The sequence below is a fragment of the Oncorhynchus kisutch genome, linkage group LG12 (assembly GCF_002021735.2).
Source record: "Oncorhynchus kisutch isolate 150728-3 linkage group LG12, Okis_V2, whole genome shotgun sequence".
Taxonomy (NCBI): Eukaryota; Metazoa; Chordata; class Actinopteri; order Salmoniformes; family Salmonidae; genus Oncorhynchus; species Oncorhynchus kisutch.
In genome coordinates, this window is record NC_034185.2 from 42,590,343 (window position 1) to 42,662,431 (window position 72,089).

A 72,089-nucleotide genomic window follows, 5' to 3' on the forward strand; every position below is an offset into this window, starting at 1 on the left:
TGACATGCTTGGTTGACTGTAGGTGGGGGCGGGAGGTCCTGTATAAACACAAACTCACTTCCTCGACAACTTCCTTCACAACAGCTCTGCGCTGCTCCGTAATGCGCAAGAAGTATCAATGCCCTGACTTCTGCAGAGGCCATATCACCGTAAATGCTGCACAGCCAATGCAGACAAAGGATTGACTACGCAGCGCCTTTAAGCCTTATGGGCATTTGTTCATATTATTCAGCTATATGTTCTCAAATTTAAAAACAATACCTGTAGACAATGTATATGAAGCTAATCATTGTACTGACATTTGTGCGTGAAAATCCAACCCTTGTAATCTAGGTGGTGAAAATGAATGTCTGAAAGCAGGAGATGGGATCCTTAGCTTAAAACATACTGCAACGTGTATGCTAAGAATCGGGAAGCAAGTACAGGGAGTGAATTTAATAAATAATGGCACATGGACGAAAACAAGAAACACAAGTCATAAAACACAGGACAGATATAGAGGAGGTCATCAGGGAGGTGATTGAGCCCAGGTGAGTGTCATGAGGTGGTGCGCGTAACGATGGTGGCAGGTGTGCGTAATGATGAGACTGGCAACGTCAAGTGCCAGAGAGGGATAGCGGGAGTGAACGTGACACATACACAACTACTACTACCAAGTTCAATGCCAGATGATTTTATTGTAGAAGGTCTGAGTGGCACTTGGAGGTGCCACTGTGATAATGAAGATGGTTTGCCTAAGACTACTACAACAATTACATTGTCTATGCTAAATGTGCTAAAATTGTAAAGAAAGAAAATAATTGGGCTGTAAGAAATATGTTTTATTCAATGGGGCTAGGGAAAGCAGAGATGACAAAATACTTTTCATTACACCCATACAACAAAATAGCCTATTACAGTATGTTTACGATATCGTAAACAATAGTCTTTTACACGTTCCAAATGGCATTTTATATATTCATATGGTTTAAGGGGGCACTTTTGTCTTGACGACAAGTTGAAGGTGCTCTACTCAAATGGAACAACAGAATCGTTCAGAATTACCAAAGCACGGCTTGTAACAACCATCTCGTATAATCATATCTGGAAAAGTACAAAGTAGTAGAAGTAGAAACTGATTCTGCTGCAGCATTGCTCATCTTCACAGTGGGAATCCAGTCAGAAAGGGTGTCTCAATAGAGGTCAGCTGGTGAACCTACAGTAGTACATAAACAAATGAAAAGCACACCTGATGTTAGAATATCACTTCTTCAGGTCACCTATACTATTAGGGCTCTTAATTGTTTTGTTTAATTCAAAAAGTTGTTTTAGTGTCATAAAGATTCAATCTATTGTTGGGCTGGAACAACTAATAGTCAACCTAGCAGTTTGTCCTATCCCATTGAGGCCTTTTTGAATGTCCATTAATGTTCCCTCTAACAAAACAAGTTCTCAATCAATTATAATTTGGTTTTCATATGAATATATAATAACGACGGGAGTTTTTTTTTCAGACAAGAGTGTCCTCCAGGCTATATGGACGTCATTGTACAATTTGCGTCTCCCCTTTTTATTTAAAAAAGATTCTGCTAATTTCTCTAGTCAGTGGTGGAAAAAGTACCCAATTGTCATACTTGAGTAAAAGTTAAGATACCTTAATAGAAAATTACTCAAGGAAAAGTGAAAGTCACCCAGTAAAATACTAAAAAGTAAAAGTTAAAGTATTTGGTTTTAAATATACTTGTGTCAAAAGTTAAGTATATTTTTGCAATTAAATTAAGTGTAAAAGTACAAATAATTTCTAATTACTAATGTTAAGCAAACCAGATGGCATACATTTCTTGTTTTTTATTTATTTACGGATAACCAAGGGCACGCTCCAACACTCAAAAATAATTTACTAACAAAGCATGTTTAGTGAGTCCGCTAGATCAGAGGTATCAGGGATGACCAGAGATATTATCTTGACAAGTGTGTGAATTAGACAATTTATTGTCCCGCATCGCATTCAAAATGTAACGAGTGCTTTTGGGTGTCAGGGAAAATGTATGGAGTAAAAAGTACATCATTTTATATAGGAATGTAGTGAAGTAAAAGTTGTCAAAAATATAGTAAAGAAAAGTACAGATACCCTACTTAAGTAGTACTTGCAAGTATTTTTACTTAAGTACTTTACACCAGTCATATAACGTGTAGTAGAATTGCATGAAATGTTTATCAAAGGCCCATTCTAAGGAAATGTCTCTGATATAGCCTATAAACCACTACATGTTTATTAATAGCCTAAATTATGACTATCCAATCTACTCATAACATTTGGAATAAATAGTAGGCTTACATTTGTCTGCAAATGCGATGACAGAGGCATGCAATACTTTACTATAAAAGGTGCATTTTTAATGGTGAAAAATTGCTTCCTCAAAACTTTAAACTCACATGCTAATTGCTAGACTACAAGCTATCTACAAGTAGCTAGCAAATTTTGGCTAACTTAGTGTTGTTATTAACACCTGGTTAGCATAACAGCTACACTAAACTTGAAATCGATCAGACTCGTCTTACCAGTGATGAAATTATCATAGCAGACCTGGGTTCAGGTCTGGGTGGTCTGGGTGGTCTGGTCTGGGTTCAGGTCTTGACGGGCAAAACGTTCTCTTAGCTTTTCTGACAGTTCTTGAGTCTTATCTTGCTTTCACCAGTGGTGTTTCATGATTGCGGGGAATCTGTAAACATATTTTTTCCAGTTCTCTTTCCTGCTTTGTTAGAGCAGCCAAAAATTCTACAGAAAATGACCGTGGTGATGAATCAACTAGTTTTAGGTACTGTTATCATGCAGTTTGAGGTAGCCACTCGGCTGTTGTGGTCAGAAGAACGAATGCGGTGGTCTTCCAACATGGCCGCCAGGAGGCGTCGTACGTCAACTGCAAGCCCTCTATACAAGGTCCCATAATCCCAGTTGGTATTAGATAGAAGGTCGTGACCCTCCTCGCCTGTGGGGAAAACAACCTGTGGTTACCTACGTTACCCCATTGTCTCACAGCAAAAACATCATCTTTTTCAAACGCTATTTTCTTGTTGTCCACTTGTTTCATATTTAAGAAAAAGTACAACATTTCCAAAGATTATGTTTCAACATTGCCTGCTCCCAAGTGTTCTCACTACTTAGAAAAACATAATATTGTAGGGTTTCCCTTATGCCTCTTTTCATGGCAGTGCTAGCAGCCACGAGTGAGTGCTAGCTAGCTACCGTCCAGAACACTAAGCTAGCTAATGCAACACAAACAAAAACGGACAATACAGCTACAAGTAATGAGTGAAGTTACAAATAGACTATACTAAACAAGCTTACCTTTGATTAAATGTTTTCTACACACATAGCTGGGTGTAGTCTACTTAGACACCGGGTCCCCACATTTCCCACTCTACCATGCCGATTAGCCTGCTCTTCTTGCAGGCTGTATTTCTATATAATATTTGATCTGGTAACATGTACACAGCAGCTTTTCGGCATGTTGTTTTTTCTGTATAACATTTTTTTTGTTTTTAATAAATACTTATTTTTTTTAATTGACAAAGAACTTGGCTCTTTTACAATGGGGATCAATAGGAAAGAATGTTTTCCCAATTTGTGGGCGTGGTGTCTGTGACAGGCTAAATCTTGGTGTCTGTGACAGGCTAAATCAAATCAGTTATTATTTGTCACGGGTGCCGAATACAACAGTGCACCTTACAGTGAAATGCTTACTTACAGACTCTAACCAATAGTGCAAAAAATAAAAATAAAAACAATAAAAAAGGTGTGTGTGTGTAGGAAAGTAAAGAAATAAAACAGTAAAAATACATTTGAAAATAAACGTAGCAAGGCTATATACAGACACCGGTTAGTCAGACTGATTGAGGTAGTATGTATGGTTTTAAAGTGACTATGCATATACGATGAACAGAGAGTAGCAGTAGCGTAAAAAGAGGGGTTAGCGGGGGGTGGGACACAATGCAGATAACCCGGTTAGCCAATGTGCGGGAGCACTCGTTAGTATGTACATGAATGTGACTATGCATATACAGTGCCTTGCGAAAGTATTCGGCCCCCTTGAACTTTGCGACCTTTTGCCACATTTCAGGCTTCAAACATAAAGATATAAAACTATTTTTTTGTGAAGAATCAACAACAAGTGGGACACAATCATGAAGTGGAACGACATTTATTGGATATTTATATTACTTTCAGTGCAGCAAACTCTCTCCAGAAGTTCAGTGAGGATCTCTGAATGATCCAATGTTGACCTAAATGACTAATGATGATAAATACAATCCACCTGTGTGTAATCAAGTCTCCGTATAAATGCACCTGCACTGCCGGATTTGGATACAAAAAGATTTCCCAAGCTTTAAACATCCCAAGGAGCACTGTGCAAGCGATAATATTGAAATGGAAGGAGTATCAGACCACTGCAAATCTACCGAGACCTGGCCGTCCCTCTAAACTTTCAGCTCATACAAGGAGAAGACTGATCAGAGATGCAGCCAAGAGGCCCATGATCACTCTGGATGAACTGCAGAGATCTACAGCTGAGGTGGGAGTTGTCCATAGGACAACAATCAGTCGTATATTGCACAAATCTGGCCTTTATGGAAGAGTGGCAAGAAGAAAGCCATTTCTTAAAGATATCCATAAAAAGTGTTGTTTAAAGTTTGCCACAAGCCACCTGGGAAACACACCAAACATGTGGAAGAAGGTGCTCTGGTCAGATGAAACCAAAATTGAACTTTTTGGCAACAATGCAAAATGTTATGTTTGGCGTAAAAGCAACACAGCTCATCACCCTGAACACACCATCCCCACTGTCAAACATGGTGGTGGCAGCATCATGGTTTGGGCCTGCTTTTCTTCAGCAGGGACAGGGAAGATGGTTAAAATTGATGGGAAGATGGATGGAGCCAAATACAGGACCATTCTGGAAGAACCTGATGGAATCTGCAAAAGACCTGAGACTGGGACAGAGATTTGTCTTCCAACAAGACAATGATCCAGAACATAAAGCAAAATCTACAATGGAATGGTTCAAAAATAAACATATCCAGGTGTTAGAATGGCCAAGTCAAAGTCCAGACCTGAATCCAATCGAGAATCTGTGGAAAGAACTGAAAACTGCTGTTCACAAATGCTCTCCACCCAACCTCACTGAGCTTGAGCTGTTTTGCAAGGAGGAATGGGAAAAAATGTCAGTCTCTCGATGTGCAAAACTGAGAGACATACCCCAAGCGACCTACAGCTGTAATCGCAGCAAAAGGTGGCGCTACAAAATATTAACTTAAGGGGGCTGAATAATTTTGCACGCCCAATTTTTCAGTTTTTGATTTGTTAAAAAAAGTTTGAAATATCCAATAAATGTCGTTCCACTTCATGATTGTGTCCCACTTGTTGTTGATTCTTCACAAAAAAATACAGTTTTATATCTTTATGTTTAAAGCCTGAAATGTGGCAAAAGGTCGCAAAGTTCAAAGGGGCCGAATACTTTCGCAAGGCACTGTATGATAAACAGAAAGCAGCAGCAGCGTAAAAGAGGGGTTGGGAAGGGGGGGGGGTCACAATGAAAACTATGTTCAAGAGTCCTATGGCTTGGGGGTAAAACATTTTTAGGGTCTTCCTCTGACACCGCCTGGTGTAGAGGTCCTGGATGGCAGGCAGCTTTTCCCCAGTGATGTACTGGGCCGTACGCACTACCCTCTGAAGTGCCTTGCGGTCGGAAGCTGAGCAATTGCCATACCAGGCAGTGATGCAACCGGTCAGGATGCTCTCGATGTTGCAGCTGTAGAACCTTTTGAGGATCTCAGGACCCATGCCAAATCTTTTTCGTTTCCTGAGGGGGAATAGGCTTTGTCGTGCCCTCTTCACGTGTTTGGACCATTTTAGTTTGTTGGTGATGTGGACGTCAAGGAATTTTAAGCTCTCAACCTGCTCCACTACAGCCCAGTCGATGAGAATGGGGGCATGCTCGGTGCTCCTTTTCCTGTAGTCCACAATAATTTCCTTGGTCCTGGTTACGTTCAGGAATAGGTTGTTATTCCGGCACCACCTGGCCTATAGGCTGTCCCTATTGGCTGTCTCATCGTTGTTGGTGATCAGGCCTACCACTGTTGTGTCGTATGCAAACTTATTGATGGTGTTGGAGTTGTGCCTGGCCATGCAGTCGTGGGTGAACAGGGAGTACAGGAGGGGACTGAGCACGCACCCCTGGGGAGCTCCAGTGTTGAGGATCAGTGTGGTAGATGTGTTGCTACCTACCCTCACCACCTGGGGGCGGCCTGTCAGGAAGTCCAGGATCCAGTTTGAGGGAGGTGTTTAGTCCCAGGTTCCTTAGATTAGTGATAAGCTTAGAGGGTACTATGGTGTTGAACGCTAAGCTGTAGTCAATGAATAGCATTCTCACATAGGTGTTCCTTTTGTCCAGGTGGGAAAGGGAAGTGTGGAGTGCAATACAGTTTGCATCATCTGTGGATCTGTTTGGGCGGTATGCAAATTGTAGTAGGTCTAGGGTTTCTGGGATAATGGTGTTGATGTGAGCCATTACCAGCCTTTCAAGCACTTCATGGCTACGGACGTGAGTGCTACGGGTCTGTAGTCATTTAGGCAGGTCGCCTTTGTTCTTGGGCACAGGGACTATGGTGGTCTGCTTTGAAACATGTTGGTATTGCAGACTCAATCAGGGACATGTTGAAAATGTCAGTGAAGACACCTGCCAGTTGGTCAGCAAATGCCCGGAGCACACGTCCTGGTAATCCGTCTGGCCCCACAGGGGAGCATGATCACACAGTCATCCGGAACAGCTGATGCTCTCATGCATGTCTCAGTGTTGCTTGTCTTTAAGCGAGCATAGAAGTGATTTAGTTCGTCTGGTAGTCTCGTGTCACTGGGCAGCTCGCGGCTGTGCTTCCCTTTGTAATCTGTAATAGTTTGCAAGCCCTGCCACAGCTGGCGATCATCGGAGCCGGTGTAGTATGATTAAATTTAGCCCTGTATTGACGCTTTGCCTGTTTGATGGTTCGTTGCAGGGCATAGCGGGATTTGTTGTAAGCTTCGGGTTAGAGTCTTGGAGACTGGATTTGCATAAGCAACACGCACCGTCAAAATGACACAACCCTACTGTACAGATGTCGGATCTTAACTTGATCACTCTTTTGTTTGCAGAGAATTTCAAATGAGACTCGTGAGTGGCTGAAAATGGGATCAGGGCTTGCTATCAAAATTATGTTATTTCTTGCTTGCTCAAACGATAGGCCCTATTACTGCAACATTCAAATGTAAATTTTTGTCTTCTGAAATGCAGCCGTACACATCAACAGTCATCGTTTTAAATAGCTTAACACAAAATAGATATTGGTCTCCATTAGGCTATGATATACAAGTGTCTAGTGTATCCTAAGGTTATGAATGAACTCAGCCCAAACAAATAGAACAACCGTATGGGCTTGGGTTCAATTCTGGCGCAAGACCTTCTGGCACAAATAACTCAATCCCCCGATTGACTTGACATTTCAAATATGGAATTCTTGATGAGGAATTACCATACCAGACACTTTGGAAAACATACACTACCACTCAAAAGTTTTAGAACATCTATTAATTTAGTGCCAAGAGTTTGCAAAGCTGTCATCAAAGCAAAGCTTGGCTATTTAATATTTTGATTTGTTTAACACTTTTTTGGTTACTACATGATTCCATATGTGTAATTTCATAGATTTGATGTCATCACTATTTTTCTACAATGTAGAAAATAGTAAAAATAAAGAAAAACCCTTTAATGAGTACAGTGGTTCCTCCTTTAAAAGTTGTGAGCTTACACTGCGGCAGGGTAGCCTAGTGGTTAGAGCGTTGGACTAGTAACCGAAAGTTTGCAAGTTTGAATCCCCGAGCCGACAAGGTACAAATCTGTCGTTCTGCCCCTGAACAGGCAGTTAACCCACTGTTCCTAGGCCGTCATTGAAAATAAGAATTTGTTCTTAACTGACTTGCCTAGTAAAATAAAGGTAAAAATAAAAAAAATAAAAAACTGCTGGACTTAGGAGGTACCCAGCGACATGGCTTTATTGCTCCTGACCACCACAAGGGGGATATAGAGCACTCATTATGCATTTGGGTCCCAATGTTTTTACATGACCAATCATATTGAATGGTTCCAATTACGAATTTGACGTGAGCCACCTGTCCCTGGGTGAAGATGGCTGACAAAACATTACAGTGGAACCACATGTAAGTAGTTATGCTGTTATAACGAGTCAAAAAGCAAAAAATGTACAATTGAGAGGAATGTTAGTTAAACGTTTGTGCATATTTTTAACTTACAGAAATGGCTCTTTAGCATGTTATGACTAGCTAACATTAGCCAGCTAGTGTTATGACATGGGAATGAATTTGTAATTCGTGCTGTTCACTGTTTTTCACACAAGCTATCGTTTTGTGAAACTGTGGATGTAAAGAATCTAGCCAGCTAAAGCATTTACTGCAAATTAAATGTATTTTCAGGACCCTTGTCATCGAGGAGCTTGAAGATGAGGATAAGCCTGTAACCTCGCTCAGTTATAGCGGAGGGTGTCAGGCCTAGGAGAGAGAAAATACCTAGGGAATTCCTTTTGAGAGGGTGTGCCGGTGCTTCCACCCCTAGTGGTGCATAACACAAAATGGGGACAGGGTCTCTAAAACCCTAATAGGGTTGTTGCTACTACCAGTCTGTCTATAATATACCTGATCCTGGCTCCTGGGGGAAAGAGTGCACATCCCCCATTTTCCCATGTGAAAGAACACTGCTACTGTAACGTCTGAAGAGTGATGGGTGTGGAGTCAGGTGCAGAGAGCACACGATTCAAGGGAAAAATGCTTTAATGTCCAAAGTAACCAGGAACAGGTACAAAAATGGGCGAAGCCAAAACACAGGCGCAAACACAACCCAAGGACCACTGGTAAATAAACAGGACAGCGAAAACCCAAATAAACAAAGCACCTCTTACGTACAACGACAACAAGCCCGCACAAACACAAGCGGGCTAAACTAACTTAAATAATACCCACCCCAAAACCCCAACAAGGAACCAAGGTGAAAACAATTAGACAAAAAAAAACGGAAAGGAAAAAGGGATCGGTGGCAGCTAGTAGACCGGCGACGACGACCGCCGAGCGCCACCCGAACAGGAAGGGGAGCCACCTTCGGTGATATTCGTGACAGCTACAAAGGGAATAGGGTTCTTCTCCCAATGTAGACATGCCTCCACACGGTCACGTGAGGCGAAAAGGGGGAGGGACGGCTTATTTTAAACCTGAGAAAGAGAGCGAGAGAGAGCGCAGAGAGAGCGCAGAGAGAGAGGATCGGGCAAGGAAGCTGGAGGCTTTGCATACTATCCTCCTCTGCCGCATAGGGCTAAGCCTTAGGTTGGCCGACACTACCTGCCTCCTTTCGGGGGATTAGGAGGGCAGAACTTTGCTGCGGCTGCAGTGAAGGACTGTTTAACTCCAGGTCTGCCTTGGTTCAGGGGCTTGGCCTGGGTATTGGAAGTCTGCTGATTAGCCGGGGGTCTTGAGCCCCCAAAGCCAGCTTGTTGCTGGCGTTGGAGCCGGTGTAGTATGATTCAGTCTTAGCCCTGTATTGACGCTTTGCCTGTTTGACGGTTCGTCGCAGGGCATAGCAGGATTTCTTGTAAGCTTCCGGGTTAGAGTCCCGCACCTTGAAGGTGGCAGCTCTACCCTTTAGCTCAGTGCGAATGTTGCCTGTAATCCATGGCTTCTGGTTCGGGTATGTACGTACAGTCACTGTGGGGACGACGTCCTCAATGCACTTATTGATAAAGCCAGTGGTGTACTCCTCAATGCCATCGGAAGAATCCCGGAACATACTTCAGTCTGTGATAGCAAAACAGTCCTGCTTCATCTGACCACTTTTTTATAGACCAAGTCACTGGTGCTTCCTGCTTTAATTTTCGCTTGTAAGCAGGAATCAGGAGGATAGAGTTGTGGTCAGATTTACCAAATGAGGGCGAGGGAGAGCTTTGTACCCGTCTCTGTGTGTGGAGTACAGGTGATCTAGAATTTTTTCCCCTCTGGTTGCACATTTAACATGTTGATGGAAATTTGGTAGAACCCTGCATTAAAGTCTCCGGCCACAAGGAGCACCGCCTCTGGGTACGTGGTTACTTGTTTGCTAATTTCCTTATGCAGCTGAGTGCGGTCTTAGTGCCCGCATCTGTCTGTGGTGGTAAATAAACAGCCAGTATAGCTGAAAACTCTTGGCAAGTAGTGTGGCCTGCAATTTATCAAAATATACTCTACCTCAGGCGAGCAAAATCTAGAGACTTTCTTAGATTTCGTGCACCAGCTGTTGTTTACAAATATGCATAGACCCCCCCCCCCCCCCCCCCCCCCCCGCTGTTCTATCTTGCCGGTGCAGCGTATATCCCGCTAGCTGAATATCCATGTCGTCATTCCGCCACGATTCCGTGAAACATAGGATATTACAGTTTTTGATGTCCTGTTGGTATGATATTCATGGTGTACCTTCATGGTGTACCTCGTCTAGTTTATTGTCCAATTATTGCACGATGGCGGGTAGTATTGATGGTAAAGGCAGCTTTCCCACTCGCCTTTTCCGGGTCCTGACCAGGCATCTGGCTCTTTGTCCTCTGTACCTGCGTCACTTCCTCTTGCAAATAATCGCTGTCCTGGCATCTAGAAGCTCTTTTTTTCTTCGTAAGATAATTGCAAATCAAATCAAATTTAATTTGTCACATACACATGGTTAGCAGATGTTAATGCGAGTGTAGCGAAATGCTTGTGCTTCTAGTTCCGACAATGCAGTAATAACCAACAATCTAGCTAACAATTCCAAAACTACTACCTTATAGACACAAGTGTAAGGGGATAAAGAATATGTACATAAAGATATATGAATGAGTGATGGTACAGAGCGGCATAGGCAAGATACAGTAGATGGTATTGAGTACAGTATATACATATGAGATGAGTATGTAAACAAAGTGGCACAGTTAAAGTGGCTAGTGATACATGTATTACATAAAGATGCAGTAGATGATAGAGTACAGTATATACGTATACATATGAGATGAATAATGTAGGGTATGTAAACATATTAGGTAGCATTGTTTAAAGTGGCTAATGATATATTTTACATCATTTCCCATCAATTCCCATTATTAAAGTGGCTGGAGTTGAGTCAGTGTGTTGGTAGCAGCCACTCAATGTTAGTGGTGGCTGTTTAACAGTCTGATGGCCTTGAGATAGAAGCTGTTTTTCAGTCTCTCGGTCCCAGCTTTGATGCACCTGTACTGACCTCGCCTTCTGGATGATTACCGGGGTTAACAGGCAGTGGCTCGGGTGGTTGTTGTCCTTGATGATCTTTATGGCCTTCCTGTGACATCGGGTGGTGTAGGTGTCCTGGAGGGCAGGTAGTTTGCCCCCGGTGATGCGTTGTGCAGACCTCACTACCCTCTGGAGAGCCTTACGGTTGTGGGCGGAGCAGTTGCCGTACCAGGCGGTAATACAGCCCGACAGGATGCTCTTGATTGTGCATCTGTAGAAGTTTGTGAGTGCTTTTGGTGACAAGCCGAATTTCTTCAGCCTCCTGAGGTTGAAGAGGCACTGCTGCGCCTTCTTCACGATGCTGTCTGTGTGGGTGGACCAATTCAGTTTGTATGTGATGTGTACACCGAGGAACTTAAAACGTACTACCCTCTCCACTACTGTTCCATCGATGTGGATAGGGGGGTGTTCCCTCTGCTGTTTCCTGAAGTCCACAATCTCCTTAGTTTTGTTGACATTGAGTGTGAGGTTATTTTCCTGACACCACACTCCGAGGGCCCTCACCTCCTCCCTGTAGGCCGTCTTGTTGTTGTTGGTAATCAAGTCTACCACTGTTGTGTCGTCCGCAAACTTGATGATTGAGTTGGATGCGTGCATGGCCACGCAGTCGTGGGTGAACAGGGAGTACAGGAGAGGGCTCAGAACGCACCCTTGTGGGGCCCCAGTGTTGAGGATCAGCGGGGTGGAGATGTTGTTGCCTACCCTCACCACCTGGGGGCGGCCCGTCAGGAAGTCCAGTACCCAGTTGCACAGGGCGGGGTCGAGACCCAGGGTCTTGAGCTTGATGACGAGCTTGGAGGGCACTATGGTGTTAAATGCCGAGCTGTAGTCGATGAACAGCATTCTCACGTAGGTATTCCTCTTGTCCAGATGGGTTAGGGCAGTGTGCAGTGTGGTTGAGATTGCATCGTCTGTGGACCTATTTGGGCGGTAAGCAAATTGGAGTGGGTCTAGGGTGTTAGGTAGGGTGGAGGTGATATGGTCCTTGACTAGTCTCTCAAAGCACTTCATGATGACAGAAGTGAGTGCTACGGGGCGGTAGTCGTTTAGCTAAGTTACCTTAGCTTTCTTGGGGACTGGAACAATGGTGGCCCTCTTGAAGCATGTGGGAACAACAGACTGGGATAGGGATTGATTGAATATGTCCGTAAACACACCAGCCAGCTGGTGTTGCGCATGCTCTTAGGGCGCGGCTGGGTATTCCGTCTGGGCCTGCAGCCTTGCGAGGGTTAACACGTTTAAATGTTTTCCTCACGTCGGCTGCAGTGAAGGAGATCCGCATGTTTTGGTTGCGGGCCGTGTCAGTGGCACTGTATTGTCCTCAAAGCGGGCCAAAAAGTTATTTAGTCTGCCTGGGAGCAAGACATCCTGGTCCGTGACGGGGCTGGTTTTCTTTTTGTAATCCGTGATTGACTGTAGACCCTGCCACATACCTCGTGTCTGAGCCGTTGAATTGAGATTCTACTTTGTCTCTATACTGACGCTTAGCTTGTTTGATTGCCTTGGAGGGAATAGCTACACTGTTTGTATTCGGTCATGTTTCCGGTCACTTTGCCCTGATTAAAAGCAGTGGTTTGTGCTTTCAGTTTCACGCGAATGCTGCCATCAATCCACGGTTTCTGGTTTGGGAATGTTTTAATCGTTGCTATGGGAACGACATCTTCAACGCCCGTTCTAATGAACTCGCTCACTGAATCAGCGTATTCGTCAATGTTGTTGTTTGATGCAATACGAAACATATCCCAGTCCACGTGATGGAAGCAGTCTTGGAGTGTGGAATCAGATTGGTCGGACCAGCGTTGAACAGACCTCAGCGCGGGAGCTTCTTGTTTTAGTTTCTGTCTGTAGGCAGGGATCAACAAAATGGAGTCATGGTCAGCTTTTCCGAAAGGAGAGCGGGGCAGGGCCTTATATGCGTCGCGGAAGTTAGAATAGCAATGATCCAAGGTTTTTCCAGTCCTGGTTGCGCAATCGATATGCTGATACAATTTAGGGAGTCTTGTTTTCAGATTAGCCTTGTTAAAATCCCCAGCTACAATGAATTCAGCCTCAGGATGTATGGATTCCAGTTTGCAAAGAGTCAAATAACGTTCGTTCAGAGCCATCGATGTGTCTGCTTGGGGGGGAATATATACGGCTGTGATTGTAATAGAAGAGAATTCCCTTGGTAGATAATGCGGTCGACATTTGATTGTGAGGAATTCTAAATCAGGTGAACAGAAGGACTTGAGTTCCTGTATGTTGTTGTGACCACACCACGTCTCGTTAACCATGAAGCATATACGCCCCGCCCCTCTTCTTACGAGAAAGATGTTTGTTTCTGTCGGCGCGATGCGTGGAGAAACCAGCTGGCTGCACCGACTCCGATAGCGTCTCTCCAGTGAGCCATGTTTCCGTGAAGCAAAGAACGTTACAGTCTCTGATGTCCCCCTGGAATGCTACCCTTGCTCGGATTTGCAGAAACATTATGTACAAAATAAGTTACTAATAACGCAAAAAAAAGAAAAAACACATAATAGCACAATTGGTTGGGCGCCCGTAAAACTGCCGCCATTTCTTCTGGCTCCATTTTGTCAGCTTATGTTTAGCGTGTGGGGTGGAGGTGGTCCGCCAGTGATGGCTCCACCATGGGAGGGTGCCATATTGTGCATGCTCAGAATATTGCTCGTAAGGGGCTTATCCTATGAGCTCCTAGCCTCTCTGAGGCAGGCTGGGACTACAGTAAGCAGAGCAGTTGCTTAGCGGGCACTATGCAGGATGGGAGTCTTTTCCCAGGTCCCTTTCGGGGTCCAAAGTCTAGGAGACCCACGAGATGAATCCTGTCCTTGTCATCCCATAGCTACGTCAGACAATGAGGAGAGGGAATCGAGGCTATCCATAACCTCGCCCCAGCTGAGCTCGGTTGTGGGGGGTTGAGCCTGTCTCAACCGGTGGCTGAAAGGAAAGGGACAGGGTAGAAACAGTGGAGCGTTTTAGCCTCCATTTCAAACCGGCTCTAGAGAGCAATTTACGATGCTTAGGACTCAGGGTTATCGAGCATGATCTCTTCCCAGACAATTGATGCACAGAAGGTGAAAGCCTTCCCAGCAATCATGGAGCCACAAACACAATAACGTGATCGTTCGAGTGCTGTGCTAGACTCGTCTAGGGATGAGGCAGCAGTGGCCATTGCGTAGAACAGGGATATGCTGAAAACACTTGTTGTGAAAACAATGTGTAAGCTCTGGGCTTCAGTTAGGCATAGGATAACTAGTAGAAGCCTTGCAGTTCAAGCTAGCTGGGATGTTTGGGAAAGCTACAGCTGCGAGGCTAGTGATGCATTACCTAAATAGCAGCTACCCCTGCTAAGTCGTGTTGTAGCTAGCACCGTGTTGGCCGAAGAGGACCGTGTGTGGCAGTTTGACTTCGAGAAAATGTCTTCCCACGACCGTAGAGCCGTGAGGCTAACAATAGATCTACAATAGATCTAGTTTATAAGTAAATGAAGGTTTGAACTAGATGAGAGAAGAGATCTACCTTGTTGCAGGCAAAAATGCTTGTGTGGTTAGCTTGCTTGTAGCTAGCTAGCTATTTTAGATTAATCCTTGCAGCGAGAGCTAGCCCTTTGTTAGGGTGGTTAGCTTGCTTTGCAGATAGTTAGCCAAGTCAGCTAAAACCTTACGGCATGTGCTAACCTAGTCAGCCGAAACTTTGCGGCGAGGGCTAACTGATCAGTTAAATGGTCAAATTGTGTGGAAATGTTCCACATTCAGGTTGCTCTAAATAACAGAAAAGCTCAAATATTTTGATAGCATTCAATAGACAGGATAGTTAGCCATATGTCATTAGCTAGACAGAGGCTGACTGACAAGTAGAAAATTAAGGTTTCTCAAAGTAAAAACCTTTCAATTGGTACTCAACTATCGACAGGAGCTGAAGTTCGGCAGTGTTAACCTCACAGTTCACCTGAGAACAGAACAGTCAAGCTGAGGAGAACCTATTGTGAACGCAATCAATTCCGCAAGGAAGAGAGGTGAAAATTGGTGCTTGAGTAGCTCCCTTTATGGAGGAGAGGGGCTCACCTCATTCGCCCCTCGACCTGGCTGTCTACAAAAGATGCTGTGTGATTGGTTACTTTGAGCTTGTGGACACGCTCAGTCATATCCCATAGTGAGATATCTAAATCAGTATTTGAAATAGAACATGAATAGTTCTCTTGTGATACTATTTCACATCCCCTGCACCTGTTACAGTTATTGTGCAAGAGCACTATCCTGTCTATTGAATGCTATCAATTTATTTTTTTAGCTTTTCTGTTATTCAGAGCAACCTGAATGTGGAACATTTCCACACAATTTGACAATTTAACCTCTTTGGGATCGTCTAGGGATGCAGCATTTTCACTTTTGGATAAATAGCATGCCCAATTTCAACTTCCTGCTACTCATGCCAAGAATATAAGATATGCATATTAGTAGTAGATTTGGATGGAAAACACTGAAGTTTCTAAAACTGTTTGAATCTTGTCTGTGAATATAACAGAAGTTATGTAGCAGGCAAAACCACGAGGACTAACCACTCAGATTGTTTTTTTAGGTCTCTGTCTGTTCAGTGCATTCTCGTTGGCAAACAATATTTCTTAGGAACTGGTTTTCAGTTCCTACCGCTTCCACTGGATGTCACCAGTCTTTGGAATTTGGCTGAGGTTATGAAGAAGTACGGCCATCTAGGAACTAGGTAACACTGTTGAGAGTGCGCAAGACGTGAAAAGTAGCATGGTTTGTCGTCTTCCTGTATTGAACACAGATAGACCCGTCTTCAATTTGATCGATTATTAAAGTTTTAAAATACCTAAAGTTGTATTACAAAAGTAGTTTGAAATATTTTGGCAAAGTTTATAGGCAACTTCTGAAATATTTTGTGGTGACGTTGCGATTTTTGGAAGCGGTTTTTTTTCTGAATCAAACGTGCCAAATAAATTGACATTTGGATATATATGGACGGAATTAATAGAACAAAAGGACCAATTGTGATGTTTATGGGACATATTGGAGTGCCAACAAAAGAAGCTCGTCAAAGGTAATGCATGTTTTAGATTTTATTTCTGTGTTTTGTGTAGCTCCTGCAGGGTTGAAATATGCTACCCTCTTTGTTGACTGTTGTGCGATCATCAGATAATAGCTTTTTATGCTTTCGCCAAAAAGTATTTTTAAAATCTGACATGTTGGCTGGATTCACAACGAGTGTAGCTTTAATTGAGTATCTTTCATGTGCGATTTAATGAAAGTTAGATTTTTATATAATTGTTAAAAATTTGCCGCGCTGCATCTTCCCTGTTTTTTGCCCAAGTGGGACGCAACCGTCCCCTATACCATAAGTGACCAGATCAGATTGCAAAATTGCGTTTTCCATGAAATTTGAACCAGTTGGGTTACATTGCAGTTTTGCATCTTATCTGAAGCAACAAGTGAAATTTACATACAGACATTCAGGACAGACAGGATTAGTCTGACCCATGCAATGAGGATGATGATGAGTAGAAGGAAGAGGATGAGGAAGGAAGAGGATATTTATGATATGGTTTTATCAGCTCATGAACCTTAGCAACCTCAGCAATTGTTTTATATCACTAAAACCCACAAATCCCATCAAATCAAATCCATTTTATTGGTCACATACACGTGATTAGCAGATGTTTTTGCGGGTGTAGCGAAATGCTTGTGCTTCTAGCTCCGACAGTGCAGTAATCTCTATCAAGTAATATCCAACAAATTACACAACATATACCCAATACACAACATATACCCAATACACACACATCTAAGTAGGAATTAATTAAGACTATATTCATATGGACGAACTATGTCAGAGCGCAACGGACTAAGATACAGTAGAATAGTATAGAATACAGTATATACATATGAGATGAGACTACATATGAGATGAGTAAGTAAGATATGTAAACATTAAGTGACCAATATACCACAGAATACCGTATATACATATTGTGGCGAAATCTGCACGGAGCCTTCACCGTGCACTGCCACTTTAAGAGAGCATGCGCAGTAAGGAAGGAGGAAATAAAGAGGGCTCATTCAGCTCTTTGGGAGGGGCTCTTGAGTGGCGCGACAGTTTGATTGTGTGTGCTGCAGAAGTAGTTTGTTTTCAGCGTTTGTAGTTTATAAAGTATTTAACTCAATAATCGGTGTGATCGCTTTAGGTCGTGGTTGTTTTCGTTTGGGACCGCGCCCGTTATGAATCGCATGGATTAGTAGCAACATTGTTGCGAAGCTTTAACATACAAACCAACAAACCATCGGACCATCAGACAGTACACCTGCACGCCTGAAGACCACAGCTAAGATCTCTCTTGTTCTCTTTCTCTTCCCTCTATCGTTCCAGTGCTTTACCCTGCAACAGACTATTTTTCCAATGCACTTCCCATTGAAGTTCATTAGAGCTGGACTATTATTGCCCTGCCAGAAATATTTGGACATTTTAGTTAAAAGGGAGGTTGCTTGCAAGTTGTGTATTGTTATGTGAACTGTATTGAGGTGTACTAATGACATGTGGCCGAGAAGACTGTGGACATTTTTAAGGCATTTGTTGTGTCGATGAACACCCCCCACATTCATACCCTCTGCACTCATCCACTAGAAAATAATACAGATTATTGCAAATCCTCTGACTGGGTTCGTTCTTGTATGAAGTTGCTGTTGAATTGCTCTGCCATTAGTAGTATTAGTATTATTGTATGAGGTATTCTTGTTTGGGTTACCCCTGTGCTGTGATGTGGGTTGTATATGGTGTGTATTCTCTCTTCTCTCCACTGGCTATCTGGTAAACAGGCTACACTCTAGGCAGTCTCTTCTGCTGATGTTTGTGGGTCTGGTAGTGGTACTCTCTCTATTCTACTGTTTTCCTTTCAGCATGGTTAATACCTGCCTGGCGCCTGAACAAAATCTTTCTTTACCCCCCTCTAATAAATACTGCTACAATATGAGATGAGTAATGCCAGACACGTAAACATGATTAAAGTGACTAGTGTTAAATTCCTTAAAGTGGCCAGTGATTTCTAGTCTATGCTTACAGGCAGCAGCCTCTAATGTGCTAGTGATGGCTGTTTAACAGTCTAATGGCCTTGAGATTGAAAAACAGCTTCTGTCTCTAGATCCTAGCTTTGATGCACCTGTACTGACCTCACCTTCTGGATGATAGCGGGGTGAACAGGCAGTGGCTCCGGTGGTTGATGTCCTTGATGATCTTTTTTGGCCTTCCTGTGCCATCAAGTGCTGTAGGTGTCCTGGAGGGCAGGTAGTTTGCCCCCGGTAATGCGTTGGGCAGACTGCACCACCCTCTGGAGAGCCTTCCGTTGCTGGCGGTGGTACAGCCCGACAGGAAACTTTCAATTGTGCATCTGTAAAAGTTTGAGGGTTTTAGGTGACAAGCCAAATTTCTTCTGCCTCCTGAGGTTGAGGCTGTGTTGTGCCTTCACCACACTGTCTGTGTGGGTGGTCCATTTAAGTTTGTTAGTGACGTGTACGCCAAGGAACTTGAAGATTTCCACCTTCTCCACTGTGTTCCCATCGATGTAGATAGGAGGGTGCACCCTCTGCTCTGAGATTGAATACAGTGGCTTGTGAAAGTATTCATCCCCCTTGGCATTTTTCCTATTCTGTTGCCTTACAACCTGGAATTAAAATTGATTTTTGGGGGGGGGAACTGTTTCGGTCTCGTTCAATCTCTTTTGCTGTTTGTCATTCAGTGTTCAGTTCATTTCATTAAACTTACGATGAACACTTACCACGCTGCTTGTTGGTCTGACGATTCCTATTCCTCATCAGACGAAGAGGAGAGTTGTTACGCCCCTCCAAAGTCAATACTTTGTAGAACCATATTTTGCAGCAGTTGCAGATGCAAGTCTCTTGGGGTATGTCTCTATAAGCTTGGCACATCTAGCCACTGGGACTTTTGCCCATTCTTCCAGGCAAAACTGCTCCAGCTCCTTGAAGTTGGATGGGTTCCGCTGGTGTACAGCAATTTAAGTCATACCACAGATTTTCAATTGGATTGAGGCCTGGGCTTTGACTAGGCCATTCCAAGACATATAAATGTTTCCCCTTAAACCACTCGCTTGAGTGTTGCTTTCGCAGTATGCTTTGGGTCATTGTCCTGCTGGAAGGTGAACCTCCATCCCAGTCTCAAATCTCTAGAAAACTGAAACAGGCTTCCCTCAAGACTTTTCCTGTATTTAGCACCATCCATCATTCCTGACCAGTTTCCCAGTCCCTGCCTATGAAAAACATGATGGTGTTCTTGGGTGATGAGAGGTGTTGTGTTTGCGCCAGGCATAGAGTTTTCCTTGAAGGCCAAAAAGCTAACTTTTAGTCTCATCTGACCAGAGTACGTTCTTGCATATGTTTTAGGAGTCTCCCACATGTCTTTTGTAATATTAAACATTCATGAAAATACAAGTGTCTTACATGGTCCAAAAGCTTAGAAACTTGGTAATCGAACTGCATTGTCAGATTTCAAAAAGGCTTTACGGCAAAAGCATAGCATTCGATTGTCTGAGGACAGCGCCTCACATTAGTATATTTTCCAAACCAGCACAGGCGTCACAAAATAACAAATAGCGATAAAATAAATCACTTTAAGATCTTCCTCTGTTTGCAATACCAAGGGTCCCAGCTACACAATGCTAATTTTGTTTGATAAAGTTCTTTATATCCTAAAAACACCATTTAGTTGGCGCCATTGAATTCAATAATCCACTCCTTCAACATGAATACAAAGGATTCCAAAAAGTTACCAGCAAAGTTCGTCCAAACGAGTCAAACAGTGTTTTATATTAATCCTCAGGTTGTCTAATATCTAAATCAACGATAATATTAGACGGAGATTACAATGTTCATTAGGAAAGGAAACGAACGAAGAGCACGCCCGCAAAAAGACTACATTTGCCCTGGCGCTCACCTTGGAAAAACTACAAATTCTTAACATTTGAAAGAAACAATCCTAAAACCTTGTATAAAGACTTGACATCTAGTGGAAGCCATAGGAACTGCAATCTGGGAGGCGGAAATGAGATCTATCAATAGCATTGCATTTGAAGTCATTGGTCATCTGGTTTTCTGCTATATCAGTTCTCTAATACTCAGAATGTTTTAAAACAGTTTTAGAGACTTCAGAGTGTTTTCTATCTAATTCTACCAATTATATGCATATCCTAGCTTCTGGGCCTTAGTAACAGACAGGCTGAAATTCAGGAAACTAGACCGTGCGCTGAGGTTTTAAGCAAGTTTAAGTTTTTTTCTGGCCTCTCTTCCGTAAAGCCCAGCTCTGAGGAGTGTACGGCGGACAGATACTCTAATCTCTGCTGTGGAGCTTTGCAGCTCTTTCAGGGTTATATTTGGTCTCTTTATTGCCGTTCTGATTAATGCCCTCCTTGCCTGGTCTGTGAGTCTGTGAGTGCCCAAAGTAAACTAGCCCTCTCTAGGCAGGTTTGTTGTGGTGCCATATACTTTCCATTTTTTAATAATGGATTTAATGGTGCTCTGTTGGATGTTCAAAGTTTTGGATATTTTTTTATAACCCAACCCTGATCAGTACTTCTCCACAACTTTGTCTCTGACCTGTTTGGTGAGGTCCTTGGTCTTCATAGTGCCACTGGCTTGGTGGTGCCCCATACTTAGTGGTGTTGCAGACTCTGGGGCCTTTCAAAACAGGTGTATATATACTGAGATCATGTGACACTTTATTTAAGTCCAGCTGTGTGCAATCTAACTAATTATGTGACTTCTGAAGGTAATTGGTTGCACCAGATCTTATTTAGGGGCTTCATAGCAAAGGGGGTGAATACAAGTGGCACTTTTCCATTGTAATTTTTTTTTGCATTTAAAAAAAAAAAACTAACTTCACCAATTTGGACTATTTTGTGAACGTCCATTACATGAAATCAACATCAAAATCAATTTAAATTACAGGTTGTAATACAACAAAATAGGAAAACGCCAAGGGGGTGAATACTTTTGCAAGGCACTGTATGCCCATAAACACACCAGCCAGCTGCTCTGCGCATGCTCTGAGGACGTGGCCAGGGATGCCATTTAATCATGATGAGGATAGTTCCTCCTCACTCCCACACACCCCTGACTCCCACCCCACCCCCTGCCCTGGACTAATCGGAGGGGAGGATCTTTGTGTTGTTTTTGACAAGCAACAACAATCACTCCTCAAGCCATTACATTTACAGCACGTTGTGCTTTAATTGGTGTAACGCACTGGGCGCTGAGAGGCGGGGCAGGCGGTCCACAAAGACCAGTACGAGTGGGTCAAGTTAGGCATTACTTACTATGCACTAAATGGAGCTGTATGCATGCTACACAGTGATGCTGAAGTAAAGACTTTCTAATCAATATTACCTTGCTCTTGTATAGAATAAACACCATACAAAACAATATAGAGGGGCTCTCTTTAAGGGATACCAAGTTACACTACTCCGGCCAACAGCAAGAAAACCCTTAACTGCAGTGTTTGGCCTTAAATGTTGTCATTCAACAGGTCGTGTGTTAACAACCTATGAGAAAATAAGTTATGGCCTTAAACACAATGGGGAAATTTACATTGAACTTTCTATCACTAGTTTTAAGGGTTCGTGGTGGCATAATTGTTTCTTTATAATGGAATGAAATGTCCACCTGTAGCCTAGTATAAAATGACAGACTGAGCACGTAATTTCAATGATATGATGTTGAACTAACGTGGAATAGATGTTGAATTGACGTCTGTGCCAAGGAGGAATCGTTCCAGTGCATAACAACTTTATTCCTCTTCTCCACCCTCCAACTCTCTCTCCCTCTCTCTTACTTGCCCGCCCCCTCGTTCTGTTTCGGCACTGGAGGTTGTCAGCTGGGGTTTATGTCCAGTTCACTGGAGTTGAAAGAAGTCTGCTTTGTGTCTTGTTATGAAACAAGACGTCTCTGCCAGTGTTGCCAACTCCTCAGTAATGAAAGTAGCTATTGGCTGTCCTAAAAGTCGCTAGAAGTCGCTAAATGACGTCATCACCTAATTTGCATAATTGGCAATGTCACAATTTTTTATGTCACAATTCAAACCCTCCTCCTTTTTCCGGGCTTGGGACCGGCAAACGTGACCTAATGGCAATGTGAGACAATTATGGTAACTAGTCTGGCCCTAATTCAGGTTAATGGTTTTGTTTTTCCCAGACCCCCCTCCACACACACACAGGCTGTGCTGGCGCACAGTGGGTCATCGTCACTTTGGTCAAGGCTCTCTATGGCAGGTTCAGCAACTGAGGGAGCTGACTTAAATGAGTAAGCAGCTGATGTCCCAAAAAGCTGCAAAACATTATCAGGCAGCTGGTGCTCATAGCAAGCCTCATCAGACAGCTTCAGTCCATATCGAATGTGCAGGATGGAGTTAAGGGTCTGCAAGGACATTATTTTCTAAGTTTGCTTTTTACCACACTCATCTGGCTGAATACTCTCTCGACTTCAGCATTCGAGTGTGGCAAGGACAACAGACACAGCAGCCATGGCAAGTTCTTGAAACGGGTTGATATCAGCTGCATCCCTGAACTTCCAAATCTCACTCCAGAAACCCAGTGTATTTTATGTCATTATGGCACGCCATTGCTGGACAATCTTGTCTATCTCTGCAGGGGAGTAGCCAAGGAGCTTAGCTATTTTTTTCTATTTCTCCAGGGCTCTTATTGTGCTTTAGAGTTTCCTCCACATTGAAAACTGATATGTACTGCAATGCTTCAATGTTGTCCTGCAGTCTCACCCTCAACTCATTAGTGAGGGAGATGGTGAAGGCTACACACCGCTTTTGGACATTGTTTTCATCCTCAGGCGCAAGGTGGAGCTCAGCTCCCTTTGACTCAAAAAGGTAACTGTCAAGTAGATTAAGAGGATCTACTTGCTCTCCCTCAAAAGCCTTGATGGCCAACTGTACCTCACCCAGCACTGACTTCTAGAAAGCCAGATACAATATGTTTTGAGGATCACTGTACATGGAGTATAAAACCTCAGCCATGTAGCAGTGTTCACTGGACTTGGTGACTGCGAAATGCAGCCTAAGCTCCTCCCACTGGTCCAAAATGCGTGAAACCGCGGGTTCAATGGAGAGCCAACGTGTGGCACACACCTTGGTTATCTGTAAAGGTTTCTCCCCACAGTTGATGGTCTCATATGGCCTCCCTGCACTTTGGAGACACTGAGAAACCTTTACAGGACACTAAGTCTCTCGTACCAAGTACTCCACACTACGGGGGATGGTGTCATTGGAAGCATGACTTACAGCAAGCTGCAGAGAGTGGCACACACAGCGAATAAGAACCAGATATTTGAGGCCATACTCCTCCTTTAGCACTTTATGGACCCCATTGTTAATCCCCGTCATAACAGAGGCATTGTCAGTCCCTATCCCCAGGAGTTTCTCTTTTTTAAGACAACACTTCTCGAGGAAAGCCACAACAGCACGGGCTATAAATTTGGCATCTCCTCCCTCCAACTCAACAAGCCCCAGAAATGATCACAATTATCATCAATTATCACTAAAGTACAGTGCCTTGCGAAAGTATTCGGCCCCCTTGAACTTTGCGACCTTTTGCCACATTTCAGGCTTCAAACATAAAGATATAAAACTGTATTTTTTGTGAAGAATCAACAACAAGTGGGACACAATCATGAAGTGGAACGATATTTATTGGATATTTCAAACTTTTTTAACAATCAAAAAATCAGCCCCCTTAAGTTAATACTTTGTAGCGCCACCTTTTGCTGCGAGTACAGCTGTAAGTCGCTTGGGGTATGTCTCTATCAGTTTTGCACATCGAGAGACTGACATTTTTCCCATTCCTCCTTGCAAAACAGCTCGAGCTCAGTGAGGTTGGATGGAGAGCATTTGTGAACAGCAGTTTTCAGTTCATTCCACAGATTCTCGATTGGATTCAGGTCTGGACTTTGACTTGGCCATTCTAACACCTGGATATGTTTATTTTTGAAACATTCCATTGTAGATTTTGCTTTATGTTTTGGATCAATGTCTTGTTGGAAGACAAATCTCCGTCCCAGTCTCAGGTCTTTTGCAGACTCCATCAGGTTTTCTTCCAGAATGGTCCTGTATTTGGCTCCATCCATCTTCCCATCAATTTGAACCATCTTCCCTGTCCCTGCTGAAGAAAAGCAGGCCCAAACCATGATGCTGCCACCACCATGTTTGACAGTGGGGATGGTGTATTCAGGGTGATGAGCTGTGTTGCTTTTACGCCAAACATAACGTTTTGCATTATTGCCAAAAAGTTCAATTTTGGTTTCATCTGACCAGAGGACCTTCTTCCACATGTTTGGTGTGGCTTGTGGCAAACTTTAAACAACACTTTTTATGGATATCTTTAAGAAATGGCTTTCTTCTTGCCACTCTTCCATAAAGGCCAGATTTGTGCAATATACGACTGATTGTTGTCCTATGGACAGAGTCTCCCACCTCAGCTGTAGATCTCTGCAGTTCATCCAGAGTGATCATGGGCCTCTTGGCTGCATCTCTGATCAGTCTTCTCCTTGTATGAGCTGAAAGTTTAGAGGGACGGCCAGGTCTTGGTAGATTTGCAGTGGTCTGATACTCCTTCCATTTCAATATTATCGCTTGCACAGTGCTCCTTGGGATGTTAAAAGCTTGGGAAATCTTTTTGTATCCAAATCCGGCTTTAAACTTCTTCACAGCAGTATCTCGGACCTGCCTGGTGTGTTCCTTGTTCTTCATGATGCTCTCTGAGCTTTTAATGGACCTCTGAGACTATCACAGTGCAGGTGCATTTATACGGAGACTTGATTACACACAGGTGGAATGTATTTATCATAATTAGTCATTTAGGTCAACATTGGATCATTCAGAGATCCTCACTGAACTTCTGGAGAGAGTTTGCTGCACTGAAAGTAACGGGGCTGAATAATTTTGCACGCCCAATTTTTCAGTTTGATTTGTTAAAGTTTGAAATATCCAATAAATGTCGTTCCACTTCATGATTGTGTCCCACTTGTTGTTGATTCTTCACAAAAAAATACAGTTTTATATCTTTATGTTTGAAGCCTGAAATGTGGCAAAAGGTCGCAAAGTTCAAGGGGGCCGAATACTTTCGCAAGGCACTGTACCTTATCACAACCCCCAGGTACTTAAAAAGACTTACATCCGTGGACTCATCGAGGAGGAGGCTGAAACGCTGGTCACCCACATCTGCGACCAACGTTTTCAGAAAGTATGGTGCTAGAACACCATTAATCATTTCTGTGCACTTTGTCCTGTGCATTTTGAAGTGGGTAGCAGCAGTGGAGTTTGAGAAAGCAGCTCTACATGCTTCTCCAATGTGATCACACGCCAGCATGGAACAGTGTTCAGAGATAGCTAATGCCATGGTGGCCTCAGCCTTTTTTGCAGTCAATTCTTTTTTTTATCCATAAATGGCAGCTTGTTTTGGGAGGAACTGTTGTAAGGCTTTGCCTTTTGGGTATGTTTGAGTTGTCATGTGTTTTTTTACATCACTAAGTGTGGCGTAGATCAACTTTACAATACAGGCAGTATAGTATGCCTGTGTATCATCTCATCACCCAGCCTTTTAATTCAGGGTTCAATTCCCACTCCTTTCTGTATTTTTGAGTGTACAGGTTAGACTGAGACATGATGAGCTACCCAGCTAGATGTTTACAGCTAGATGTTTAGCTTATGTAACAGAGGCACACGCAATGAACAAGTTGAGTAAGTGACTAAGGCTGTGTGAGTCAAATGCGGTGATTTATTTTTGTGCAGTTATTTATTTTAGACAAAACATTTTGGATGCGGAGGGGTGACTATCTCCTGCTCTGACTGCAGCTGGGAGGGACTGCTGCGCGAGGACTGGGCAGCATGTGAGTGCGTTGGGATGTTGGTGGAGCCCACGGCATCACCCGCTGCTCATTGAGAAGAGTAAGAACGATACATGCTTTCACATCAGAGTCTCCAAAAGTTTCCAATAACAGCAGAAAAATTCCCTAGATTTGTCGCTAGTCGATTTCTGAAACTGAATCGCTAGAGGGTCTGAATACTCGCTAAATATAGCAACAAAGTCGCTAAGTTGGCAACACTGGTCTCTGCCTCCCAGCTTGCGGAGCGATGAGAAGTGTTCTCGCTCTCAGCACCAGACCCATCCTTAGAGGCAGTAGCAAACTGGCCACTGGGAGTACCGGGAGAATTCCCGGTGGGCTGGTCAACCTTTGGGCCAGTGGGCCACCTGCCTTAATGTTTTTCTTTACTACAAAAAAAAAGTTGGCAGAAGGTTGAGCGACACGGGCCACCCCCACAACCCCCCCCCCCTTCCCCCAGTCTATTCCAAATGAATGTCTATGCAACCCTTAGCCCCACCCCATTTGTCTCGCTCACACTCACACACACATTGACACTGACAGTGACAGCACGAAAACTAGCTACAATAGAAAATGAAAAAGCAGGTTGGGGCTGAAATGTTTAAGAGACAGAAGAGTCGACCCTCAAATGCAAGTAAATGTAAAAAACGAACCGACTTATTCGGTAGTAGTGGTACTAGTACCAGTGCCACCGACGCTAACATCGAAGTGCTAGACCGGAAAGAGGAAGATGCCACAACCTGGTTCGCGGGTAAAAGAGTAGATGGAGAGGACAGCGAAGCCAAAGAGAGTGCAGCCAAAGCTGTAGATATGTTTTAAAAAAATGGTTTATTTCACCTTTCACCAGGTAGGCCAGTTGAGAACAAGTTCTCATTTACAACTGCGAACTGGCCAAGATAAAGCAAAGAAATGCGACAAAAACAACACATAAACAAACATACAGTCAATAACACAATAGAAAATATCTATGTACAGTTTGTGCAAATGTAGAAGAGTAGGGAGGTATAAGGCAATAAATAGGCCATCGAGGTGAAATAATTACAATTTAAAAATAGCAGAGCCGTACCACATTATGTGAGGCAGGTTGCTGGAGAGTATATTCAGTCCCTAAATATATACGAAGAAAACTATATATATACATGAGACCGGAAGGGACAAGACAAAGACACATGTCCGACTGCTACGCCATCTTGGATAGAAAGTGCCTACATGTGTTACAAATTCAACATGTTATATCACAATTTATGAGTGAAATGCAAGTACAATTTGTCAGCTACTGCTGCGTCAATGTACCAGAAATAAATAATTGAGGTAAAGACATACAGTAACTGAATGTTCAAACCGGCTAGAGGAAAAACTCAAATTTGACACCTAGCAAAGCTCTGAATACCTAGATTTTGCCTTCCTATAGGGATTTTGTGGGAAATGGCAATCACTCGAGTATCAGGGATTTACTGTCGTATAATTTTACTTAGCTAAAATAAGCATTTTCATTTGATTCCTACCACTTCACTTACTAGACAATGCATTGAAAATCATCATTCCAACCATCCGGTGTGAATGGCGAGTAAAAGCCACACAAAAAAATGTGTTGTGTTGTCCTTCATTCATGTGATTTGAAATAGTGGGGCAATTTATAAAATTGGGCCTTTTTTATTAGTTAATTTATATATTATTTTATTCATATCCAGGTTGATGATAGGTCCCCTATTTCAGGGGCTGAGTCACTGGCTTACTGGTGCTCTTTCATGCCGTCCATAGGAGGGGTGCGTCACATGAGTGGGTTGAGTCACTGATGTGATCTTCCTGTCTGTGTTGGTGCCCCCTCTTGGGGGCACCAACACAGACATGCCGTGTCTGTGTTGGTGCCCCCAACACAGACATGCCGTGGTGGAGATCTTCGTGGGCTATACTCGGCCTTGTCTCAGGATGGTAAGTTGGTGGTTGAAGATATCCCTCTAGTGGTATGGGGGCTGTGCTTTGGCAAAGTGGGTGGGGTTATATCCTTCCTGTTTGGCCCTGTCCGGGGGTATCATCGGATGGGGCCACAGTGTCTCCTGACCCCTCCTGTCCCAGCCTCCAGTATTTATGCTGCAGTAGTTTGTGTCGGGGGGCTAGGGTCAGTTTGTTATATTTGGAGTACTTCTTCTGTCTTATCCGGTGTCCTGTGTGGATTTAAGTATGCTCTCTCTAATTCTATTTCTCTCTTTCTTTCTCTCTCTCGGAGGACCTGAGCCCTAGGACCATGCCTCAGGACTACCTGGCAAGATGACTCCTTGTGTAGCCGGTGCTATACTGCACCGCTGTAACTCTGCGTTGTGTGTGGTTGATAGAGACTATAAACATGGACTTTGGAGATCAGGTAGTTTTAATCAAGCAGAACTGACTCTCTGCATCCTGCATCTGCATCCAAAAGGAAATAAAACATTTGTAGAGCACATCTGTTCTGAGAATCGTTGCCTCTTTCTACAACAGATGCACAATAGGAGGGACTGGGATCATTCGAGGAGCTAGCCATCTTTCACACATACAATAGCCTGCTAATACCTTAGCTAGCTATTAACCACATGTTGAATTCAGAATGTTGATATCATCCTAAAAAGTACAATTACAAGTGCATCTTAACAATACCATCCACTTATGAGTAACCTCTAAATATACATCATTATTCATGAACAAAACACTGTGTGTATGACTTTGTACTTAAAATAATCAAACTTTTCTGAAGCATTGAAGTTGATGACAGGCCCAGTCCAGTTTCAGTGGAAGAGAGCGTTGAAGTTGATGACAGGCCCAGTCCAGTTTCAGTGGAGGAGAGCATTGAGGTTGATGACAGGCCCTGTCCAGTTTCAGTAGAAGAGGATCTTTGGGTTTGATGACAGGACCAGTCCAGTTTCTGAAGAAAAAGCGTGCCTACCTCTCTCAGTGCATCAAAATGATTTGAGCACGAGCACGCCGGGCAAAATGTAAGTACACACTCCCCTTCTCCCAGGATGCTGGCATGCATAACAAATCAACACAACATATTGATATATGAACCTGGTGAAATTAACATAGTACTTTAACAACTGTTACACTTGCTGTCCCCAGTCCATCTGGCGGTGCTGCTGCTCCAGTTTCAACTGTTCTGCCTGCGGCTATGGAATCCTGACCTGTTCACCGGACATGCTACCTGTCCCAGTTCTGTTTTCAACTCTCTAGAGACAGCAGGAGTGGTAGAGATACTCTTAATGATCGGCTATGAAAAGCCAACTGACATTTACTCCTGAGGTGATGACTTGCCGCACAACTACTGTGATTATTATTATATGACCATGCTGGTCATTTATGAACATTTGAACATCTTGGCCATGTTCTGTTATAATCTTCACCCGGCACAGCCAGAAGAGGACTGGCCACCCTTCATAGCCTGGTTCCTCTCTAAGTTTCTTCCTAGGTTTTGGTTTTTCTAGGGAGTTTTTCCTAGCCACTGTGCTTCTACACCTGCATTGCTTGCTGTTTGGGGTTTTAGGCTGGGTTTCTGTACAGCGCTTTGAGGTATCAGCTGATGTGCGAAGGGCTATAAAAATACAATTGATTTGATTTTGATTTGATGACAGGCCCTGTCCAGTTTCAGTAGAAGACAGCATTGAGGTTGATGACAGGCCCAGTTCAGTTTCAGTGGAAGTGAGCATTTAGGTTGATGACAGGCCCAGTCCAGTTTCAGTGGAAGAGAGGATCTTTGGGTGTGATGACAGACCCAGTCCAGTTTCAGTGGAAGAGAGCGTTGAAGTTGATGACAGGCCCAGTCCAGTTTCAGTGGAGGAGAGCATTGATGTTGATTACAGACCCAGTCCAGTTTCAGTGGAAGAGAGCGTTGAAGTTGATGACAGGCCCAGTCCAGTTTCAGTAAAACAGAGGATCTTTGGGTTTGATGACAGGACCTGTCCAGTTTCAGTGGAGGAGAGCATTGAGGTTGATGACAGGACCAGTCCAGTTTCAGTGGAGGAGAGCATTGAGGTTGATGACAGGCCCAGTCCAGTTTCAGTAGAAGAGAGGATCTTGGGTGTTGATGACAGAACCAATCCAGTTTCAGTGGAGGAGAGCATTGAGGTTGATGACAGGCCCAGTCCAGTTTCAGTAGAAGAGAGGATCTTGGGGTTTGATGACAGGCCCAGTCCAGTTTCAGTAGAAGAGAGGATCTTTGGGTTTGATGACAGGCCCAGTCCAGTTTCAGTGGAGGAGAGCATTGAGGTTGATGACAGGCCCAGTCCAGTTTCAGTAGAAGAGAGGATCTTTGGGGTTGATGACAGGACCAGTCCAGTTTCAGAGAAAGAGAGGATCTTTGGGGTTGATGACAGGACCAGTCCAGTTTCAGAGGAAGAGAGGATCTTTGGAGTTGATGACAGGACCAGTCCAGTTCCAGAGGAAGAGAGGATCTTTGGGGTTGATGACAGGACCAGTCCAGTTTCAGAGGAAGAGAGGATCTTTGGGGTTGATGACAGGACCAGTCCAGTTCCAGAGGAAGAGAGGATCTTTGGGGTTGATGACAGGACCAGTCCAGTTTCAGAGGAAGAGAGGATCTTTGGGGTTGATGACAGGACCAGTCCAGTTTCAGTGGAAGTGAGCATTTAGGTTGATGACAGGCTCAGTCCAGTTTCAGTGGAAGTGAGCATTTAGGTTGATGACAGGCCCAGTCCAGTTTCAGTGGAAGAGAGCATTGAGGTTGATGACAGGCACAGTCCAGTTTCAGTGGAGGAGAGCATTGAAGTTGATGACGGGCCCAGTCCAGTTTCAGTGGAGGAGAGCATTGATGTTGATGACAGGCCCAGTCCAGTTTCAGTGGAGGAGGGCATTGAGGTTGATGACAGGACCAGTCCAGTTTCAGTGGAGGAGAGCATTGAGGTTGATGACAGGCCCAGTCCAGTTTCAGTAGAAGAGAGGATCTTTGGGGTTGATGACAGGACCAATCCAGTTTCAGTGGAAGAGAGGATCTTGGGGTTTGATAACAGGTCCAGTCCAGTTTCAGTGGAAGAGAGCGTTGAAGTTGATGACAGGCCCAGTCCAGTTTCAGTGGAAGAGAGCGTTGAAGTTGATGACAGGCCCAGTCCAGTTTCAGTGGAGGAGAGCATTGAGGTTGATGACAGGCCCAGTCCAGTTTCAGTAGAAGAGAGGATCTTTGGGTTTGATTACAGGACCAGTCCAGTTTCAGAGGAAGAGAGGATCTTTGGGGTTGATGACAGGACCAGTCCAGTTTCAGAGGAAGAGAGGATCTTTGGGGTTGATGACAGGACCAGTCCAGTTCCAGAGGAAGAGAGGATCTTTGGGGTTGATGACAGGACCAGTCCAGTTCCAGAGGAAGAGAGGATCTTTGGGGTTGATGACAGGACCAGTCCAGTTTCAGAGGAAGAGAGGATCTTTGGGGTTGATGACAGGACCAGTCCAGTTTCAGTGGAAGTGAGCATTTAGGTTGATGACAGGCCCAGTCCAGTTTCAGTAGAAGAGAGGATCTTTGGGGTTGATGACAGGACCAGTCCAGTTTCAGTGGAAGAGAGGATCTTTGGGGTTTGATAACAGGCCCAGTCCAGTTTCAGTGGAGGAGAGCATTGAAGTTGATGACGGGCCCAGTCCAGTTTCAGTGGAGGAGAGCATTGATGTTGATAACAGGCCCAGTCCAGTTTCAGTGGAGGAGAGCATTGAAGTTGATGACAGGCCCAGTCCAGTTTCAGTAGAAGAGAGGATATTTGGGGTTGATGACAGGACCAGTCCAGTTTCAGAGGAAGAGAGGATCTTTGGGGTTGATGACAGGGACAGTCCAGTTTCAGAGGAAGAGAGGATCTTTGGGGTTGATGACAGGACCAGTCCAGTTTCAGAGGAAGAGAGGATCTTTGGGGTTGATGACAGGACCAATTCAGTTTCAGTGGAAGTGAGCATTTAGGTTGATGACAGGCCCGGTCCAGTTTCAGTGGAAGTGAGCATTTAGGTTGATGACAGGCCCAGTCCAGTTTCAGTGGAGGAGAGCATTGAGGTTGATGACCGGCCCAGTCCAGTTTCAGTAGAAGAGAGGATCTTGGGGGTTGATGACAGGACCAGTCCAGTTTCAGTGGAGGAGAGCATTGAAGTTGATGACAGGCCCAGTCCAGTTTCAGTGGAAGAGAGGATCTTTGGGTGTGATGACATGCCCAGTCCAGTTTCAGTGGAGGATAGCATTGAGGTTGATGACAGGCCCAGTCCAGTTTCAGTAAAACAGAGGATCTTTGGGTTTGATGACAGGACCTGTCCAGTTTCAGTGGAGGAGAGCATTGAGGTTGATGACGGGCCCAGTCCAGTTTCAGTGGAGGAGAGCATTGATGTTGATGACAGGCCCAGTCCAGTTTCAGTGGAGGAGAGCATTGAGGTTGATGACAGGACCTGTCCAGTTTCAGTGGAGGAGAGCATTGAGGTTGATGACAGGACCAGTCCAGTTTCAGTGGAGGAGAGCATTGAGGTTGATGACAGGCCCAGTCCAGTTTCAGTAGAAGAGAGGATCTTGGGGGTTGATGACAGGACCAGTCCAGTTTCAGAGGAAGAGAAGATCTTTGGGTTTGATGACAGGACCAATCCAGTTTCAGTGGAAGAGAGGATCTTGGGGTTTGATAACAGGTCCAGTCCAGTTTCAGTGGAGGAGAGCATTGAGGTTGATGACCGGCCCAGTCCAGTTTCAGTAGAAGAGAGGATCTTGGTTTGATGACAGGACCAGTCCAGTTTCAGTGGAAGAGAGGATCTTGGGGTTTGATAACAGGCCCAGTCAAGTTTCAGTGGAGGAGAGCATTGAAGTTGATGACAGGCCCAGTCCAGTTTCAGTGGAAGAGAGGATCTTTGGGTGTGATGACATGCCCAGTCCAGTTTCAGTGGAGGATAGCATTGAGGTTGATGACAGGCCCAGTCCAGTTTCAGTAAAACAGAGGATCTTTGGGTTTGATGACAGGACCAGTCCAGTTTCAGTGGAAGAGAGGATCTTTGGGGTTTGATAACAGGCCCAGTCCAGTTTCAGTGGAGGAGAGCATTGAAGTTGATGACAGGCCCAGTCCAGTTTCAGTGGAGGAGAGCATTGTGGTTGATGACAGGCCCAGTCCAGTTTCAGTGGAGGAGAGGATCTTTGGGGTTGATGACAGGCCCAGTCCAGTTTCAGAATTAGAGAGGATCTTTGGGTTTGATTACAGGACCAGTCCAGTTTCAGTGGAGGAGAGCTTTGAGGTTGATGACAGGCCCAGTCCAGTTTCAGTAGAAGAGAGGATCTTTGGGGTTGATGACAGGACCAGTCCAGTTTCAGAGGAAGAGAGGATCTTTGGGGTTGATGACAGGACCAGTCCAGTTCCAGAGGAAGAGAGGATCTTTGGGGTTGATGACAGGACCAGTCCAGTTTCAGTGGAAGTGAGCATTTAGGTTGATGACAGGCCCAGTCCAGTTTCAGTGGAAGTGAGCATTTAGGTTGATGACAGGCCCAGTCCAGTTTCAGTGGAAGAGAGCATTGAGGTTGATGACAGGACCAGTCCAGTTTCAGTGGAAGAGAGGAACTTTGGGTGTGATGACATGCCCAGTCCAGTTTCAGTGGAGGAGAGCATTGAGGTTGATGACAGGCACAGTCCAGTTTCAGTAGAAGAGAGGATCTTTGGGGTTGATGACAGGACCAGTCCAGTTTCAGTGGAGGAGAGGATCTTTGGGGTTTGATAACAGGCCCAGTCCAGTTTCAGTGGAGGAGAGGATCTTTGGGGTTGATGACAGGACCAGTCCAGTTTCAGAGGAAGAGAGGATCTTTGGGGTTGATGACAGGGACAGTCCAGTTTCAGAGGAAGAGAGGATCTTTGGGGTTGATGACAGGACCAGTCCAGTTTCAGAGGAAGAGAGGATCTTTGGGGTTGATGACAGGACCAGTCCAGTTTCAGAGGAAGAGAGGATCTTTGGGGTTGATGACAGGACCAATTCAGTTTCAGTGGAAGTGAGCATTTAGGTTGATGACAGGCCCAGTCCAGTTTCAGTGGAGGAGAGCATTGAGGTTGATGACAGGCCCAGTCCAGTTTCAGTAGAAGAGAGGATCTTTGGGTTTGATGACAGGCCCAGTCCAGTTTCAGTGGAGGAGAGCATTGAGGTTGATGACCGGCCCAGTCCAGTTTCAGTAGAAGAGAGGATCTTGGGGGTTGATGACAGGACCAGTCCAGTTTCAGTGGAAGAGAGGATCTTGGGGTTTGATAACAGGCCCAGTCCAGTTCCAGTGGAGGAGAGCATTGATGTTGATGACAGGCCCAGTCCAGTTTCAGTGGAGGAGAGCATTGAAGTTGATGACAGGCCCAGTCCAGTTTCAGTAGAAGAGAGGATCTTTGGGTTTGATGACAGGACCAGTCCAGTTTCAGTGGAGGAGAGCATTGAGGTTGATGACAGGCCCAGTCCAGTTTCAGTAGAAGAGAGGATCTTTGGGGTTGATGACAGGACCAGTCCAGTTTCAGAGGAAGAGGGGATCTTTGGGGTTGATGACAGGACCAGTCCAGTTTCAGAGGAAGAGAGGATCTTTGGGGTTGATGACAGGACCAGTCCAGTTTCAGAGGAAGAGAGGATCTTTGGGGTTGATGACAGGACCAGTCCAGTTTCAGAGGAAGAGAGGATCTTTGGGGTTGATGACAGGACCAGTCCAGTTTCAGAGGAAGAGAGGATCTTTGGGGTTGATGACAGGACCACCAGTCCAGTTTCAGAGGAAGAGAGGATCTTTGGGGTTGATGACAGGACCAGTCCAGTTTCAGAGGAAGAGAAGATCTTTGGGTTTGATGACAGGACCAATCCAGTTTCAGTGGAAGAGAGGATCTTGGGGTTTGATAACAGGTCCAGTCCAGTTTCAGTGGAGGAGAGCATTGAGGTTGATGACCGGCCCAGTCCAGTTTCAGTAGAAGAGAGGATCTTGGGGTTTGATGACAGGACCAGTCCAGTTTCAGTGGAAGAGAGGATCTTGGGGTTTGATAACAGGCCCAGTCAAGTTTCAGTGGAGGAGAGCATTGAAGTTGATGACAGGCCCAGTCCAGTTTCAGTGGAAGAGAGGATCTTTGGGTGTGATGACATGCCCAGTCCAGTTTCAGTGGAGGATAGCATTGAGGTTGATGACAGGCCCAGTCCAGTTTCAGTAAAACAGAGGATCTTTGGGTTTGATGACAGGACCAGTCCAGTTTCAGTGGAAGAGAGGATCTTTGGGGTTTGATAACAGGCCCAGTCCAGTTTCAGTGGAGGAGAGCATTGAAGTTGATGACAGGCCCAGTCCAGTTTCAGTGGAGGAGAGCATTGTGGTTGATGACAGGCCCAGTCCAGTTTCAGTGGAGGAGAGGATCTTTGGGGTTGATGACAGGCCCAGTCCAGTTTCAGAATTAGAGAGGATCTTTGGGTTTGATTACAGGACCAGTCCAGTTTCAGTGGAGGAGAGCTTTGAGGTTGATGACAGGCCCAGTCCAGTTTCAGTAGAAGAGAGGATCTTTGGGGTTGATGACAGGACCAGTCCAGTTTCAGAGGAAGAGAGGATCTTTGGGGTTGATGACAGGACCAGTCCAGTTCCAGAGGAAGAGAGGATCTTTGGGGTTGATGACAGGCCCAGTCCAGTTTCAGTGGAAGTGAGCATTTAGGTTGATGACAGGCCCAGTCCAGTTTCAGTGGAAGAGAGCATTGAGGTTGATGACAGGACCAGTCCAGTTTCAGTGGAAGAGAGGAACTTTGGGTGTGATGACATGCCCAGTCCAGTTTCAGTGGAGGAGAGCATTGAGGTTGATGACAGGCACAGTCCAGTTTCAGTAGAAGAGAGGATCTTTGGGGTTGATGACAGGACCAGTCCAGTTTCAGTGGAGGAGAGGATCTTTGGGGTTTGATAACAGGCCCAGTCCAGTTTCAGTGGAGGAGAGGATCTTTGGGGTTGATGACAGGACCAGTCCAGTTTCAGAGGAAGAGAGGATCTTTGGGGTTGATGACAGGGACAGTCCAGTTTCAGAGGAAGAGAGGATCTTTGGGGTTGATGACAGGACCAGTCCAGTTTCAGAGGAAGAGAGGATCTTTGGGGTTGATGACAGGACCAGTCCAGTTTCAGAGGAAGAGAGGATCTTTGGGGTTGATGACAGGACCAATTCAGTTTCAGTGGAAGTGAGCATTTAGGTTGATGACAGGCCCAGTCCAGTTTCAGTGGAGGAGAGCATTGAGGTTGATGACAGGCCCAGTCCAGTTTCAGTAGAAGAGAGGATCTTTGGGTTTGATGACAGGCCCAGTCCAGTTTCAGTGGAGGAGAGCATTGAGGTTGATGACCGGCCCAGTCCAGTTTCAGTAGAAGAGAGGATCTTGGGGGTTGATGACAGGACCAGTCCAGTTTCAGTGGAAGAGAGGATCTTGGGGTTTGATAACAGGCCCAGTCCAGTTCCAGTGGAGGAGAGCATTGATGTTGATGACAGGCCCAGTCCAGTTTCAGTGGAGGAGAGCATTGAAGTTGATGACAGGCCCAGTCCAGTTTCAGTAGAAGAGAGGATCTTTGGGTTTGATGACAGGACCAGTCCAGTTTCAGTGGAGGAGAGCATTGAGGTTGATGACAGGCCCAGTCCAGTTTCAGTAGAAGAGAGGATCTTTGGGGTTGATGACAGGACCAGTCCAGTTTCAGAGGAAGAGGGGATCTTTGGGGTTGATGACAGGACCAGTCCAGTTTCAGAGGAAGAGAGGATCTTTGGGGTTGATGACAGGACCAGTCCAGTTTCAGAGGAAGAGAGGATCTTTGGGGTTGATGACAGGACCAGTCCAGTTTCAGAGGAAGAGAGGATCTTTGGGGTTGATGACAGGACCAGTCCAGTTTCAGAGGAAGAGAGGATCTTTGGGGTTGATGACAGGACCACCAGTCCAGTTTCAGAGGAAGAGAGGATCTTTGGGGTTGATGACAGGACCAGTCCAGTTTCAGTGGAAGTGAGCATTTAGGTTGATGACAGGCCCAGTCCAGTTTCAGTGGAAGTGAGCATTTAGGTTGATGACAGGCCCAGTCCAGTTTCAGTGGAAGAGAGGATCTTTGGGTGTGATGACATGCCCAGTCCAGTTTCAGTGGAGGAGAGCATTGAGGTTGATGACAGGCACAGTCCAGTTTCAGTAGAAGAGAGGATCTTTGGGGTTGATGACAGGACCAGTCCAGTTTCAGTGGAAGAGAGGATCTTTGGGGTTTGATAACAGGCCCAGTCCAGTTTCAGTGGAGGAGAGCATTGAAGTTGATGACGGGCCCAGTCCAGTTTCAGTGGAGGAGAGCATTGATGTTGATGACAGGCCCAGTCCAGTTTCAGTGGAGGAGAGCATTGGGGTTGATGACAGGACCAGTCCAGTTTCAGAGGAAGAGAGGATCTTTGGGGTTGATGACAGGGACAGTCCAGTTTCAGAGGAAGAGAGGATCTTTGGGGTTGATGACAGGACCAGTCCAGTTTCAGAGGAAGAGAGGATCTTTGGGGTTGATGACAGGACCAGTCCAGTTTCAGAGGAAGAGAGGATCTTTGGGGTTGATGACAGGACCAATTCAGTTTCAGTGGAAGTGAGCATTTAGGTTGATGACAGGCCCAGTCCAGTTTCAGTGGAGGAGAGCATTGAGGTTGATGACAGGCCCAGTCCAGTTTCAGTAGAAGAGAGGATCTTTGGGTTTGATGACAGGCCCAGTCCAGTTTCAGTGGAGGAGAGCATTGAGGTTGATGACCGGCCCAGTCCAGTTTCAGTAGAAGAGAGGATCTTGGGGGTTGATGACAGGACCAGTCCAGTTTCAGTGGAAGAGAGGATCTTGGGGTTTGATAACAGGCCCAGTCCAGTTCCAGTGGAGGAGAGCATTGATGTTGATGACAGGCCCAGTCCAGTTTCAGTGGAGGAGAGCATTGAAGTTGATGACAGGCCCAGTCCAGTTTCAGTGGAGGAGAGCATTGAAGTTGATGACAGGCCCAGTCCAGTTTCAGTGGAGGAGAGCATTGAAGTTGATGACAGGCCCAGTCCAGTTTCAGTAGAAGAGAGGATCTTTGGGTTTGATGACAGGACCAGTCCAGTTTCAGTGGAGGAGAGCATTGAGGTTGATGACAGTCCCAGTCCAGTTTCAGTAGAAGAGAGGATCTTTGGGGTTGATGACAGGACCAGTCCAGTTTCAGAGGAAGAGGGGATCTTTGGGGTTGATGACAGGACCAGTCCAGTTTCAGTAGAAGAGAGGATCTTTGGGTTTGATGACCGGCCCAGTCCAGTATCAGTAGAAGAGAGGATCTTGGGGGTTGATGACAGGACCAGTCCAGTTTCAGTAGAAGAGAGGATCTTGGGGGTTGATGACAGGACCAGTCCAGTTTCAGTGGAAGAGAGGATCTTGGGGTTTGATAACAGGCCCAGTCCAGTTTCAGTGGAGGAGAGCATTGAAGTTGATGACGGGCCCAGTCCAGTTTCAGTGGAGGAGAGCATTGATGTTGATGACAGGCCCAGTCCAGTTTCAGTGGAGGAGAGCATTGAGGTTGATGACAGGCCCAGTCCAGTTTCAGTAAAACAGAGGATCTTTGGGTTTGATGACAGGACCTGTCCAGTTTCAGTGGAGGAGAGCATTGAAGTTGATGACGGGCCCAGTCCAGTTTCAGTGGAGGAGAGCATTGATGTTGATGACAGGACCAGTCCAGTTTCAGTGGAGGAGAGCATTGAGGTTGATGACAGGCCCAGTCCAGTTTCAGTAGAAGAGAGGATCTTTGGGGTTGATGACAGGACCAATCCAGTTTCAGTGGAAGAGAGGATCTTGGGGTTTGATAACAGGTCCGGTCCAGTTTCAGTGGAGGAGAGCATTGAAAGTTGATGACAGACCCAGTCCAGTTTCAGTGGAGGAGAGGATCTTTGGGGTTGATGACAGGACCAGTCCAGTTTCAGAGGAAGAGAGGATCTTTGGGGTTGATGACAGGACCAGTCCAGTTTCAGAGGAAGAGAGGATCTTTGGGGTTGATGACAGGACCAGTCCAGTTCCAGAGGAAGAGAGGATCTTTGGGGTTGATGACAGGACCAGTCCAGTTTCAGAGGAAGAGAGGATCTTTGGGGTTGATGACAGGACCAGTCCAGTTTCAGTGGAGGAGAGCATTGAGGTTGATGACAGGCCCAGTCCAGTTTCAGTGGAGGAGAGGATCTTTGGGGTTGATGACAGGCCCAGTCCAGTTTCAGTAGAAGAGAGGATCTTTGGGTTTGATTACAGGACCAGTCCAGTTTCAGTGGAGGAGAGCATTGAGGTTGATGACAGGCCCAGTCCAGTTTCAGTAGAAGAGAGGATCTTTGGGGTTGATGACAGGACCAGTCCAGTTTCAGAGGAAGAGAGGATCTTTGGGGTTGATGACAGGACCAGTCCAGTTTCAGAGGAAGAGAGGATCTTTGGGGTTGATGACAGGACCAATCCAGTTCCAGAGGAAGAGAGGATCTTTGGGGTTGATGACAGGACCAGTCCAGTTTCAGAGGAAGAGAGGATATTTGGGGTTGATGACAGGACCAGTCCAGTTTCAGAGGAAGAGAGGATCTTTGGGGTTGATGACAGGACCAGTCCAGTTTCAGAGGAAGAGAGGATCTTTGGGGTTGATGACAGGACCAATTCAGTTTCAGTGGAAGTGAGCATTTAGGTTGATGACAGGCCCAGTCCAGTTTCAGTGGAAGTGAGCATTTAGGTTGATGACAGGCCCAGTCCAGTTTCAGTGGAGGAGAGCATTGAGGTTGATGACAGGCCCAGTCCAGTTTCAGTGGAAGAGAGGATCTTTGGGTTTGATGACAGGCCCAGTCCAGTTTCAGTGGAGGAGAGCATTGAGGTTGATGACCGGCCCAGTCCAGTTTCAGTAGAAGAGAGGATCTTGGGGGTTGATGACAGGACCAGTCCAGTTTCAGTGGAAGAGAGGATCTTGGGGTTTGATAACAGGCCCAGTCCAGTTCCAGGGGAGGAGAGCATTGATGTTGATGACAGGCCCAGTCCAGTTTCAGTGGAGGAGAGCATTGAAGTTGATGACAGGCCCAGTCCAGTTTCAATGGAGGAGAGCATTGAGGTTGATGACAGGCCCAGTCCAGTTTCAGTGGAGGAGAGGATCTTTGGGTTTGATGACAGGACCAGTCCAGTTTCAGTGGAGGAGAGCATTGAGGTTGATGACAGGCCCAGTCCAGTTTCAGTAGAAGAGAGGATCTTTGGGGTTGATGACAGGACCAGTCCAGTTTCAGAGGAAGAGGGGATCTTTGGGGTTGATGACAGGACCAGTCCAGTTTCAGAGGAAGAGAGGATCTTTGGGGTTGATGACAGGACCAGTCCAGTTTCAGAGGAAGAGAGGATCTTTGGGGTTGATGACAGGACCAGTTCAGTTTCAGTGGAGGAGAGCATTGAGGTTGATGACAGGCACAGTCCAGTTTCAGTAGAAGAGAGGATCTTTGGGGTTGATGACAGGACCAGTCCAGTTTCAGTGGAAGAGAGGATCTTTGGGGTTTGATAACAGGCCCAGTCCAGTTTCAGTGGAGGAGAGCATTGAAGTTGATGACGGGCCCAGTCCAGTTTCAGTGGAGGAGAGCATTGATGTTGATGACAGGCCCAGTCCAGTTTCAGTGGAGGAGAGCATTGAAGTTGATGACAGGCCCAGTCCAGTTTCAGTGGAGGAGAGCATTGAAGTTGATGACAGGCCCAGTCCAGTTTCAGTAGAAGAGAGGATCTTTGGGTTTGATGACAGGACCAGTCCAGTTTCAGTAGAAGAGAGGATCTTGGGGGTTGATGACAGGACCAGTCCAGTTTCAGTGGAAGAGAGGATCTTGGGGTTTGATAACAGGCCCAGTCCAGTTTCAGTGGAGGAGAGCATTGAAGTTGATGACGGGCCCAGTCCAGTTTCAGTGGAGGAGAGCATTGATGTTGATGACAGGCCCAGTCCAGTTTCAGTGGAGGAGAGCATTGAGGTTGATGACAGGCCCAGTCCAGTTTCAGTAAAACAGAGGATCTTTGGGTTTGATGACAGGACCTGTCCAGTTTCAGTGGAGGAGAGCATTGAGGTTGATGACAGGACCAGTCCAGTTTCAGTGGAGGAGAGCATTGAGGTTGATGACAGGCCCAGTCCAGTTTCAGTAGAAGAGAGGATCTTTGGGGTTGATGACAGGACCAATCCAGTTTCAGTGGAAGAGAGGATCTTGGGGTTTGATAACAGGTCCGGTCCAGTTTCAGTGGAGGAGAGCATTGAAAGTTGATGACAGACCCAGTCCAGTTTCAGTGGAAGAGGGGATCTTTGGGGTTGATGACAGGACCAGTCCAGTTTCAGAGGAAGAGAGGATCTTTGGGGTTGATGACAGGACCAGTCCAGTTTCAGAGGAAGAGAGGATCTTTGGGGTTGATGACAGGACCAATTCAGTTTCAGTGGAAGTGAGCATTTAGGTTGATGACAGGCCCAGTCCAGTTTCAGTGGAGGAGAGCATTGAGGTTGATGACAGGCCCAGTCCAGTTTCAGTGGAAGAGAGGATCTTTGGGTTTGATGACAGGCCCAGTCCAGTTTCAGTGGAGGAGAGCATTGAGGTTGATGACCGGCCCAGTCCAGTTTCAGTAGAAGAGAGGATCTTGGGGGTTGATGACAGGACCAGTCCAGTTTCAGTGGAAGAGAGGATCTTGGGGTTTGATAACAGGCCCAGTCCAGTTCCAGTGGAGGAGAGCATTGATGTTGATGACAGGCCCAGTCCAGTTTCAGTGGAGGAGAGCATTGAAGTTGATGACAGGCCCAGTCCAGTTTCAATGGAGGAGAGCATTGAGGTTGATGACAGGCCCAGTCCAGTTTCAGTGGAGGAGAGGATCTTTGGGTTTGATGACAGGACCAGTCCAGTTTCAGTGGAGGAGAGCATTGAGGTTGATGACAGGCCCAGTCCAGTTTCAGTAGAAGAGAGGATCTTTGGGGTTGATGACAGGACCAGTCCAGTTTCAGAGGAAGAGGGGATCTTTGGGGTTGATGACAGGACCAGTCCAGTTTCAGAGGAAGAGAGGATCTTTGGGGTTGATGACAGGACCAGTCCAGTTTCAGAGGAAGAGAGGATCTTTGGGGTTGATGACAGGACCAGTTCAGTTTCAGTGGAGGAGAGCATTGAGGTTGATGACAGGCACAGTCCAGTTTCAGTAGAAGAGAGGATCTTTGGGGTTGATGACAGGACCAGTCCAGTTTCAGTGGAAGAGAGGATCTTTGGGGTTTGATAACAGGCCCAGTCCAGTTTCAGTGGAGGAGAGCATTGAAGTTGATGACGGGCCCAGTCCAGTTTCAGTGGAGGAGAGCATTGATGTTGATGACAGGCCCAGTCCAGTTTCAGTGGAGGAGAGCATTGAAGTTGATGACAGGCCCAGTCCAGTTTCAGTGGAGGAGAGCATTGAAGTTGATGACAGGCCCAGTCCAGTTTCAGTAGAAGAGAGGATCTTTGGGTTTGATGACAGGACCAGTCCAGTTTCAGTAGAAGAGAGGATCTTGGGGGTTGATGACAGGACCAGTCCAGTTTCAGTGGAAGAGAGGATCTTGGGGTTTGATAACAGGCCCAGTCCAGTTTCAGTGGAGGAGAGCATTGAAGTTGATGACGGGCCCAGTCCAGTTTCAGTGGAGGAGAGCATTGATGTTGATGACAGGCCCAGTCCAGTTTCAGTGGAGGAGAGCATTGAGGTTGATGACAGGCCCAGTCCAGTTTCAGTAAAACAGAGGATCTTTGGGTTTGATGACAGGACCTGTCCAGTTTCAGTGGAGGAGAGCATTGAGGTTGATGACAGGACCAGTCCAGTTTCAGTGGAGGAGAGCATTGAGGTTGATGACAGGCCCAGTCCAGTTTCTGTAGAAGAGAGGATCTTTGGGGTTGATGACAGGACCAATCCAGTTTCAGTGGAAGAGAGGATCTTGGGGTTTGATAACAGGTCCGGTCCAGTTTCAGTGGAGGAGAGCATTGAAAGTTGATGACAGACCCAGTCCAGTTTCAGTGGAGGAGAGCATTGAGGTTGATGACAGGCCCAGTCCAGTTTCAGTAGAAGAGAGGATCTTTGGGGTTGATGACAGGACCAGTCCAGTTTCAGAGGAAGAGAGGATCTTTGGGGTTGATGACAGGACCAGTCCAGTTTCAGAGGAAGAGAGGATCTTTGGGGTTGATGACAGGACCAGTCCAGTTCCAGAGGAAGAGAGGATCTTTGGGGTTGATGACAGGACCAGTCCAGTTTCAGAGGAAGAGAGGATCTTTGGGGTTGATGACAGGACCAGTCCAGTTTCAGAGGAAGAGAGGATCTTTGGGGTTGATGACAGGACCAGTCCAGTTTCAGAGGAAGAGAGGATCTTTGGGGTTGATGACAGGACCAGTTCAGTTTCAGTGGAAGTGAGCCTTTAGGTTGATGACAGGCCCAGTCCAGTTTCAGTGGAAGAGAGCATTGAGGTTGGTGACAGGACCAGTCCAGTTTCAGTGGAAGAGAGGATCTTTGGGTGTGATGACAGGCCCAGTCCAGTTTCAGTGGAGGAGAGCATTGATGTTGATGACAGGCCCAGTCCAGTTTCAGTGGAGGAGAGCATTGAAGTTGACGACAGGCCCAGTCCAGTTTCAGTGGAAGAGAGCATTGAAGTTGATGACAGGCCCAGTCCAGTTTCAGTGGAGGAGAGCATTGAGGTTGATGACAGGCCCAGTCCAGTTTCAGTAGAAGAGGATCTTTGGGATTGATAACAGGCCCAGTCCAGTTTCAGTGGAAGAGAGGATCTTTGGGGTTTGATAACAGGCCCAGTCCAGTTTCAGTGGAGGAGAGCATTGAGGTTGATGACAGGCCCAGTCCAGTTTCAGTAGAAGAGAGGATCTTGGGGGTTGATGACAGGCCCAGTCCAGTTTCAGTGGAAGAGAGGATCTTTGGGGTTGATGACAGGCTCAGTCCAGTTTCAGTGGAAGAGAGAGTCAATGGAAGGCCAGGATGCCAGACCAACTTTTGATTATTTCAAGAGACCCAAGTCAGATAAACATGTAAACATGTTTTTGCATGCAGGAATCAAACATCTCTGGTACAGAGGGTTTTCTGTTTTTTTCTGTTTTAAAGAAGGCATCAATTGGAAATGGCTGTCATACAATGAAGAAAACCATGCGTTATACTGTTCAATTTGCATGGCATTTGCAAAGCCTACTGACAGCTGTATTTTTATGAGTCGAATGACTGATTGGAAACATGTTCACCAAAGGGTAGAAGAGCATGAAAATAGCAACATGCACAGAAGTAGTGCTGAGGCATACTTTTTAACGTCCTCCAAAGCAGACATTCAACGTCTGCTCAGTGGCAGTCGGGTGTCAATTAAATTCTGTGCCTGACTGATGGCAGCCCATTTTTGCGTAATCAATGCTTGGAGTTTGTCAGAATTTGTGGGATTTTGATTGTCCACCCGCCTCTTGAGGATTGACCACAAGTTCTCAATGGGATTAAGGTCTGGGGAGTTTCCTGGCCATGGACCCAAAATATCGAATGCTTTGTTCCCAGAGCCACTTAGTTATCACTTTTTCCTTATGGCAAGGCATTGTTCATCACCAAACTGTTCCTGGATGGTTGGGAGAAGTTGCTTTTGGAGGATGTGTTGGTGTGTTGATGATTCTTTATTCATTGTTGTGTTCCAAGGCAAAATTGTGAGTGAGCCCACTCCCTTGGCTGAGAAGCAAACCCACACATGAATGGTCTCAGGATTCTTTACTGTTGGCATGACACAGGACTGAAGGTAGCGCTCACAAGCTTTTTTCCAGATGTCCCAAACAATCGGAACGGGGATTCATCAGAGAAAATTACTTTACCCCAGTCCTCAGCAGTCAAATCCCTGTAACTTTTGCAGAATATCAGTCTGTCCCTGATGTTTTTCCTGGAGAGAAGTGGCTTCTTTGCTGCCCTTCTTGACACCAGTTCATCCTTTAAAGGTCTTCACCTCACTGTGCGTCTAGATGCACTCACACCTGCCTGATGCCTTTCCTGAGCAAGCTCTGTACTGCTGGTGCCCCGATCCCACAGCTGAATCAACTTTAGGAGACGGTCCTGGCGCTTGCTGGACTTTATTGGGCGCCCTGAAGTATTTTTCACCACAATTGAACCGCTCTCCTTGAAGTTCTTGATGATCTGATAAATGGTTTATTTAGGTGCAATCTTACTGGCAGCAATATCCTTGCCTGTGAAGCCCTTTTTGTGCAAAGCAATGATGACAGCACATGTTTCCTTGCAGGTAACCATGATTGACAGAGGAAGAACAATGATTCCAAGCACCACCCTCCTTTTGAAGCTTCCAGTCTGTTATCAACACTCTTGTCCTCATCAACAGCCTTGTCCTCATCAACATTCACACCTGTGTTAACAAGAGAATCACTGACATGATGTCAACTGGTCCTTTTGTGGCAGGGCTGAAACGCAGTGGACATATTTTGGGGGGATTTAGTTTATTTGCATGGCAAAGAGGGACTTTGCAATTAATTTGCTATTCATCTGATCACTCTTCATAACATTCTTGTCACGTCCTGACCTTAGTTCCTTTTTTATGTCTCTATTTTGGTTTGGTCAGGGTGTAAGTTGTGGTGGGCATTCTATGTTTTTCATTCTATGTTTTGTTCTGTGTGTTGTATTTCTATGTGTTTGGTCTGGTATGGTTCCCAATCAGAGGCAGCTGTCATTCGTTGTCTCTGATTGAGAACCATACTTAGGTAGCCTGTTCCCACCTGTGTTTGTGGGTAGTTTTCTGTTTTTGTATTCTGTACCAGACAGAACTGTTTCGGTTTCGTTCATTGTCGTTTGTTGTTTTTTCATTCAGTGTTCAATTCATAAATAAAGATGAACACGTACCATGCTACACCTTGGTCCTCACCTTCTTCAACCCACGACAGCCGTACAATTCTGGATTATATGCAAATTGCCATCATACCAACTGAGGCAGCAGACTTTGTGAAAATTAATATTTGTGTCATTTTCAAAACTTTTGGCCACAACTGTACATTAGAGGACACCAGTACCGATCATGTTAATTTCTTGGAGATGATAATACTGCTGGGAAAGTATGACGACTGTTTTACAGAACATCTCACAGAATGTATTGAGAAAAGCAAGAACCTACATCAGTCTGGGGCAAGAGGCCGAGGTTCTCTAATTACACTCCTCTCAAAAAAATACTGTCAACACCGTCATTCACACAATTCAGAGCATTATCCAAGAGACCATTTCAAGTGAAATTGAGCAAGCTAGAATGTTCTGTCCAGATGGATACAACCCAGGACATAACTTCTCAAGACCTGTGCTCTGTCATTGTAAGTTATGTGACAGACGTAGTACAAGAGAGGCTTGTGGCTGTTGTGAAGTGTGAGGCATCCACTAGACAGTACTTTGTCCAGTTGTTGACAGATGGTGTGGATAAACAAAAATTAGACATGATCAAGCGCAGTGGCAATGTTACAGATGGAGCATCCAATATACAGGGCAAGTATAAGGGCTTCTCTACTCTGTTGTCCTCAAAGTCCCCCAATCAGGTGCATGTATGGTGCTGTGCAAATCAAATCAACGTTTATTTGTCATGTGCGCCAAATACAACGGGTGTAGACCTTACAGTGAAATGCTAACCAATAGTGCAAAAAAGGTATTAGGTGAACAATAGGTAGGTAAAGAAATAAAACAACAGTAAAAAGACAGGCTACATACAGTAGCGAGACAATAAAAGTAGCGAAGCTACATACAGACACCGGTTAGTCAGGCTGATTGAGGTAATATGTACATGTAGATATATATGGTTAAAATGACTATGCATATATGATGAACAGAGAGTAGCAGTGGTGTAAAAGAGGCGGGTGGGTGGTGGGTGGGACACAATGCAGATAACCCGGTTAGCCAATGTGCAGGAGCACTGGTTGGTCGGGCCAGTTGAGATAGTACAGTGGGGCAAAAAAGTATTTAATCAGCCAATTGTGAAGGTTCTCCCACTTAATTTTCATCATAGGTACACTTCAACTATGACAGACAAAATGAGAAAAGAAAATCACATTGTAGGATTTTTTATGAATTTATTTGCAAATTATGGTGGAAAATAAGTATTTGGTCACCTACAAACAAGCCAGATTTCTGGCTCTCACAGACCTGTAACTTCTTTAAGAGGCTCCTCTGTCCTCCACTCGTTACCTGTAGTAATGTCACCTGTTTGAACTTGTTATCAGTATAAAAGACACCTGTCCACAACCTCAAACAGTCACACTCCACTATGGCCAAGACCAAAGAGCTGTCAAAGGACACCAGAAGCAAAATTGTAGACCTGCACCAGGCTGGGAAGACTGAATCTGCAATTCATATAGGTAAGCAGCTTGGTTTGAAGAAATCAACTGTGGGAGCAATTATTAGGAAATGGAAGACATATAAGACCACTGATAATCTCCCTCGATCTGGGCCTCCACGCAAGATCTCACCACGTGGGGTCAAAATGATCACAAGAACGGTGAGCAAAAATCCCAGAACCACACGGGGGGACCTAGTGAATGACCTGCAGAAAGCTGGGACCAAAGTAACAAAGCCTACCATCAGTAACACACTACGCCGCCAGGGACTCAAATCCTGCAGTGCCAGACGTGTCCCCCTGCTGAAGCCAGTACATGTCCAGGCCCGTCTAAAGTTTGCTAGCCTAGCCAGTCTCCAGATCTCAACCCCATAGAAAATCTTTGGAGGGAGTTGAAAGTCCATGTTGCCCAGCAACAGCCCCAAAACATCACTGCTCTAGAGGATATCTGCATGGAGGAATGGGCCAAAATACCAGCAACAGTGTGTGAAAACCTTGTGAAGACTTACAGAAAACGTCTGACCTCTGTCATTGCCAACAAAGGGTATATAACAAAGTATTGAGATACACTTTTGTTATTGACCAAATACTTATTTTCCACCATAATTTGCAAATAAATTCATTAAAAATCCTACAATGTGATTTTCTGGATTTTTTTCCTCATTTTGTCTGTCACAGTTGAAGTGTACCCATGATGAAAATTACAGGCCTCTCATCTTTTTAAGTGGGAGAACTTGCACAATTGGTGGCTGACTAAATACTTTTCCCCCCACTGTATGTACATGAATGTAAAGTTAAAGTGACTATGCATATATGATATACAGTGAGTAGCAGCAGCGTAAAAATGTGTTTGGGGGGGTGGCACATAATGAAAATAGTCTGGGTAGCCATTTGATTAGGTTGCACATGTCCTTAATCTGGTTTTGTCTGACACAACTGAAATGTTCTTAGCAAGTGGGTCACTGTTTGCTTTCCTTAACGACATTGCTTTGTTACTCTGTGAATTCTACCAAAGGATGGATGTGTGGGAGAAGAAAAGCCAGGACACGCGACACAGATGCCTATCTCCAATCGGAGAAAGACGCTGGTGGGCTAAGGATAGTGCTTTGGAGAAGGTCTGGATCCTTTGGAAAACCAAACCATGGTCTCTATGTTGAAGTACTCCTCACAGGATCAGTCGTACAAGGACAGGCCAATATGAAGACAACTGTTTGGGTGAAGGCAAGAGGATTTACTGAGGCTCTTCTCTGGTATGAGACGATACTGACAGCTCAAAAACTTCTTTGGTTATTTTAGGACACGTCACCACTGTCCAAATACCTGCAGAGAAGTGGGATGGACATTCTTTCTGCTCATCGAATGGTTGTGGCTACACAGGAAACCCTGAAAGGCATATCAAGAGACTTTGACAGCATTAAGGCAGCTACAGACACATTTGGTTTGCAAATAAGAAGATAAAAGAACAGGATGAGGACACATAGCTGAAGGAGGTGGAAGGCACTCACAAAAGGTCAAGAAATAATAAAATCATGTCTGGAGAGATGGCTCAAGTTGAAGCTTTGACAGAGACAAGTTCAGGATTGGAGGAATACATGACCGGACAGTGGAGGATGGCCCTGATGGAAATGAAGATGAGGTGGAAATGAAGAATAAATGCTGCTCATCCTGCAAAGAATGTCCACTGTGTTGTTACCAGATGCTGAGACGGTACAACCTGCTGACTGATGCATACCATATCCTTGGCCTTGGATACAAGTTCCTACTCACCCTCTCAGTTACACAAGTAGCTTGTGACTGATGTTTCTGTACCTTAAAGTATATTAAGAGCAGACTCGGGAGCACTCTCTCAGAACAACACCTAGAGGCCTTCATGCTGATAGCCACCGAGAAGGACATCTTAATAGCCCTGGATACTGACATGGTTACTGAGAAGGACATCCTAATGACCCTGGATACTGACATGGTTACTGAGAATGACATCCTAATGGCCCTGGATACTGACATGGTTACTGAGAATGACATCCTAATGGCCCTGGATACTGACATGGTTACTGAGAAGGACATCCTAATGGCCCTGGATACTGACATGGTTACTGAGAAGGACATCCTCATGGTTACTGAGGAGGACATCCGAATGACCCTGGATACTGACAAGGTTACTGAGAAGGACATCCTAATGGTGCTGGATACTGACATGGTGATCAATAGAATTGCAGAGAAAAACGAGCTGTTGAGAATATTGCTCCTCCAATAAGGTAGTTGCGATATATTTCCTATAACTTGCTTGCTTACCATTATTTTACTCCTACATTTCTAATGTCTCTTTTTCCTGTCTGTAATATTTATGTCCAGTACTTTGACAGAGTGAAGCCAGCCAGCTGACCCTGAGCAGCAGTTAGACAGTTCTATGTTTCAGTGAGTATTGTGAATATTAAAGCATCTCTTTTTTACTTTAGGCTGTGATGTAGTTCAATCATGACTCATGATGGCTTGTGCTGCTCTCTTACAGGTTACGTTCTATTTTTGGCGAGGTGTTCAACCATTGTTTTTTAGAAGGTCCCATGACTTAAAGCCAGCCAGCTGAACCTGAGCAGCATTTAGACAGTGCTATGTCTCAGTGAGTATTGTGGATATTTTAGCATCTCTTTTTCACTCCAGGCTTCATATTATGTGAGGTAGTTCAATCATGACACTCATGACACTCTTCACTCTTTAAAATGAAACTATTATGCACCAACTCAGATAACCATACCAACTTTTAATTGGTTTGGCAGGGTAGCCTAGTGGTTAGAGCGTTGGACTAGTAACCGGAAGGTTGCAAGTTCAAACCCCCGAGCTGACAAGGTACAAATCTGTCGTTCTGCCGCCCATGAACAGGCAGTTAACCCACTGTTCCTAGGCTGTCATTGAAAATAAGAATTTGTTCTTAATTGACTTGCCTAGTTAAATAAAGGTAAAATAAATAAATAAATAATCTATTCTAATTTTGGAAATAGTCAGTAAATGGCAATTGATTGTCATCCTGGGTTTTGGGCCGCTTTGGCCGCCAGTGGGCGAAGTCAGGGCTAATCCCTGCTAAGAGTATCACAGGGGAAGAGAAAAGCAACAATAACCAAGTCAAATGTAAAAAATGAAAACTAAATCTCTATCAACTCCTTGTTTTTCACAGCGATGTAGTGTAAATCAGGCTAGTTTGTGATTCGATTCAGACGGGTTGGTAAACTCACACGATGAATATGGCAATATTTCGATGAAAGGGGCCCTCACATTTGCAAAATCCCTCTCACATCCTGACATAACCATTAATCAGTGCAGGCTGCTGAGGGGAGGATGGCTCATAAACATGTCTGTAATGGCGCAAATGGAATGGCATCACACACAGAAAACCATGTGTTTGATGTATTTGATAACATTCCACTTACGCTCCAGTCATTACCACAAGCCCGTCCTTCCCAATTTTAGGTGCCACCAACCTCCTGTGCATTCGATGCACACTGACTTTATGTTGTATAGAGAGCAAAAAAACAAGAAAAGAGGCACAGTTCTTCAATGAAAGAATGAGGGTTTGGCGGATTAGGGACAGCCGAAGGAAGAAGAATAACTTCTGCATAACCCTATATTCTCACCTTGTCCAAGTTTACTGCTAAAACTGTTTAAGTTCATTATTGTATCCACTTTCCTAGATTTCCTTGCAACAAATTATATTGGTTTACACAAAAATCTTACTTAGGCTAAATGTTTATTCATTTTTCAAAAACTTTTCATCAGAACAATGTTGCTTAGCCTAAGCACTTTTAAAATAACTATCTTATTGTCATGTAGGTCTAGCTATTTATTTATAACTCTTAAATAAGTAATTATTATCACTAATATTGTAGCTTGGGGTTAAACGCCCTCCTCCTGTAATTCTCACAAACACATTTTTCAACACTTTCCCTTGATGCTACTAGTCAAAAAATGTCATTGGTCTCAACTGATTTTGAAGTACATTGATGTCATATTTTGTCATTTAGAAAAAGTTATATATATATATATCAATTTTTTTTTTTTTTACATTTGACTTGGTTATATATATATATATGTATATATATATATATATATATATATACATATGTATATATATATATATACACATATATATATATATATACACACACACACTACCGGTCAAAAGTTTTATAACACCTACTCATTTAAGAGTTTTTCTTTATTTGTATTATTTTCTACATTGTGAAGACATCAAAACTATGAAATAACACATATGGTATCATGTACAGTGGTTCCTCCTTTAAAAGTTGTGAGCTTACACCGTGGGACTTAGAGGTACCTAGCATCACGGCTTCATTGCTCCAGACCACAACAAGGGGGAGTAAGAGCACTCATTATGCATTTGGGTCCCAAGGTTTTTTTTGACCAATCATATTGAGTGGTACCAATGACGAATTTGATGCGAGCCACTCCTCCCTGGTGACTTTCTTCAGCAAAGATGGCTGACAAAACATTACGGGGAAGCAAATGTAAGTAGTTATAACATCAAAATGAGTCAAGCAAAAAATGTACAATTGAGAGGAATATGTTAGTTAATGTAGAGACAAATGACTGCATATTTTTTTCGTCATAAAGTTAATTTACCAAAATCGCTATTTTGCAAGTTTTTTACTGTCATATCCAATACCAGGTGTATCAAACTCCATTTCGTGAATGATGCTGTGTCTGCATGTATGTATTACAATTATACGCTTCAACAGTGTTTACCACTACTGCTCCTGGGACATCAATGATTACACATTGTAACTATGCAATAGGCTAGAAACATGATTTTGTAATTCATATATACAGAATAAAAAACAGTACATCCTGTCAGCATGCCCACAAGCGTGCTGAATGACGGTGGAAGAGAGCGAGGAATGAGAAGGAGTAACAATCCAGACTATTTGCTCTGAGACCTGCATAATAATGTAATGAAACAAGCAGGGAGCAGGTTTCAAACCCTTGGTTGGGCTATTTGCTGAACAATAGACTATTCAACCTTTACTAAAGAATTGTCTCATAGCCGAGGTAGGTGTGAACCCACCCTCCCCAACTTGCAACAAATCATTTGTATATATCGCTCCACATCTACCTACACACGGTTAATGTTCTGCAAAAAAATATAAATATCTATGGTTCGAATTCAAGCTGTATCACATCCAACTGTGATTGGGAGTGCCATGGGGGCGACGCTCAATTAGCCCAGCGGGTTTGGCCGGGTAGGCCTTTATTGGCCGGGGTAGGCTGGTGCTAAAAATATAGCTAGCTTGTTATGCAAGTGTTGCACATCAACAGATGGAGAAATTCATTTCAACAATAATCTTCATTTTATTTGGACTTTACAAACAACAAGAGGGCTTAATTGGAGTCAATTTCTTCGGTAGGCTATGAGGCTTTATTAGGCCTCTTGCAATTGCAACTGTTCAAAAATGTAGCATCCTACATACCACAATAATTTAAAGAAAAAAAGTCTGCACATTCGATCTAAACAATGTAACTAATAATTAAAAGCACACATTCGTAAATCCCAAACTCTAAAAGTAATTGGAAAGGTAGATACAAATTATGTGTGACACAGTAAAGAATGTTAACAAGATGTAAACAAGATGCTGCGTTTTTATTTCCAGTAGTGATGGACAACTGGAGGCATTTTGAACACAGGTTTTCAAACACTTGTTTTTCACAACTGTAGCAGGTGTAGGCCATCATGCAAATGTTTCCTATTAGCAGGACAATATACTTTTTATAACCCGGCTACTGTTGGGAAAAATACCCCAACTTGCAATGTATTCGATACTTAAGTACTCTAAAGTGTTACATTTCCAACTCAAAACAGCAGGACAGTATTTATTCAGCAACATATTTATGCTTTTGTTAATAAAATTAAATAACGAGAAAAAATACATTCAAATGCAGATGTTTATATAAGCTACATTCCACCCATCTCCACGACCACAGGTAAAACCTTGATGAGATGATCATGTTGCATTGTTGAATCGTCAATTTCTCTAGCCAAAACATCTTGATGGCCTTGATCAGTTCATCTGTGAGCAAAACCGTGGCGGTTGATTTGTCTGTAAAGATGACATTATTGAATGTCTCGCCAGCTTTGATCCATGCCAGATGAATCATTGGGTCAAAACTACAGAACAGTACAAAACAAGCGAACATGCATGGTTAATGTTCTGGTCATTTAAAAAAAAAATTGAAAATATGCAGTATACAGTAAAGACCAGCAGTTGATATATTACTTATGTAAGGAATTAGGCACTTTCCCATCTTTACCACAGTATGTATTGTAGACTGCACAGTAGCCTAATAAACAAATAAATACATTTCCTTAATACATAATGATAAAAAATACTCTTTCAAAATGCAGATGTTGATTTAGTTATGAATCCCGAATGAATTACTATGGGATTAAATATCACTGATTTACAGAAATATTGGAACAATATCCATTGTCCATTGAAGGCAAGCAATTATGAATCTGGTCCTGTAGCCTACTCCCAACATCACATTGTACAGTGCCATAGAAACCCTGGGGGTTTAATTTTTTTGTTTTTCTCTGGCTAGAAACACCATATTATTAATCAAATTAATTAAGCCAGATTTCTTAAAATCATTCCCATAAACTATGGTTTTAAATTCTCTGGTAATGCCAATAGGGAATACTATCAAATGCTCCTCCAAGATGCCCTCTGGTGGTCAAACTAGCTAAAATGGCTGAGAATTAAATGACGTGCCACAGAATGCTACAGCAGCACGCAAGGTTTGCCGCAGTATGACGCAACTTTTAATAAGACATGAAAGTCAGTCCATCTGGAAAATTTCAAAAACTTTGGAAAGTTTCTTCAAATGCAGTCGCAAAAACCATCAAGTGCTATGATGAAACTGGCTCTCATGAGAACCGCTACAGGAAAGGAAGACCCGGCAGAGCATGATACCCAATGTGCCAGCAGAGCATGATATCCTTTATTGGCATATTTGATCTCTTTCAGGCAGAGTACACCTGGCATACCCCTTTTAATCCACTGTATTGAAGAAGTGAGAAAGAGTGAAAGTGTGTGGTGTTCCTTTCACCATAGTGGCATCCAGCTTAAGCCAGGCCCAGCTCCAGCTACACTTGATCCCTGAATCCACTTGTTAAACAAGCAACGCCTCATTTTCACCTAATTATCTCAACCTGAAAATTAACCATAGAATGTTACCATAGAGGGAAAACATTAGTTCAGATGGTAGTTAGTTTGTTAGCTAGTTAACGTTCACACAGATTGCCAGGGTCCAGTAAGCAACTAACGCATTATAATTTGAGGAACAGCAAGGAGTCGTATACCAGTTAATACTATAGCAAATTAGTTAGGTAACTAACGTAAGCTCATCTAAAGCTGTCTGACTTTATTAGCCAGCTAATTTTCACACCATAAACTCAATTATTTGATCAGTTAAGTTGCCTAATGTTTCTCAGCATTTCTCTGGCTAGCTAACGGAGAATTCGATCCAGCTAGCAAGATACTTATCAATGCTAACAATACTTGTTCCATCACACTTTCTCCCTCACCTCAAATCTTTCCAAATGCCAGTAGTAGTTTTTCGGTTACAGCTGATGAAGTATGCTTCATCACCTTCTCACCCCATCTCCGTGGTCAGGCTTCTCACCTACCTCTTCGTTATCTTTCAGGGGACGCGCTGCTGTAACTGGCAAACTGCCTTTCCACTCTCTGCTGTCTTTCCAGAGCGTGCGCGGATGCTGTAACTAGCAAAGTGGTTGTCTCCACTCTCTTCAGTCGTGTGCTGCATTCTGTTGTCATGTGAACGATTGGCTGAGCCTTGGATAAAGTACAGTATTACTCCAAACATGCATCACTCACTCACTTACAGCCAGTAGTGATCAAAGGCATTTCTCATTGGATCTACACAAATCATATAGGTCAACTATTTTGGATTCAAAATGGCCAACTTCACCTAAAAGTGAGTAGTTTGCATCCCTGAGAAGAGAATTGCTTGGGCCAAGAAACACAAGCAACGGACATTAGACCGGTGGAAATCTGTAAAATTTGATTTTTGATTTTTGGTTCCAACCACCATGTCTTTCTGAGACGCAGAGTAGGTGAGTAGATTATCTCCCCATGTGTAGTTCCCACCGTGAAGCATGGAGAAGGAGGTGTGAGGTTCTCTCCAGACCTGACTGCCCTTGACCAGCACAAAAACATCCCGTGGCGTTCTGCATTAGCATCGAATAGGCCCCTGTGATATGCACATTTTCAGGGAAGTTAGGAACAAATATACACAGGCAGTTAGGAAAGTTAAGGCTAGCTTTTTCAAGCAGAAATTTGCATCCTGTAGCACAAACTCAAAAAGGTTTTGGGACACTGTAGAGTCCATAAGAGATTAAGAGCACCTCCTCCCAGCTGCCCACTGCACTGAGGCTAGGAAACACTGTCACCACCGATAAATCCACTATAATTGAGAATTTCAATAAGCATTTCTCTACGGCTAGCCATGCTTTCCACCTGGCTACCCCTACCCCGGTCAACAGACCTGCGCTCCCCACAGCAACTCGCCCAAACCTCCCCCGTTTCTCCTTCACCCATATCCAGATAGCTGATGTTCTGAAAGAGCTGCAATAACCCCTACAAATCAGCTGGGCTAGACAATCTGGACCCTCTCTTTCTAAAATGATCTGCTGAAATTGTTGAAACCCTATTTACAAGCCTGTTCAACCTCACTTTCGTATCGTCTGAGATTCCCATAGATTGGAAAGCTTCCACGGTTATCCCCCTCTTCAAAGGGGGAGACAATCTAGACCCAAACTGCTACAGACCTATATCTATTCTACCCTGCCTTTCTAAGGTCTTCGAAAGCCAAGTTAACAAACAGACTACCGATCATTTCGAATCCCACCGTACCTTCTCCGCTATGCAATCTGGTTTCAGAGTTGGTCATGGGTGCACCTCAGCCACGCTCAAGGTCCTAAACGATATCATAACCACCATTGATACTGTGCAGCCGTATTCATCGACCTTCCTAAGGCATTCGACTCTGTCAATCACATCATTCTCATCGGCAGACTCAATTGCCCTTGTTTCTCAAATGATTGCCTCGCCTGGTCCACCAACTACTTCTCTTATTAGAGTTCAGTATGTCAAATCGTAGGGCCTGTTGTCCAGACCTCTGGCAGTCTCTATGGGGCTGACTCTCTTCTCTGTATACATCAATGATGTCGCTCTTGCTGCTGGTGATTCTCTGATCCACCTCTACGCAGACGACACCATTCTGTATACCTTTGGCCCTTCTTTGGACACTGTGTTAACGGACCTCCAGATGAGCTTCAATGCCATACAACTCTCCTTCTGTGGCCTCCAACTGCTCTTAAATGCAAGTAAAACTAAATGCATGCTCTTCAACCGATCACTGCCCGCACCTGCCAGCGCATCCAGCATCAATACTCTGGACGGTTCTGACAAATACCTAGGTGTCTGGTTAGACTGTAAACTATCCTTCAAGACTCACATTAAACATCTCCAATCCAAAATTATATCTAGAATCGGCTTCCTTTTTCGCCACAAAGCATCCATCACTCATGTTGCCAAACACCCTCAAACTGACCATCCTACCAATCCTCGACTTTGGCGATGTCATTATCAAAATAGCCTCCAACACTCCACTGCAGTCTATCACATGGCCATCCGTTTTGTCACCAAAGCCCCATATACTACCCACCATTGCGACCTGTATGCTTTCGTTGGCTGGCCTTCGCTTCATACTCGTCGCCAAATCCACTGGCTCCAGGTCATCTACAAGTCTCTGCTAGGTAAAGCCCCGCCTTATCTCAACTCACTGGTCACCATAGCAGCACCCACCCGTAGCGCGCGCTCCAGCAGGTATATCACACTGGTCACCCACAAAGCCAATTCTTCCTTCGGCCTCCTCTCCTTCCAGTTCTCTGCTGCCAATGACTGGAACGAACTGCAAAAATCACTAAAGCTGAGACTTTTACCTCCCTCACTAGCTTTAAGCACCAGCTGTCAGAGCAGCTCACAGATCACTGCACTTGTACATAGCTCATCTGTAAATAGGCCATCCAATCTACCTCATCCCCATACGGTATTTATTTATTTATTTATTAATCTTGCTAATTTGCACCCCAGTATCTCTACTTGCACATTCATCTACTGCACATTCTACCATTCCAGTGTTTAATTACTATATTGTAATTACTTCGCCACCAAGGCATATTTATTGCCTTACCTCTCTTATCCTACCTCATTTCCACATGCTGTATATAGATTTTTCTACTGTATTATTGATTGTTTGTTTGTTTATTGATTGTTTGTTTGTTTATTCCATGTGTAACTCTATGTTGTTGTATGTGTCGAACTGCTTTGCTTTATCTTGGCCAGGTCGTAGTTGCAAATGAGAACTTTTTTAAATATATATTTTTTTACCCCTTTTTCTCCCCAATTTCGTGGTGTCCAATTGTTGTAGTAGCTACTATCTTGTCTCACCGCTACAACTCCCGGGCTCGGGAGAGACGAAGGATGAACTTTTTTAAATATATATTTTTTTACCCCTTTTTCTCCCCAATTTCGTGGTGTCCAATTGTTGTAGTAGCTACTATCTTGTCTCACCGCTACAACTCCCGGGCTCGGGAGAGACGAAGGATGAAAGTCATGCGTCCTCCGATACACAACCCAACCTAGCCGCACGGCTTCTTAACACAGCGCGCATCCAACCCGGAAGCCAGCCGCACCAATGTGTCGGAGGAAACACCGTGCACCCGGCAACCTTGGCTAGCGCGCACTGCGCCCGGCCCACCACAGGAGTCGCTGGTGCGCAATGAGACAAGGACATCCCTACCGACCAAGCCCTCCCTAACCCAGACGACGCTAGGCCAATTGTGCGTCGCCCCATGGACCTTCCGGTCGCAGCCGGTTACGACAGGCAAATGAGAACTTGTTCTCAACTAGCCTACCTGGTTAAATAAAGGTGAAATAATGTTGTTGTTTTTTAAATGGTGCTTTGCTGGTGACACTGTCTGTGATTTATTTAGAATTCAATGCACACTTAACTAGCATGGCTACCACAGCATTCTGCAGTGATACGCCATCCCATCTGGTTTGCGCTTAGTGGGACTATCATTTGTTTTTCAACAGGACAATGACCTAACACACCTCCAGGCTGTGTAAGGGCTATTTGACAAAGAAGATGAGTGATGGAGTGCTGCATCAGATTACCTGGCCTCCACAATCACCCGACCTCAACCCAATTGAGATGGTTTGGGATGATTTGGTTCGCAGAGTGAAGGAAATGCAGCCAACAAGTGCTCAGCATATGTGGGAACTCCTTCAAGACTGTTGAAATAGCATTCCTCATGAAACTGGTTGAGAGTGTGTGCAAAGCTGTTATCAAGGCAAATGGTGGCTACTTTGAAGAATCTAAAATCTAAAATGTATTTTGATTTGTCTAACACCTTTTGTGATTACGACATGATTCCATATGTTTTATCTACAATGTAGAAAATAGTTCAAATAAAGAAAATGAGTAGTCCAAACTTTTGTAAAAGTATATATTTATATATATATATTGTGGAAGGACCACCAGAGGGCAGGCTGGGCTCATGGATAGTAGCCCAACAAGGCATGGGAGACAAGGTAACCAGAGGCAATTAAGCACAGCTGATGGTACTAATGACATACTCTCCTTCCCCTATAAGAGAGAGAATGGAACCAGCAGAGAAAGGGGGAAACTATCTCTGGAAGATGGCCACCGAGAGAGAGGAGCTATCCAGGAAGAACCACTAAGACTATGACAATCCCGTGACTTTTTGTTGTAGTTTAAAGATAATCCTATTGTATTCCTGTTTCATCTGGAGAAGAAGATGTATGTTTTTTTCCTTAGAAGATTTTCATTGATTATGTTGGAGTGTTTGTGTTGACCAAATGCCCTCAATAGAGAACTGTGTTCAATCAAGAAAACCTACTCCTGACTCGTTTATTCCACCTTCTCGCTTTAGAGTGACGCCCAATTACTTGGTCCGCTCACAATATTTTAATCAGTTTGAGAATAAGATGACACTGTTTCATTTGGCCTACTAATCATATAAATCGAACTTGGAATGACAAGGCGGTTCTCTGGAGTCTAGTACCTCATCACCTTCTTGAAGAGCCCTCCAGGTGATGGGATACACTCTCATTAGTGCCTAGTTAGTGATTTTTGTCCTAGTGGGTCCAGTGTCGGTATCTATCACATGCTAATGAACCCCTTCAGTCTGTTCCCTCTTTTCTATTCACTGTGGAATTTACGGACAGTGTAGGCTAATAATATTCCAATCTTTGTTTGGGTCCTTTCCTGATTATGACAGTAAAAAAAGATGTCTTGCACAGAAAAAGAAGTGAAAATATTGCACTTTTGATGCACAATGGGTTCATAATAAATGGCTGATAAATGTATAACATTAGGCCGACTATTATTATCATTGCAGTGCAGCATCCAGGCGTTGCAGAGCCTTTGTGTAACGCTTGTCGTCTGGGGATGGAGAGGAGGAGCAAGGTGCAGCGTGGTGGTAAGTGTTCATATTATTTAATGAAATATGCAAAACTAGACAAAACAACAAACACGACAAACAAACAGTCCTGAAAGGTGAAACAAAAACACTAAACAGAAAACAACCACCCACAAAACACAATGGAAAACAGGCTACCTAAATATGGTTCTCAATCAGGGACAACGATTGACAACTGCCTCTGATTGAGAACCATACCAGGCCAAACATAGAAATAGAAAATCATAGACAAACTAACATAGACAACCCACTCAACTCACGCCCTGACCATACTAAAACAAAAGACAAGACAATGGAACTAAGGTCAGAATGTGACACTTTGCAAATATTGAAAATATTTTCTGTGAGATTATTATCTACTTCACATTACATGCTATTCAAGTCTCTTTCCTTTCAAAATCACAAAAGGGATGAACATCAATTAATTTAACTCTAGACAGTGGAACAACAATTTCAAATAAGCAGACGGTGGTGCACCATACTGCCAGAATCCATATAAAAACTGCATATTTATCGCCAGACTTCTGAGCAGGCACTAGAATAGGATCTAATGCCACGCATTCTCTCCCCTTATTTTCATTAGGCTGTGATTATTAGAGCCACTAACTAGAGCCACTAATTTCGCATTAAAGACCATTGACTGCAGTGTCTTGATTCGAGGGTTTCAGACAATAATCACAATCAGAATTTTATCCCAGATCATTTACCTTGACTCCGTGAATATTTGCTCCATGCCATGGCCACATTTGAAAATTGCATGGTGTCAAAACGCGAGGCGGTAAATAATGAGGTGAGTGACGAGAGATCAGGATGTGCACATAGAGTATCTTGTCGCGCTCCTCTCCAACAATCACACATCTTCACACAATCAGTCATTCATTAAATGGCTTCCTCAACAACCTTTATTCCCTCTCTCTCTAACACACACACACACACAATTTGACATTTGATAGTTATATTTTTTTCTCTCATCTTCCACTAATTTGAAGCTACACATTTCAAATTCCCAATCGCTAAATTGATTGGGTTGATGCTCATTTACCGCCTTTCTATACAATTATTATCAACTTGGTTGCTGGGGGTTCATTCACCTCAGTCCATCTACAAACACAGCCTTTCAGCTATACCATTTTAATGTTATACCCCCTGGCAGGTCACCCAAGATACAAGTCAGTATTCAACATCCATACATGTCTGAGGTCAGATGACCTGGAAACTGGCCACTAGGGGCACCCAGAGCACGGTTACCTTCAAGTAGGCTTGGGTTTAGCTTGGCATTGTGGACAGGGATACCAGATGGGTGTAAAAAGAAAAGGTTCCTGGAGTCAATTCCCAGAACACATTTCTGAACAAATAGCTTAGTGCCTTTCATGATGCTGCATACTCAGTATTAAAAAATAAATGGACCCACATTGCCACTCTCAATCCCATGGAGATGTCCTCCGGCTCTTCAGTGAGTAGCTCCTCTCCATCCAGGAAGAGTTGGATGTGGCTCTCATCCGCAAAGGGATTCCCCTCTATTCTTATACTAGGTGATGAGAACTTTACACACTTTAAGAAGTAATTTAAAAAAAATGAAGGTTACTCAAGTAATATTTGAAACAGTAGGTTAACAACTGAGCATAGTACACCTTACACAGTACTACTAACTTTGCATGTATTTATTTTTATGCTGGGAAATACATACCGTCTGTGACATACAGCCCACTTGGATCTTCTTTGAAGAGGTAGGGAAGGAGCAAAATGGCTGCAGTGATCTTCAGACCTTAAATTGGAGGGTGTGTAATAACTAAACCAAGATAGACCACTGCTTGTTGTTTCCAATGATAACAAATGAGTCATAGTGGGCAGAACAAGGAAGGAAGTGGGCAGAGCCAAGCACGCGCTAGCAATATTCTTTTGGCATGTTCTAGTAATCATTTGCATGTTTCATTTAGGGAAGTGTGCGTGTGCAATTAACTCCATTAACCTTTACACTTCTTCTAAACAGCACCATTTTTTAAAACTTTTGCAAAGGGTAAAGTCTACTAAACTTAGTCCACTCCATTCACATTCTATTTTTGGAAACAGAAAACTGTATTGAGATCAAATGTTTAATTGATGAAAGAAATTTGCAGGATGTGGTCCAAAATCCATCTCGTTCCATCTCCTTCCACAGCCAGCGGGCTTCCTCTCACTACCACATTTGCTTCACAATTATATATCCTGTAGGGACAGATGCTGGGAGATGAGAAGCAAGTACAGGGAGTGAATATTTAATAAATAACAGACAAGAAACAAAACAAGGACAGCATCTGGACAGGGGGAACAAAAATGACATTAATGCGGACACTGGGAAGTGACAGATATAGGGGAGGCAATCAATAAAATAAGAGTCCACGTGAGTCCCATGAAGCACTGATGTGCGAAACGATGGTGACAGGTGTGCGTAATGATGGGCCGCCTGATACCCTCGAGCACCAGAGAGGGGGAGCGAGAGCAGGCATGACACATCCTGTGAAATATATGTCTCATTGTTCTATCTGTGGTGCCATCTTGTAAAGATTCAGCAATTCCACAGCCATACCCCTCCTCTCCGTTTCTGCAATGATTTTATCAACTATTTTGCCAAATTCGGACAGAATGTTTCTGTCCACGTCCATACCAAATTTGATCCTCATCTCTGAGAAAATCTGAAAGTCAATTTGTTTATAATGCATTATCAACATATCTTGGATTCAGATGACAGTACTTGGCTATGTTACAATAGTTGTGCTTTTTACAATTTATTTCTATCAGACTTTTTGTCTACTTACAACGGCTTAATAAGGGAGTGCTAGGTACTGTTTGAAGATGTCCTTGGTGCCTTGTTGTTTCATAAAAAATTCTCTCTCTCTCTCTTTCAGTCCTTTTCATTTTGTCTTGTAGGGAACTTATGTTCGGTCTCTTTTTTTGGTACTCCACCTGCATGTTTTCAACATGTAACTTCTGACTGAAGGAATCCTCACCAGTCTCAATCTGAAAATTAAATATAAATGTTGTCAAATATTGATACATAGAGCATCAAACACAATCAAAGTCTATAGAAAAATGCTAAATGTTCTGTATTCACAAAGCATCTCAGAGTGCTGATCAAGGATCAGGTCCCCACCTGTCCATACAATCTATTTATGATATTAAAAACGGATCCTTGATCAGCGGTTCGACTTTGACCCACTGAATATGGGCCATTATTTTATAAGCAGTTACATTGGCTATTCTGGTCAGGTCTTCATTTTTGGTGTCATCTGGGCTTGTTTTTTTTCCCTTGCTGCATTTCCTGTACTTGTGCAACACGAGCAAGTATCCTCGTGTTCAAGATTTCCCAATCTAAAGTACACTGTGGTCAATTTGTGCTTGCCTTTTTTAGAACCCTGTCACGACTTCCGCCGAAGTCGGTCCCTCTCCTTGTTCTGGCAGCGTTCGGCGGTCGACGTCACTGGCCTTCTAGCCATCGCCGATCCACTTTTCATTTTCCATTTTTTTGTCTTTGTCTTACACACCTGGTTTCATCCCCCAATTACTTGTTCATTATTTAACCTTCTGTTCTCCATGGTTGTTTGCGGTCCATGGTTTTTTGCGAGTTTGTTTGTAATACGGTCCGTTATTGTATGCTCTGTTTATTGTGTTGTATTTGTGAATATTTTGAGTAAATTACATTTATTACTCATATCTGCTGTCCTGCACCTGACTCCTCTACACCAGCTACACAGGCACTATTACAAACCCAGGGGATTGACAAATTCAAATGAATCTACATAGAACTGCAGTTGAAGGCTCTGGTTTGTTAGGTTGGGATTTGATTGGAACAATTCATCGTCAGTGAAGTCTTCCAGAATTTCATCATTATGTGGCTTTTGGTCTTGACTCAAGGTGGCCCCGACCTCTTCATTACTTGCAATTTTTGCAGTATGCTGACAAATGGGTGTATAATACTTTGTATTATAACCTTTTTTGCTGCTTAGGGGCACTTCAATTGGCCTGACCATGCCCAATTCTTTCACACAGTAATGCTCCAGCATCCACTCAGAGCTTATTGTTAAGCAAGTCCCTGAGATCGTCATCTTCATCCACATTTATTTTCTTATTTGTAAGGTGAAACCTCAGGGCATCACTGTAGTGTGTCATAAATGCATTAAAAAAAGGTCGTCAACAATGCTATTCTCTACCGTAGCTGGGATGCAGTGTTCTTCACTGATTTTCACAATAAGAATACATATTCTTTTTGAGACCTTCATTTAGTTCTTTAGTGTCGACCTCTGTGACTTGAACATGTTCATGTTCAGCCGTTGGTAGATTCTCTACATCGCTCACACCATCTTAAAATTGGCTCAGTGAACCTTGGAATGATGGGATGGAATTATGGAGATCATTGGTACTCAGCCGGCAGACACCTTCAAGGGACCAGTCTTTCACAGCCACACTCAAATTCCAGTTAACACTAAAAGCAAAAGTGAAATGTATTAGTGAGGCTAAAGCAATACCTATACCACCCTTTCCAGACAACCACCTGTCCTCCTAATTTGTATTTCTGGTTGTTCCATAACGAAGAAGAGCTTGTCAGGAAAGGTGAAGGAAAGGTCTCTCCCTTATTTATCTAACACCATGGGAATTTGCAGTCCCACATTTAAGTGTTGACTCAGATAATATGATGCTCTTAATGGGGCATTAAGTTCTTCTTCCATGTCAACCAAAATGAAATAAAACGAGCCTAGTTGGGCAGTTATGAAGGCTTCTTGATATACAGTTGAAGTCGGAAGTTTACATACACTTAGGTTGGAGTCATTAAAACTTGATTTTCAACCTCTCCAAAAATGTCTTGTTAACAAACAGTTTTGGCAAGTTGGTTAGGACATGTACTATGTGCATTTTCCAACAATTGTTCACAGACAGATTACAGGCCCTCTGATTTGACACACTGAACTCTATCAGAGAAGTAGTTGGTAAACCAACTAATCATTTGTAAAACCAAGGCTGTCGAGTCTGTCAATAAGAATGTGGTGAGAACAGTGAGAGACTTGTTTCTGGAAAGGTGCATTTTTAGAAGTAGAAGCTCGAATTGTTTGGGTACAGACTTAGATAGTAATAGAGAACATCTTTGCAGTAGATTGCAACACCGCCCCCTTTGGCAGTTCTATCTTGGCGTAAAATGTTATAGTTAGCGATGGAGATTTCAGGGTTTTTGGTGGTTTTCCTAAACCAGGATTCAGACACGGCTAAAACATCCGGGTTAGCAGAGTGTGCTAAAGCAGTAAGTAAGACAAACTTAGGGAGTAGACTTCTAATGTTAACATGCATGAAACCAAGGCTTTTACGGTTACAGAAGTCAACAAATGAGAGCACATGGGGAGTGGGAGTGGAGCTAGGCACTGCAGGACCTGGATTAACCTCTACATCACCAGAGGGACAGAGGAGAATTAGGGTAAGGTCACGGCTAAATGCTATACGAACTGGCCGTCTTGCACGTTCGGAACAGAGAGTAAAAGGAGCTGGTTTCTGGGCACAACAGCATAGATTCAAGGCATAGTGTACAGACAAATTTAAGGTAGGATGTGAGTACTTTGGAGGTAAACTTAGGCATTGAGTAATGATGAGAGAGATATAGTCTCTAGAGACGTTTAAACCAGATGATGTCATCACATAATATGTAGGAGGTGGAACAACATGGTTGGTTAAGGCATATTGAGCAGGGCTAGAGGCTCTATAGTGAAATAAGACAGTAATCACTAACCAGGACAGTAATGGACAAGGAATATTGATATTAGAGAGAAGCATGCGTATGGGTCCAGTGAGTGGTTGGGCTGACTGGGAGACACGGCGATTCAGACAGTTAGCAGGCCGATGCTAACACGCTAACAGTTAGTAGGCTGGGGCTAAACAAGCTAGCAGTTAGCAGACCGGGTTAGCAAGCAAGCAGTTAGCAATGGCTAGCAGTTAGCAGACCGGGGCAGGCAAGCTAGCAGTTAGTAGACCGGGGCTAGAAAGTTAGCCTTTGGGGGACGTTGGGGGTAAGTCTGTTTTTGCCTCTCCGTGCGGTGATGTCGATAGACCAGTCGTGGTGTTAGTTGTGTTCCAAGTAGCTCTAGGTAGCTAGCAGAACTAGCAGGTTAGCAGAATGGGCCTTCAGCGGGCGTCATGCCCGAGGGGCCTGCTGGAATCCTCGGGCAGATTATGTCGGTATTCCAGTCGTAGAGGATCAGTGGGGTTCCGTGCCCCATACCGGCAGTAGAAGGGGTCCAGATATTGTTGCCCAGGAGTGAGCCGGGAGATAGGTCTAGCATGGGCTAGCCCCAGGCTATTTGGTGCTTGCTCTGGGACGGAAAAGTTAGCCAGGAGTAGTCAACACGGGTTGCGGTTAGCTAGCTGTGATGATCCAGATGAAAAGGTTCAGAGTTTGTGTTAGGAATTTGGGGATATGGAGAGAAAAATAGGTCCGGTATGCTCTGGTTTGAAGAGCGTTGTACAAACTGGCGAGAGCTTTCCGAGCTAAAGGTTAGTTGATGACCACTAGCAGTGGTTAGCTGATTGGTAGCTGGTAGCTAGTTAGCTAGCTAGCTTCAGTTGAGGTATTCCAGTTCGGAGGTAAATAGAAATACTTTAGGAAAAAAAACAGATCCTCACCACATTGGGTGAGGCAGGTTGCAGGAAAGTATTTTGAAGTTGATGTTTAGGAAAAATATTTAAAAGAACGCGAAGAAACATATAATACACATTATATATACACATGGGACAAGACAAAGACAAAGACTGACTGCTACGCCATCTTGGATCAGAAGTCATCAGAAGTCATGTTAGGGAGCTTTAATCCTCTCTTCTAAGTCTACCTGTAATCTAGCTAGGTTATTCCTCTCTCTTTTAATAGTCAAAATAAACTGAGTAATAATTTGGCCTATGGTATTAAAGGTGTAGGCCGTGTATGGACAGTGTAAACATGCTGATGACGTAATTCAGTTTAGGAGCTTTAACCATTTTTATAACATGTGGCATACCCCACAATGAGATTTGTAGTTTATCCCAGTTCTTAAACTGGAGTTGAATTTTGCTCAAATATACAGAATGAAAAATAAACATTTACCTTCCCCTAAGAAACAACTTCTCTTCTCACATAAAAAATAAATCAAAATTACACCAAACATTCACCCTCCAGAACAAACAATAATCACACTGTAAATACATTAATTCACCATTCAGTTAGTATTGGAAAAAACACACAGAACACAGAACACACTATAATCACACTGCAAATACATCCACATGATTTAGAGGCTAACCTGTTTGTAGATCCATAGTGAGTTTTAAACATTGTCTTGATATGGTCTGAAATACAGAGGACAGAACAGGCCGCCCCAATACACCAACCTGAAAGACATCAATTAGACACAAACACAACATAAACAACATGAGTATTCGATATAAAATGCATCTAATTAATCTGATCAGTTTTATGTATTCTTCTTTTTGTCAAGTGTAACAACCTACATTTGGTCGTGCGCGTGTGTGTGTCTTACCTGTTCGTGGAGGTTGATACATTTCTCGATCAGAGCTCACAGCCCCCAAACTCTCCACCACTTAACTGGACCTGGACAGGATAAACCAGGTACTAAAGGGATGGGCTAAAGGGAGGAGGATGGAAGGAGATGGTGAGAGAGTGTATCATGAGTTTAAATGAGGACTGAAATGTCTCAATATTTAATCTAGCTAACGTAAACTTGTACATCGCCTTGGTCCGTACAATTGCCCTTATTTTAGCACCCCAAAAAGGTAATACTTCCAGATCAACTGTAATGTCAATAGCATTGTAAAGCACAATTTCTCCCCTTTCCAACAGAATCAATTACATGATCTAAACACTGCCCGTTTCTGCATAATTCAAGCAGGCAATGAGCCCCGTCGGATCTTTTTAAAAATGGCGGGTGGGGAAGCGAAACTAATGCGTGATAGTGAGAAGGAGAGATTTATCACCTTATCGCTTCTAAAATGTAAATAAACACTATAAAGAGTTTATATAATGTGTATTACATACCTATTTGAAGGTTTGTGTCAAATTTGAATTGGGTTTTTAGGGCGGTGCTAAAGTGATCTTAGAAGTAAACAGTGGCTTTGAGAATGATGATCGCATGCAATGATGACGCAAAAAATGACTAGGTATCCCCCATTACCCCCGTCACTGTCCATTTCTTGTTTTTAAAGGATGAGAGAAGTCCTGGTGAAGAGAGATTGTAAGACAGAAAGACAGCTTTATGCATGCTGTACGTTACGACATGACACGCCACGATGTAACGGAGGGTCCGTTTTTAAAACTTTTCTCCAATTACCATGTTGATCAACACTTGAATAGAAACCTAGTTCACACCCCAGATTTTGAAGTTAACACAGTAACTACAGTCCCATTAGTTTTCTTTGTAGCCTCGTTTGAATGTTGCGGTTGCGCACATTTGTACGGAATGGGGTGAGTTTACGTTAGCTAAAGTTAGCTAACGTTAAGTTTAACTAGCTAGCTAACATTAGCAAAAACGTACCAACACTTATACAACAATTACCAGCTAACATTACAGGCTATGTAGCTTGGCTAGATGATGAAAAACGAAGAGTAAATTACATTATGTATTGATTTTTTGTTATTTGATAGTAATTAATCAAACTACTATCTTAGTTAGAAAATAGCTAAGGTTCACTCACCTTTCACATCGATCTGTTGCAAGTCATCTCTTATCTGTCGCAAGTCATCTCTTATCTGTCGCATCTCTCCAACCATTCGCGCGCTTCCCGCTTCCAGTTGTCTTTGGACCAACGTTCTCAATTTGAATAATACACCGTTTCCTCATGAGCTCCAAAATGGTTCCAAAATGAACCCCTCTTTTGAAAAGGCTTCTTCAAAGCACCCCTTAAGTCTACAGGGTTCAAAAACAAACAGATGACAGTGTATAGGTTTTTATATTAACCGTAAGTTTTATTTTTTAACCTTATATTATACTAAAGGATCCTACAGGAACCTTAAAGTTGGTTTTTAACCTTAAATTATCCTCAAGTATCATCCAGGAACCTTTAATTTTTACAGTGTAGTTGCCTACTATGAGTTTGTTTCAAGTCTCAGACTGCGAGATGGAGATGTTAGAGCCATTTGAGATCAATTTGGGGGATTTTGAAATGGAGGCTTTATCCCTCTTTTTTTTCTCTTTCATTTTATTTTACTTCAAATCTTTACCATTCACTGAACATTTTTATTTTATATAATTTTCCTTCAAAGCAGAAACTGATACAATTGTGTACTTATTAGTGCAGACTTTGTTTTTACATAACTTCTTTTGACATGCATAGGTTGGACTAAAGTTGGACTTTTAGTTTTAACCATTGTCTGTATTCATGTGGTTTTGGCATTTATTTTACTGTGGTTTCTTGGACAGATCTTGTCTGTCTAGAAATTAAGTGTTTGTGATGTGAATGTGATGCTAAAATAGCAAATCCAGGATGCAAATCAGAAGGACTCAGGCGAACATAACGAACAAACCACTGTTCATGATTCCACTCATTCTGAGCTTTAATCAACACTGGGAGTAATATTTATATGTTTACCCATAATAGATTTTCTTTATGTACAAAACATATACACTGACTATACAAAACATTACGAACACATGCTATTTCCATAGCATAGTGTCACGTCCTGACCTTAGTTCCTTTTTTATGTCTCTATTTTAGTTCCCTGGGAGGCCGTCAATGTAACTAAGAATTTGTTATTAACTGCCTTGTTAAAATATATATATATATATTGTTTATAAAATCTGCCACACGAGCATGCTTTTGGGGCACAGTCGATGGCGCGCTGGACTTCGGGCTAGAAGGTCGTGGGTTCGAGACCTGCTCCCTGCCTGTTTAATTACAATATGGTTTCAGATCCAATGCAAGAGAAATTGTCTGCCACGTTTTTTATTTTTTTATGTTTTTTTTTTATTAACAACAAATCAATACATAAAGCACATGAGGGAACACAAGCATACATAGATTACAAACAATGGACAATCGAGCTTGGGGGTACAATATCACATTACAATTACACAAGGACCTTAAGGAACATACATATTCTTACAATTCTAACAGCTTTTTTGTTAGTAGAGCATTTAACCGTCTTAAAATACAGTTCAATTTCTTTTTATAGGGTACGAAAATGTGGTTCTGTTTGTAAATGTACATTTGTGTACATGAAATTTGGTCAAAAGAATAATGAAATTAATTACATAAAAATGTTTCAGCTTATTTCTATTGTATATAAAGACTCCAAACAGTATATCTCTCCACAATAGTGTAAAAGTGTCCGCCATGTTTTGTGTTTTGCTTAGGGCTCAGAGGGACGTCACGCACTCAAGAAGGCTCAACCAATCACCCTACCCTACATCGCGTGCTTTTACACACCAGGAACAGGAAGTGATGGACTGTTATGAAGAGTGAGTTTTGGAATACAGTCACGGTTCGGAAGGTGCTTCTTCAAACATGTATATCTTCCAGGTGGTTGCGTTATTGATAGCGTTGCTATATTATGGCAATGCTCAAACGTCTACTGTCGCTGTGAACCACACCATCCTGGGTTCAGAGCTGAGCGCAGACGGATTGAAGCAGCTCGCTGCGATAGTGGCGCCGCAGTCGCCCGTGTTTCACCCTAGCCGCGGTTCCTATTTTTCTCTCAATCTGTTGTCGGCGTTTCCAGAAGATCTGGAGGTCAGCGATTACTGCGTCGAGCTGCTGGCTATCTTTGGGCAGCGGTATTCAACATATGTAAATTGTTTGGTGTCCGCCGCGCGTCCTGTCAAAGTGTGCCAAAATTGTTATGGTTCCTACGACAACCTTATGGACATTTACACAAACATATCATCAGACCAGGTAGGCTAAGTAAGTTAACATTTGTGTTTTCTCAGAGGACTTCTTTGAGTTTATCATTGTTTTTAATATTAAGCGTTTCCATGTTTTTGCCCTGTGCTGCGGGTTAATGGGTTAATAAGTGCGCCACTGTCACATGCGTCATGGGACCGTTGCTGGTAAGACCCTGGCTGCAGTACAAAGTGTATAGTGGTGGGGTGTGTATTGTGTAGTAGGGGAAATAGGAGATCACAAGATTAGCCATCCTAGTCACATGCCTGGTGACTAGGAGAACAAAAGCCTGACTGTTGCCATAATGTGGATTAAATGTGTATCCTATAGCCTAATGGCAATGTTTTGTCTCAATTTCTCAGTACTTTAAGCTGTATCCACTGAATCCTCAATATAAGATAATGTAATTAGTAAGGCTAAACAATAGGGATGGTAAACGCCCTCAGTGAGACTGCTTGTGTGTCTGTTTCCAGATGGGCCCAGGGAATGTGAGCTGCAGAGACAGCCTCCTACGTTCTGATAGGCTGATGTTGGTGTTCCTGCTCTACAACAACCTGGAGGACATCTGGACTGGTTCAGAATGTAACAGTAGGTGGACTGTTTTCTATTATAAACACATTAAGCATTTTTTGTTTGTTATTGCTGATATGTACTCATGTATACCAACCATTAGGAACACCTTCCTAATATTGAGTTGCATCTCCCCCACCCCCTTTGCCCTCAGAACAGTGTTCATTTGTCGGGGCATGGACTCTACAAGGTGTCAAGCGTTTCACAGGGATGCTGGCCTAGGTTGACTCCAATGCTTCCCACAGTTGTATTAACTTGACTGGATGTCCTTTGGGTGGTGGGCCATCCTTGATACACACGGGAAACTGTTGAGTGTGAGACCCTGCAGTGTTGCAGTTCTTGACACAAACTGGCACCTACCACCAATTCCCACACATTCCCATACTTCACTTTATCTACACTGATTGAAGTGGATTTAACAAGTGACATTGACCAGGTGAAAGTTTATTCATTATTAGTCTGTCATGGACAGAGCAGGTGTTCTTAATGTTTTGTATGCTCATTGTATATTATTACCTTTTCTATGTCTCAATAAGTCC

The 72,089-nt window shown here is 43.8% G+C and overlaps 1 protein-coding gene and 1 long non-coding RNA gene across 4 annotated transcripts in view; one reads left to right on the forward strand and one right to left on the reverse strand.

Annotated features, from left to right (window-relative positions):
* Window positions 1–687: 687 nt before the first annotated feature.
* Window positions 688–21,010, reverse strand: LOC116376456 (uncharacterized). The gene is made up of 3 exons (XR_004211816.1): window positions 20,959–21,010; window positions 2,542–2,969; window positions 688–1,195 (listed from the first exon to the last, which is right to left on the reverse strand). It is a non-coding gene; the product is annotated as an uncharacterized LOC116376456 (long non-coding RNA).
* A 49,401-nt stretch (window positions 21,011–70,411) lies between these two features.
* Window positions 70,412–72,089, forward strand: part of LOC109901010 (osteoclastogenesis associated transmembrane protein 1) — a 5,450-nt gene continuing 3,772 nt past the window's right edge. The window contains exons 1-2 of one of the 3 annotated variants that reach the window (XM_020496978.2): window positions 70,412–70,992; window positions 71,454–71,568. In XM_020496978.2, the coding sequence (XP_020352567.1) occupies window positions 70,606–70,992; window positions 71,454–71,568 (502 nt within the window). In that variant the 5' untranslated portion in view covers window positions 70,412–70,605. Of the gene's footprint in view, window positions 71,002–71,453; window positions 71,569–72,089 lie in introns of all 3 variants that reach the window. The other 2 variants (XM_031837567.1, XM_020496979.2) reach the window with 2 other exon arrangements.